This window comes from Nicotiana tomentosiformis, chromosome 7 (genome assembly GCF_000390325.3).
Source record: "Nicotiana tomentosiformis chromosome 7, ASM39032v3, whole genome shotgun sequence".
In the NCBI taxonomy this organism is placed as follows: domain Eukaryota; kingdom Viridiplantae; phylum Streptophyta; class Magnoliopsida; order Solanales; family Solanaceae; genus Nicotiana; species Nicotiana tomentosiformis.
Genome location: NC_090818.1, coordinates 48,162,141 through 48,233,806, shown reverse-complemented (window position 1 = coordinate 48,233,806; position 71,666 = coordinate 48,162,141). Strand labels below are relative to the sequence as shown.

The following is a 71,666-nucleotide window of genomic DNA, read 5'->3' as shown; positions in this document are numbered from 1 at the left end:
AGAAGAGAAAAAGGGCTTCGAGTTCTCCGAGCTCGGAGAAAAAGAAACCAAAGAGGAGGCTTATTCGCAAGGCAATAAAAGCCTTCAGCTCCTGAATACTTGATTCGGATTCCCTCTACCGGCTCAGGGACGAGTCTGAAGAGGAGGAAATTTTAGTGGCCCAGGATCCATCGGTTCCTGAAGAATGGGCATCAACCGTAGGGGGACGATAGAGGCCAATCCTTCCCAAACTCAAGGGGTCGACGCATCAATGAGGGTCGAGAACCCTCGAGTCATCGGTTCTGCTCCACCTGGTGTCATCGATATAACGAGATCACCTTCGTTCACTGACTCAATGTTCAGTGAAGCTCAAGCGATGAAGGAGCGTTCAAATGAGGGGGTCCAAGGAATGAACTGTTACACCCTATATTTTCGTACGTAAAAATGCGTCATAAGCAAACTAATATAGGACCAAAAATGAGATAATATTTAAAAGTATATAAAGTAAGTTAATCATGTTACCTCTGAGGTTACAAATATTGAAGATCATGAACAACAAGTACAAAGAGGGTTGGATAGTTCAGAAGCTAAAGCAATTGAAGAAAATAATGTTTCGTCGAAAGTCGACAAGTTGGGAATGTTATAACATATACCTTTGGGGTGAGACTAGGGTGCTTAACATGATAAGGAGATTATGTTATGATTTATATTAGTCGTATGACATCCGTGTGTTATGTTTTGAAGTCAAGAGAGTTGTGGAACAAAAGTCGATGAAAGTCATCACAAGTTACATTCATAAGTTTTACTGAAACTTTGGGTCAAATGTAACTGCGATTTTCTCCCAATATACTTAGAGTTATGGGGTGTTCCACCCATCAAATTAAAGATCTATGAGTCTATTTTCCAATGCATTAAACCGTTTGTCAATATGACATCGGAGTAATGAGATATGGGCATTTTTGCGATACTGCGCAAGCTTGTTAGGTGACAAGTAGGTGTGTCACCTACTTGCTTAAATGAAAGCCCAAAAATGGGCCATTTCGGGTCGTCCAAAGAGGCCTTTTAAGGGCCTGTTTTCTTCATATATTAGATTTAAAATAGAGTATAATAACCAGACATAAGCTCTGCAAAGAATCCTCCCAAAAATTTCCCACAAACCCTAATTGATTTTCTCTCCCTTTCAAGTTCTAATTGGAGGTAAAACCTAGAGTTTGAAGAACCAAGATAGGAGCTGAGTTATCCAACAAATAAGATGAGTTTACTGCTCTCTTTCATCCAGTTTTTCTTCTGTAAATTCATGGTAAGTCGTTCTATACTTGTAAGAACTCACGGGACGGTGATCGGAAGCCGTGAGTTCGAGTTATTCACTTGTAGCGGACTGTTTTGTGGACTGTTTTGTGTTGCTGTTGGGCTGCGTGTTTTACTACTATTTTGTGGAGTTTTGGACGAGGAAGGGGGTTTATAAACACCATATAAATGTAGGGTGGTTGGCTGGTCGTTCGTCATAACATTTTCGGGTCGTTTGACACTACTACGGTGGTCGTTTTGTGTACGAAGAGATTGGGGTGTGTTGGGCTGTTTTGTAGTATTTGATGGTGTATATAGGGCTGGAAAATGATGTATATATGTTGTTATTGTTCTGTTCTTGTATTGTTGGTGTTATCTTGAATTTGGAGGAAGTAAGGATTATAGGGGAGATGCTGCCCGTTTTAATACAAAATAGGTTTGTCGTTCGTTGTGCGATAGTTGTACCTTTCGTAACTTAACGATAGTATTATTATCATTCTTGTAGATTAAGGTGCGAAGAGGTGAGTTCAACTTGGTGATTGGAAAGATTGTGATAAGGTATGTTAAGGCTAAGCCTTCCTTCATTTTGGCATGATCTCGTAGCTACATGTGTTAGTAATGAGACAAAAAGAGAAGTTCATATTCATGAATTTATTCACACTATTCTAGTCTCATAAGTTACAATATTATTCCTTATCGAGACTCTATATTCAATTTTAGTATTGTCTTCTTCCAGTCAAGAGAGCAGCAAGCCTATATATACAGTATTACAGTATTTTCATTACCATCGAGCTATAATCGATGGGCAGGCCCCTATTGGGCAACCTCTGATCAGATGGAAAGTTATATACCGAGCCTACTGTGGCCGAGCGCCTATGAGCGAGCCCAGCATGGCCGAGATACATAGCCTAGTATGGCCGAGCGCCTATGAGCGAGCCTACTATGGCAGAGCAGTTATATATATACCGAGCCTTATAAGGCCGTACAATTATTTTACTTACTATATTGAAGGAGTTGAGTCAGTATCAGCAGGTAAGTATATCTCCAGATCATCTTTGACTCCCAGTTACTTCCAGTTATTATATTATCAGTTCAGTTTTGATTTTCAGTTATGTTATTGCCTTACATACTCGGTACATTATTTCGTACTGACGTCCCTTTTCCGGGGATGCTGCATTTCATGCATGCAGGTTCAGATAGATGGACGAGTAGATCTCCTCAGTAGGTGTTTCCCGAGTTCAGCCTGATCGGTAAGCTCCATGTCTTTCGGAGTTACCAGGTCTAGAGTGTTGTGTACATCTTATGTATATCTGTATATATGTTATGGGTAGGTCGGGGCCCTGTTCCGATCATAGTACATCTATCAGTAGAGGCTTGTAGACATATCCTGTTGGTTAGTGCAGTATGTTGGGTTTGTAGGCCTGGTATGTATATTTGATGGTTTGTCAGCTGTAGTAGCTATGACGGCCTTGTCGGCTTAGCTTTATATTGATGTTTAGTTAGCGCTAGTTTCCATTCAGTTTTATATTTTGCTTTGCAAATTGTCTTGCAAGGTGGCCCCATGGCCAAAGTATGACATTATATGTTCAGAGTCCCTTAGTCGCAATTTGGTACGCCAGGTTAGGTGAGGCACCGGGTGCTTGTCTCGCTCCTAGGTTCGGGGCGTGACAAACTTGGTATCAGAGCAGTTCTATCCTAGGGAGTCTACAAGCTGTGTCTAGTAGAGTCTTGTTTATAGATGTGTTGTGCACCACATTATATAAGCAGGGCACTACAGGGCATTTAGGAGTTAGTTACCCTTCTTTGAAATCTAAATCGTGCTATAGAACTGAGTTATAGGAAATTTGAATTAAACTTATGTGTTGGTGTTTGCATGCACAGATGACGGTGACTAGGAAGACTACGGCTAGCCAGAGGAGAGATACAGCAGCAGGTGAGGGGACCAGCAGGGTACCCCCAGTAGATGGGGCCCAGTCTGAGGCTCAAGGCGAGACCCCTACTCAGCCATTACCGGCTCCTCCACCAACTACGGAGATTCCTAGGGAAACCGCACATCCAGTTCCCCCTCCACTTCCATCAGATCAGGACTTGAGGAGTGCGGTGCATTTGTTGACACAGTTGGTAGCTACCCAGCAACAGGCTAGGGCATCAGCTAGTGCAGGAACTTCTGAGGGGTCTGGGAGTTCAAGGGTCCGAGAGTTTATTGCTTTGAGTCCCCCAGAGTTCACGGGGACAGATCAGAGGGAGGACCCGCAAGATTTCATAGATCAGCTTCACAGGATCTTTCGTGTTATGCATGCCACGGAGAAAGAGGCAGTTGAGCTAGCAGCTTTTCGACTCCGAGATATAGCCATCCTTTGGTACGAGGGATGGGAGAGGTCCAGGGGACGTGATGCACCTCCAGCTATTTGGGAGAATTTTTCAGATGCCTTCCTTGACCAGTACTTACCACGGGAGATCCGACAGGCTCGAGTCGATCAGTTTCTAGCCCTCAAGCAGGGTAATATGAGTGTTCGAGAGTATAGTCTCCGTTTTGACTCATTGGCCAGATATGCACTATCCATAGTTGCTACTATGCGGGACAGGATTCACAGGTTTATAGCAGGGTTAGCCCCAGAGTTAACCGAGGCATGTGCCACCGCTGCATTGCAGGATAGTATGGATATCTCCTGGATTCAGGCATTCGCCCAGAATATAGAAAGGGGTAGGCGTCGGCAGCAGGGTACAGAGAGGGCTGAGCAAGGGCAACGTAAGAGGATGAGATTTCCTAGGTCTCAGGAGCAATCTCAGGGTAGTTATAGGACCCAGTACTTCGGACGGCCACCTAGGCCTCCGCCACCTCGGTTACAGGGTTACAGGTATGACCGCTATACTCAGTCAGGACCAAGTGAGAGCTCACGGGCATCGGGTTTGCAGCGACAGCGAGGATCTGCACAGACATGGACATTTCCTCCACGGTGTGACATCTGTGGTAGAGGACACTTGGGCCAATGCCGAGCAGGTTCTGATGCTTGTTATACATGTGGGCGTCCAGGGCATATGATGCGGGATTGCCCAAATAGAGATTCGGGGGAATGGCACAACCAGCGAGTTCAGCAACAGGATCATCTATGTCCGTGCATCCTTCAGGGCACTAGTCTCAGTCTTCGGCCGGTAGAGGTCGGGGCAGAGGTAGAGGTTCCAGTTCAAGTGGTAATCAGAACCGTATCTATGCTTTAGCGGGTCGACAGGACCAGGAGTCTTCACCAGACGTTGTGACAGGTAAATTAACCATTTGCTCTCACGATGCTTATGCTTTGATAGACCCAGGATCTACTTTATCGTATATTACCCCATTTGTCGCGAGGAAGTTTGGTATAGTGCCTGAAATACTAAGTGATCCTTTTACGGTATCTACACCGGTCGGAGAATCGATTATTGCTAGACGGGTTTACCGAGGTTGTACGGTGACAATTTGTAGTCGTCAGACCTCAGCTGACCTAGTTGAGCTAGAGATGATGGATTTTGATGCTATCATGGGCATGGACTGGTTGGCAGCTTGCTATGCCACAGTTGATTGCCGAGCAAAGGCAGCCAGATTTCATTTTTCGGGTGAGCCAGTCCTTGAATGGGTAGGTAATACACCAACACCCAGAGGTAGGTTTATTTCCTATCTGAAGGCGAGGAAAATGATCGCAAAAGGGTGCATTTATCATATTGTGCGAGTTAGAGATGCAGATGCTGAGATACCTACACTTCAGTCTATTCCCATAGTCAAAGAGTATGCAGATGTGTTTCCAGATAAGCTTCCAGGTATTCCTCCAGAGCGAGAGATTGATTTTAGCATTGATTTGCTTCCAGGAACTCAACCAATATCCGTCCCTCCGTATAGAATGGCACCTAGCGAATTGAAGGAGTTGAAGGAGCAGTTAAAAGATTTGTTGGAGAAAGGTTACATCAGGCCCAATACCTCACCTTGGGGTGCACCAGTACTACTTGTGCGGAAGAAAGACGGCTCGCTGAGGATGTGTATCGATTATAGGCAGCTGAACAAGGTAACTATTAAGAATAAGTATCCACTTCCAAGGATCGATGACTTGTTTGATCAGTTGCAGGGGGCTAGATGCTTTTCAAAGATAGATTTGAGGTCGGGGTACCACCAAGTCAGAGTTCGGGAAAAAGATATTCCGAAGACAGCCTTCAGGACCCGATATGGCCACTTCGAGTTCCTTGTCATGTCCTTCGGGTTGACTAATGCACCCGCTGTATTTATGGACTTGATGAATAGCCTATTCCGACCATTTTTAGATCTGTTCGTGATAGTATTTATTGATGATATTCTGGTTTATTCCCGTTCAGAGGATGAGCATGCGGACCACCTGCGAGCGGTACTCCAAACCCTCCGTGATTGTAAGTTGTATGCTAAGTTTTCTAAATGTGAGTTCTGGTTGAAGTCTGTAGCATTCTTGGGGCATATTGTATCAGATGAAGGGATAAAGGTGGACACTCAGAAGATTGAGGCCGTGAAATCTTGGCCTAGACCTACCACTCCGACAGAGGTTCGTAGCTTTCTAGGCTTAGCAGGATACTATCGGAGGTTCGTAGAGGGTTTTTCTTCCCTTTCGGCACCATTGATGAAGTTGACACAGAAAGAAACTAAGTTTCAATGGACAGAGGCTTGTGAGCGGAGTTTCCAAGAGCTTAAGAACAGGTTGACCTCAGCTCCAGTTCTAACACTTCCAGAGGGTCTAGAGGGTTATGCCGTGTATTGTGATGCATCAGGTGTCGGGTTAGGATGTGTCCTGATGCAACATGGGAAGGTAATTGCGTATGCTTCAAGGCAGTTGAGGAAGCACGAGAGGAATTATCCGACCCACGACCTCGAGTTAGCTGCGGTTGTCCATGCACTTAAGATATGGCGGCATTATTTATATGGTGTTCATGTTGATGTATTTACTGATCATAAAAGCCTACAATATATCTTCAAGCAGAAAGAGTTGAATTTGCGACAGAGGCGATGGCTTGAGTTATTGAAAGATTACGATGTTAACATTCTCTACCATCCAGGGAAAGCTAATGTTGTAGCAGATGCCTTAAGTCGCCGATCTATGGGTAGCTTAGCACATGTAGAGCCCAAGAAAAGACAATTAGCTAGAGAGATTCATCAATTGTCTTCGTTGGGGGTTCGGTTAGTAGATTCTGAGGATGGTGGAGTTGTACTCCAAAACACTACAAAATCATCCCTCATAGCGGAAGTCAAGGAAAGGCAGTACGAGGACCCAGAGTTGGTCGAGCTGAGAGAGCGAGTTCCGCAGCAGAAGAAGCCACTGTTAGAGCTAAAGGGAGATGGGGTTCTCAGATATAGGGGTCGCTTGTGTGTTCCAGATGTAGCAGGGCTACGAGATAGGATTATGTCAGAGGCACATTATTCATGGTATTCCATACATCCTGGGTCGACGAAGATGTATCATGACATTAAGGATGTGTACTGGTGGAATGATATGAAGAAGAACATTGCTGAGTTTGTCACCCAATGTACTAGTTGCCAACAAGTGAAGATAGAGCACCAGAAGCCTGGAGGGCTAATGCAGACTATAGAGATCCCGACATGGAAATGGGAGGCGATAAACATGGACTTTATCACGGGTTTAACTCGTTCTAATTGTAAGTTCGATTCCATATGGGTGATAGTCGATAGGCTCACGAAATCAGCTCACTTCCTACCGGTCAGATCTACATATACAGCAAAAGATTATGCCAAGTTATATATTAAGGAGATAGTGCGGCTACATGGAGTACCAGTTTCTATTATATCTGACCGTGGGGCTCAGTTTACAGCACATTTTTGGAGGTCATTTCAGAGAGGTCTAGGGACTCAGGTGAACCTCAGCACAGCTTTTCATCCACAGACTGATGGACAAGCCGAGCGCACAATTCAGACGCTCGAGGATATGTTACGAGTATGTGTGTTGGATTTTAAAAGAAGTTGGGATGAACATCTACCTCTTGTCGAGTTTGCATATAATAACAGTTACCACTCCAGTATTCAGATGGCTCCGTACGAGGCTTTGTATGGGCGTAAGTGCAGATCTCCTATAGGGTGGTTTGATGTTGGGGAATCTGGGTTATATGGGCCAGACCTGGTTCAACAGGCCATAGAGAAAGTAAAGCTCATCCGGGAGCGACTGTTGACAGCTCAGAGTCGTCAGAAGTCATATTCTGACGTGCGGCGACGAGACTTAGAGTTCAGGATTAATGACTGGGTATTCTTAAAGGTATCACCTATGAATGGCGTGATGAGGTTTGGCAAGAAAGGCAAGCTTAGCCCACGGTATATTGGGCCTTATAGGATCATTCGGAGAGTGGGCCAAGTAGCTTATGAGTTAGAGTTGCCCTCAGAATTGGAGTCTGTCCATCCGGTTTTTCACGTATCTATGCTACGGAAGTGCATTGGCGATCCTACCCGAGTGGTGCCCACGGATGATGTACAGATTACAGAGGACTTGTCATACGAGGAAATTCCAGTTGCCATCCTAGACCGACAAATCCGCAATCTACGAAATAAGGAGGTAGCTTCCGTAAAGGTTTTATGGAGGAGCAAGAATGTAGAAGAGATGACGTGGGAATCGGAGGAAGAAATGAAGTCTAAATACCCCCACCTATTTCAAACTGAAGATATGGTTCGAGATGGGACGCTACAACATAGCTCTATGTAGGCTAGCAGGTCATCAGGTAAGCTTTTATTTTTCACTTTCAATATTTATGATTTACGGTCGGTGAGGCAAATTGCTGCTATTTATAAAGATTGGCCATATGTGGCATGCATAGTATGTTTCTGGCTACGTGCAGGTTGGTTTTAACCTAGTGTACGAAGGATACTTTGGCAAAATTTTCCAAAGTCTCTAAGAGTAAACATTCGAGGACGAATGTTCCCAAGGGGGGAGTGATGTTACACCCTATATTTTCGTACGTAAAAATGCGTCGTAAGCAAACTAATGTAGGACCAAAAATGAGATAATATTTAAAAGTATATAAAGTAAGTTAATCATGTTACCTCTGAGGTTACAAATATTGAAGATCATGAACAACAAGTACAAAGAGGGTTGGACAGTTCAGAAGCTAAAGCAATTGAAGAAAATAATGTTTCGTCGAAAGTCGACAAGTTGGGAATGTTATAACATATACCTTTGGGGTGAGACTAGGGTGCTTAACATGATAAGGAGATTATGTTATGATTTATATTAGTCGTATGACATCCGTGTGTTATGTTTTGAAGTCAAGAGAGTTGTGGAACAAAAGTCGATGAAAGTCATCACAAGTTACATTCATAAGTTTTACTGAAACTTTGGGTCAAATGTAACTGCGATTTTCTCCCAATATACTTAGAGTTATGGGGTGTTCCACCCATCAAATTAAAGATCTATGAGTCTATTTTCCAATGCATTAAACCGTTTGTCAATATGACATCGGAGTAATGAGATATGGGCATTTTTGCGATACTGCGCAAGCTGCTAGGTGACAAGTAGGTGTGTCACCTACTTGCTTAAATGAAAGCCCAAAAATGGGCCATTTCGGGTCGTCCAAAGAGGCCTTTTAAGGGCCTATTTTCTTCATATATTAGACTTAAAATAGAGCATAATAACCAGACATAAGCTCTGCAAAGAATCCTCCCAAAAATTTCCCACAAACCCTAATTGATTTTCTCTCCCTTTCAAGTTCTAATTGGAGGTAAAACCTAGAGTTTGAAGAACCAAGATAGGAGCTGAGTTATCCAACAAATAAGGTGAGTTTACTGCTCTCTTTCATCCAGTTTTTCTTCTGTAAATTCATGGTAAGTCGTTCTATACTTGTAAGAACTCACGGGACGGTGATCGGAAGCCGTGAGTTCGAGTTATTCACTTGTAGCGGACTGTTTTGTGGACTGTTTTGTGTTGCTGTTGGGCTGCGTGTTTTACTACTATTTTGTGGAGTTTTGGAGGAGGAAGGGGGTTTATAAACACCATATAAATGTAGGGTGGTTGGCTGGTCGTTCGTCATAACATTTTCGGGTCGTTTGACACTACTACGGTGGTCGTTTTGTGTACGAAGAGATTGGGGTGTGTTGGGCTGTTTTGTAGTATTTGATGGTGTATATAGGGCTGGAAAATGATGTATATATGTTGTTATTGTTCTGTTCTTGTATTGTTGGTGTTATCTTGAATTTGGAGGAAGTAAGGATTATAGGGGAGATGCTGCCCGTTTTAATACAAAATAGGTTTGTCGTTCGTTGTGCGATAGTTGTACCTTTCGTAACTTAACGATAGTATTATTATCATTCTTGTAGATTAAGGTGCGAAGAGGTGAGTTCAACTTGGTGATTGGAAAGATTGTGATAAGGTATGTTAAGGCTAAGCCTTCCTTCATTTTGGCATGATCTCGTAGCTACATGTGTTAGTAATGAGACAAAAAGAGAAGTTCATATTCATGAATTTATTCACACTATTCTAGTCTCATAAGTTACAATATTATTCCTTATCGAGACTCTATATTCAATTTTAGTATTGTCTTCTTCCAGTCAAGAGAGCAGCAAGCCTATATATACAGTATTACAGTATTTTCATTACCATCGAGCTATAATCGATGGGCAGGCCCCTATTGGGCAACCTCTGATCAGATGGAAAGTTATATACCGAGCCTACTGTGGCCGAGCGCCTATGAGCGAGCCCAGCATGGCCGAGATACATAGCCTAGTATGGCCGAGCGCCTATGAGCGAGCCTACTATGGCAGAGCAGTTATATATATACCGAGCCTTATAAGGCCGTACAATTATTTTACTTACTATATTGAAGGAGTTGAGTCAGTATCAGCAGGTAAGTATATCTCCAGATCATCTTTGACTCCCAGTTACTTCCAGTTATTATATTATCAGTTCAATTTCGATTTTCAGTTATGTTATTGCCTTACATACTCGGTACATTATTTCGTACTGACGTCCTTTTTCCGGGGACGCTGCATTTCATGCATGCAGGTTCAGATAGACGGACGAGTAGATCTCCTCAGTAGGTGTTTCCCGAGTTCAGCCTGATCGGTAAGCTCCATGTCTTTCGGAGTTACCAGGTCTAGAGTGTTGTGTACATCTTATGTATATCTGTATATATGTTATGGGTAGGTCGGGGCCCTGTTCCGATCATAGTACATCTATCAGTAGAGGCTTGTAGACATATCCTGTTGGTTAGTGCAGTATGTTGGGTTTGTAGGCCTGGTATGTATATTTGATGGTTTGTCAGCTGTAGTAGCTATGACGGCCTTGTCGGCTTAGCTTTATATTGATGTTTAGTTAGCGCTAGTTTCCATTCAGTTTTATATTTTGCTTTGCAAATTGTCTTACAAGGTGGCCCCATGGCCAAAGTATGACATTATATGTTCAGAGTCCCTTAGTCGCAATTTGGTACGCCAGGTTAGGTGAGGCACCGGGTGCTTGTCTCGCTCCTAGGTTCGGGGCGTGACATGAACGATCCCCTCCAAAGCTTTTTTGATGGCGTGGACTCTATTTCCACGGAGGATGTCATCGGTTTGGGTGATTTAGAAGTACCAATAAGAAGTCCTCCCTCGAGAACAGATGGATCTAGCTCGATCCCGAGATTGGTCAACCGATTCCTTACCCCGAGTGTTGATCCCTGTCGGAAGCGGTTGATCATTATCTCTGTTCCGAAGGATGCCCGGGTACTTTCCGTGCCTGTTGGGGTAGCTAGTTACCTCTGGTGCTTGGTGACTAAAGAAGACCAGTCAAATATGAATGAGGTGGAATCTCTATGCTTGTTCAACGAAGCACAACAGGCATTGAATCGGGTAAGGTGTTATCAAACCTTTTCATTTTCCAGCCTTGGTTACTTAATAATTTTAACAGATTTCCTTGTATTTGCAGGCTTCAGTGCTTCACCACGAGACCTTCCTCCGATATCGAGAAGAGCTGAGTCTCCTTGAGGCCGAAGTCAAAGAGCTTACTGAGAAGAGAGATATGTACAAACTTCTCAGTGAGAAACGCGGGGGGGGAGGTTAAGAGCCTCTGAACTGAGATGGAAGTGGCTCAAAAGGAGCATGCCTACTTGGTAGAGCAGGTAAAAATATTTGAGGTTAGTGACGAAGAGCTATGCTCGGTGACTAACAGAGAATTCGCAGGTCCAACAAAAAATCGATCAATCGATCAACTGTGAGCTGAGATGGATGTTGTCAAGGCCGAGACCGACGAATTGAGGGGTAGGATGGATCGTCTGGCCTTGGAAAAAGAGGCTTCTCGGGAGCAACTAACTTCCTTCGATGTCCATCTTCGAGCAGCAAAGGAAAAGGTCGAGGTGTAGGCCAAAAAGATTAAAAAGCTCCAGTTTCGGCTAAGTTCGGCTGCCTATGATCGAAATATTATGGCCAAGGAACTTGAAACGGCCAAGTCAGCGGTCGTGGTCATTAAAGACGACGCCGACGAGATGGTAGCCCAATATAAGGCCGATGCCGAGGTGGCCGAGGACCACTTGAAGGACATTGTTGATTATGAGAAGCGGTAGTCGCGAAGAGAGGCCCTCGAGGAGATTCATGCTCGGCGTTTCGATCTATCAACCGAGATTGAAATCGTTAAGGGGCTTGAGGCTGAGGCTAATAAGTTGGCCTACCTCGAAGAAGAAGAAGAAGAAGAAGAAGAAGAAGAAGAAGAAGAAGAAGAAGAAGAAGAAGAAGAAGAAGAAGAAGAAGAAGAAGACTCCGAGGGTTCCGATGGACCCCGGGGTGGAAAAGACCAAGCTATTTAGACGCCTTTGTAAAAATTTTGCTTTTTTGTTTTTTGTACTTGTGTACTTTGGTATTTTTGTTAAGGCCATTTGGCCTTTGTAAAGATTGTATATAATATACAAGGCTTATTTTTCCCTTCGACAGTTTAAGAATTTCTCTTTCCTTTGCTTTATTCATTATGTTTTGCAAAGATCGAAATGCCTTAGCATAAAATAGTTAAGCCATGTTCTGAGGTTCGAACATGCCTTTCCTTAGACATTATTTTGTTTAAGGCATCGTGGAAGTTCGGTATGACCAGAAACTTTTTTTCCCCAAAGTACTTATGATTTTTTAGATTATAGTTTGCCGAAGGTAGCCTTTAGAACTGGTTATGAAATTTTGAAGGCCTTGTTTTTTTACGGGTCTCAGACATCTCCGAGCCGTTTTAATATGGTCGTAACCTTTAGTTCAGGTGTTGCCTAGTGGGCGTGTTACCCCGAATTATCCGGTCTTACCTAAGATAATAGTTTCTGAATAGGGATGGTCGTAGCCTTTGAGGTTCGGGCATTGCCTAATAGGTCTTGTGCCCTCGGACTTTCTCAGCCCGAGTAGTCCGAGTTTATTTTTGGACGGCAGTCCCCGATTGGGAGTGATTGTTTGAAAGCCGGATAAAGGAGGACCTTGGGCTCGATACCTTTAAGGGATCAAATGTAGAAAATTCCTTAAGAGAAAAAAAAAAGAAAAAAAGAGAAATTCTTAAGGGACAAGATATTTATCCGTAAGGTAGAATGTTCTTTTTATTCTTGTGCGTAATAGTTACATATGTGTACAAGTTTTTTGCCAGGGCTCGAGCAGTCTATGCGGGCACGGTTCATTTGACCGTTTGGCCCTTACAGTAAATGCTATCGATCGAGCCAGGACCATTCAATCATAAAAGTTTCCTTCCTTGTTAAAGTCGTTATCTGGGGTTGATGCCTCCTAGTGTTTGGGGCTGAGCGTAGAGAGGCCTCGAACACTATTGTCATGATTTTCGATAATGGTTCATAACTGGCCTTCAATTCTAAGTTAGCACGATTTATTTTTGCCTTGTTAAAAACCTTGCCGAAAAACCTATTTGGGACAAAATCGGTTCAAGGAAAAAGAGTGCAACGCGTGCAAGTGAGTTGGTTCGTAATGTAAATAAATAAAAGGAGTTATGTTCCAGTTATTCGGTAGTTGCTCACCGTTCATTGTTCCGAGCTTGTATGATCCTTTACCGTGATCTCGATAATTTGATAAGGTCATTCCCAGTTCGCCCCCGGCTTTCCTTCGTTTGGGTTTCGGGTGTTTAGTGTGATCTTCCTTAACACTAAGTCCCCAACATTGAAGTGTCGAAGGTTGGCCTTTCGATTGTAATACCTCTCGATCCGTTGTTTTTGGGAAGCTAACCGGACAAGGGCTGCTTCGTGCCTTTCATCTAATAGATCTAGGCTCATGTTCATAGCCTCGACGTTCGATTCCTTGGTTGTATATCAGAACTTGAGACTTGGTTCTCCGACTTCGACTGGTATTAAAGCTTCGGCGCCATAAACCAGTGAGAATAAGGTGACCCCGGTACTGAACTTCGAGGTCGTACGGTAAGCCCATAAGATTTCGGGCAGGATTTCCTTCCATTTTCCTTTGGTCGGTCAGTCTCTTCTTGAGGTTTTGGAGTATGGTTTTGTTGGTGGATTCTTCTTGTCCGTTTCCACTAGGGTGTTGATATGATGCTTTTGATCTTATGATCTTTGAGAAACTTGCTAACTTTACTGCCGATGAATTGTTTCCCTTTGTCGCACACGATCTCGGTCGGCATTCCGAACCGGCATATGATGTGGTCCCAAATGAAATCGATGACTTCCTTCTCCCTGACCTTTTCATATGCTTGGGCTTCTACCCACTTAGAAAAATAGTCAGTCGTAAACTTTGAGCCATACCGGGTGCCCACGGAAGGGGGCCAACTATAACCATTCCCCACTTCATGAACGACTATGGTGACAAAACTGAATGCAACAACTTCCCGAGTTGATGAATCATCGGAGTGTGTCTTTGACATTCATCACATTTTTGTACGAACTCCTTTGCGTCCTTTTCTATATCGATCCAGTAGTAGCCGGCTCTGATCACTTTTCGAACCAATAATTCGGCACCCGAATAATTTCCACATGTGCCTTCGTGGATTTCCCTCAAAACGTACTCGGTGTCCCCTGGTCCTAGACATATCGCGAGTGGGAAATCGAATGTTCTTCTGAATAGGGTTCCGTCTTTGGACAGGCTAAAGCATGCTGCTTTTGTATGTAGGGCCTTCGATTCCTTTGGATCCGATGACCGTTTTCCAGTCTTCAGGTATTCTATATATTTATTTCTCTAGTCCCAAGTTAGGCTCGTTGGGTTAATCTCAGCATAACCTTCTTCCACTACCAATCTCATAAGTTGTACGACCGCCCCCGAGTTGAACTCGTCGTCCTTGACCGATGACCCTAGGTTAGCGAGGGCATCGGCCTCACTGTTTTGATTCCGAGGTACGTGTTGCAAAGTCCATTCTTTAAATTGGTGTAATGTTACCTACAATTTATCCAGGTACTTTTGCATTCGTTTTTCTCTGACCTCGAACGTCCCATTATCTTGGTTTACCACAAGGAGAGAGTCGCACTTAGCTTTAATTACCTCTGCCCCCAAGCTTTTGGCTAGTCCGAGACCTGCATTTATGGACTCATATTCGGCCTCATTGTTAGTCAATTTCACAGTCATAATAGATTTCCTAACTACATTGCCTGTTGGTGGCTTCAATACCATGCCAAGTCCGTACCCTTTTGCGTTCGAGGCGCCGTCCGTAAAGAGGATCTAGATCCCCGAGGAGGTTCCTGAGTTGATTAATAACTCTCTTTCGACCTCGGGTATTAGGGCCGGCATAAAGTCGGCCACAAAGTCTGCCAAAATTTGAGATTTAATGGCAGTTCGGGGTCGATATTCAATATCGTACCCACTGATTTACACGGCCGATTTGGCCAACCGGCCCGAGAGCTCGGGCTTATGTATAACATTCCTCAATGGGTAAGTAGTCACGACACATATGGGGTGACACTGTAAGTATGGTTTTAGCTTTCTAGAGGCGCTTAGCAAAGCGAGTGCCAGCTTTTCTAGGTGAGGATACCTAGTTTCGGTCTCACCTTGGGTCCTGCTAACATAGTAAATTAGGAATTTCATACCTTGCACTTCCCGGACTAGGACTCCACTTACCGCTATCTCTGATACTGCCAAGTACAAGTATAGTTGTTCGCCTATCTTCGGCGTGTAGAGAAGCGGTGGGCTCGATAGATACCGCTTGAGTTCCTCCAAGGCTCGTTGGCACTCCGGGGTCCATGAGAAGTTATTCTTCTTCTTCAATAGTCTGAAGAACCGATGGCTCTTGTCGGAGGACCTCGAGATGAATCCCCCAAAGGCGGCTATGTGCCAGGTTAATCTTTGCACGACCTTCACGTTGTCCACAACCGTGATATCTTCGATGACTTTGATCCTGTCGTGGTTGATCTCGATTCTCCGGTTGGATACAATGAATCAGAGGAATTTACCTGACCCAACTCCAAACGCACATTTTTCCGGGTTCAGCTTCAAATTATATTTTTTCAATATGCTGAAGGTATCCTGCAAATATTTTAAATGGTCCTCTGCTCGTAGGGACTTAACCAACATATCGTCAATATAAACCTTCATTGATTTTCCTATTTGTTCCTCGAACATCCGATTTAGTAGGCGTTGGTAAGTGGCACCGGCATTTTTTTAACCTGAATGGCATCACGTTATAGCAGTAGGTGCCGTATTTAGTGATCAAGGAGGTTTTTTTCCTGGTCACCCGGGTCTATCCGTATTTGGTTGTACCCGGAGTAGGCATCGAGAAAACTGAGGATATCGTGGCCGGTCGTGGCATCAGTCATGCGATCGATGTTGGGCAAATGGAAAGAGTCCTTAGGACATGCCTTATTCACATCCTTATAGTCTACACATATTCTTAATTTATTCCCTTTTTTAGGGACTACCCCTACGTTTGCTAACAAATCTGGGTATTTAACCTCCCGAATGGAACCTATTTTAAGGAGTTTAGATACCTTGTCCTTGATGAAAGCATGGTTTATCTCGGACTGGGGTTTCCACTTCTATTTCACCGGATGGGATTTCGAGTCCAAGCTTAGCTTATGAGTGGTTATTTCCGGTTGGATCCCTGTCATGTCAAGGTGGGATCAAGCGAAATAATCTATGTTAGCTATAAGAAACTGAATGAGCTTTTTCCTGAGCTCAGGATTTAACCTCGTGCCCATGTATACCTTTCGATCGGGTAGGTGCTCGACCAATATGACCTGTTCCAGCTCCTCGACCATTGATTTAGTGGCGTAAGAATCATCAGGGACTATAAAAGACCTGGGTACCCCATAATCATAATTATCGTCTTCATCAGTACCCTATTTCTCCGATTGGGTCGGAGCTGGTGTCAGTAATTGCTATTTAGTTTCTGGATTTGTGACCGAACTCGGCCCCTTTGTCGTTACAAGTGCGGATATCAGAATCGCCTTTTCGACCGCAAACATCTCCTTTACGGCTGGTTGTTCTCCGTAGATTGTTTTAATTCCACCTGGTGTTGGGAATTTTAACACTTGGTGCAGAGTTAAGGGTACTATCCTCATATTGTGGATCCATGGCCTTCCGAACAAAGTGTTATAGCTCATGTCTCATTCGATTACATAAAACTTAGCTTCCTGGATGGTCCCTGCGGTGTTCACTGGTAATATTATCTCACCCTTAGTGGTTTCACATGCCATGTTAAATCTGTTTAGAACTCGGGCTGCAGGCACAATTTGATCTTATAGACCAAGCTGCTCCATGACCTCGATCGGATGATATTGGTCGAGCTACCTAAATCAGTTAACACACGTTTAACTTGAATTTTATTTACGAGTACAGATATTACCAGCGCATCATTGTGAGGATGTATGATCCCTTCCGCGTCCTCGTCGTTGAAAGACAGGGTTCCTTCCGGTATGTAATCTCGAGTTTGTTTCTCCCTCGTAATGGATATTTTGGTGTGTTTCAACATCGGACCCTGAGGGACATCGACCCCACCAATGATCATGTTAATGACGTGTTGAGGTTCTTCTTGTTCGACCTGTTTGTTAGAATCCCTATTCTTGAAATGATTCTTGGCTTGGTCGCTCAGGAATTCTTGAAGATGCCCGCTGTTGAATAGTCGGGCTACTTTCTCTCTCAACTGTCGGCAATCCTCCGTTCTGTGGCTGTGAGTGCCGTGATATTTACGTATATGGTTAGGATCCCTTTGGGTTGGATCAGATTGTAGAGGTCGAGGCCATTTGGTATCTTTGATACGTCCGATAGCTGATACAATGGCGGCAACATCGACATTAAAGTTGTATTCCGATAATCTCGGTGCTTCTTTAGGCCCGATGGGCCTATCGAAGCTATTTTTGCTCATGAGTCCCCGGTTGCTCTGACCTCGGTCACTTCTCCTTTCGTTTCTCATAGAGTTTTGCTCGGACCCACTGCTTCTTCGGTATCCATTATACGGTTGGTACCGATCCTGTTTTGTCTCAGTTCACGATTGTTGTCTCCCTTGACTCTGTCGATGTTTCTGACGGGATAAACAGACCTAGAAGGGGCCCTGAGTTGATCATCTTCCACTCTGATCTTCGACTGATACCGGTTATGCACATCGGCCCAAGTAATAACCGGATATTCTATCAGGTTTTGTTTTAACTGTTGTGAAGCCACCGAGCTTCAAACGTTGAGCCCTTGGGTGAAAGCCTGAACAACCCAATCATCAGCGACATGTGATAGGTCCATTCGTTCCATTTGAAACCGGGACACGAACTCTCTGAGCATCTCGTTATCCTTCGGTTTTACTTTGAAAAGGTCCGATTTCCTGGTTTTGACTTTTATGGCCCCGATGTGTGCTTTCATGAAAGAATCCGCAAGCATAGAAAATGAATCAATAAAATTATGAGGTAAGTTGTGATACCATATCATAGCCCCTTTTGACAGGGTCTCTCCGAACTTCTTTAATAGGACATACTTGATCTCATCATCCTCCAAGTCGTTCCCTTTGATGGCACATGTGTAAGAGGTTACATGCTTTTTTGGGTCGGTCTTTCTGTTATACTTAGCAATCTCGGGCATGCGGAATTTCTTAGGGATCGGCTTCAGAGCCGCACTCGGAGGAAAAGGTTTTTGCCCGAACTTCTTGGAATCCAGGCCTGTCAATATTGGCGATGCTCCTGGATCTGGTCTACCCTGGAATTATAGGTTTTCACCTTTTTGTCATTAGTTTCGATTTTCTTCACCCCTGATATATCCGTTTTGTCAGCTCTTCGAGCATCTTTATGATCTCGGGGTTAGCCCTCGATTCATGTTTATTTGACCTTTCTATGATCGGTTCATCCCTGCGGGTGACTTCCCTGGGTGGATCGGGTTCAACTCCGCTCGGTGCACGACTTTAGTTCTGTAACTGAGCTATCGCCGCCTGTTGAACCTGCAACATTTCGAAGATTACCCGTAAATTGATCCCGTCTCCTCCAATGTTTTATGTGTTTTGAGTTGCCGATCGGGCTCCATCGCGGACATTATTCTCGAGGCCAGTAGGCAAATTTGTGTCGATAGCCACATGTGAATTAACGTCAATCAGGCCCGCGGCTGGAATTACGATAGCATCAACGGGCGGTACCTCGTCACCAGACGCTATGTTGTTATTTTCACCGTGATGGCCGGACTCGTTGTCAACATGTATGGGTGTTGATTGAGAGTTCGACATTTTGAGTTTCAACCTAAAATTAAAGACACTTCAAAGAACAAGTGTAAAGTAGTGTGTGTTATAGAGATTTGTATCAAATAACCAATATTATCCTTAGTCCCGCGGTGGGCGCCAAACTGTTTACCATCAAAATCGAATAACAATTGAATTTGTAAGTGGTTTTAAGGATACATGGACTAACTTCACATAAAATGATAAATTAGATTGCAATTGAAATAAATAATGATAAAGTAAATATAAACCACACGAATTGAACGATCTTAGCCTTGGAAAGTTAATCACCCTCGAATCAGGTACGCTCCGATCGATGCTAGGATGAAGAAGAACAAGAGCTTTTAAAATAATAATGATATATAGCTTCAGAATGCGTGTTACAATATACTCAATGAATTATCAGATCCCATTTATATAATAGAGGAGTCCTACTTTAGGTACAATTCTATAAAAGGTAAAAAATCTCTTGATTTGATGATTGTCGGTACCTTATTGATACGTGCCGAGATTCTCGCCGTAATATCCGACCTGTCACGGATATTTCGGTCTTCTGTTGGTTATGCTAACAACGTTTCTTCGAGCTCGATCGGGGCTAAGTTCGACTCCGGGATTGCAGACTCAATGTTCTCGAAGGCAAGCGTTATGACCTCAGGTTCTAGCTCGGTGGGACTCGAGGTCGATCTTCAGTCTTTGGTTGTCATGTTCCTAACCTGTCATGTCGTAGGTGAGTTCGATTTCGACCGCACACAATTTTCATATTATAGAAAGAGTACTTTCTTTTTCAAGCAAAAAAAGGCATTTTCTTTTTAGTAATGGAGCACAAATTTTAACGTTATTTTTGCGTAAAAAAGTAAAGCAACACATTAGTTTCTTTGGGTTTGTGTGAATTTTTAGAAAAATAATTAAATTCTTGAAGAAAGTAAATTTCTGAAAACGTTAGGTATTTGGGGGAGGAGGTGAGCAAGGAAACATGGGGACTTGGGGGAATGGGGAGGGGGGAGTAGCATAAAAAACTATTTTCCTGGAAAAATATTTTCTACTCTAACTAAACACTAGAAAATATTTTTCGAATTTTTTTTTTCACTCACCAACAAAACAAGGGAAAAAAGTGATAAAATCACTCATTTTCCATGAAAATATTTTCGAGATGGATCGTACCAAACACACCCATAATCTGGGTAAATCATGATCATTTGTTTATTACAAGTTGCTTGAAGTCCTTTGCGTAGCCGCACATATTTGTTGTAACTTGTAAATACCTTAGGTTTAGCTTATGTCTTTAAATATGTTTTTATGGCGTTGTTGTATCTAGTTGTCTACTCTATCGAAATCAGAAAATGGCTTCACTTACTGCCATGACCATCCAAACCGAAGGCAATGAACGTGATAAACGCGCGCATTTATTTCTCTTGAGATTTGCGGGGATCGAATTTACACACTTACAACCCGACCCAATGCAAATTGCGGTGCACATAGTCCACTAAATAATAAGGAGGCGTTTGGTTTGTTGAAATAGGGATTATACTCCCAAGACAAATTGTAAGATTCTATATTTGGTACTCCTACAATTTTTGATTTGGGAATTAGTAACTTCGAGATTAAAACAATAAAATGATACATTTATCCTTTTCCAATCTTTTCTCAATATACTTCATCCGTCTCAAATTATGTTTCGTAATTCTAAAATAGTTATTTCGAATTATTTGTAATTTTAGAATCTCAAGACAAAATTAATTAATATTTTTTTATTTTTACTCTTGATAACAATTGTTCTTGAAAATAAAAATAACACATAAATAGAGTAAATATTCAATAGATAGATTATATCTTAAGACATAAATAAGGATAAAATAGTCCAATAACCCTTCTAATTAATATTTTCTTAAGGTGCGTGAAAGAGAAACATGACATATAATTTGAGACGGAGAGAGTATTTTTATTGATTTTATACATATTTTATATTATATTATATTAGTATATCTTGTTTTTAATCTAAAACTAAATATCTATTAATAAAAATATATCTACTAAATTATTTCAAAATTATTTAAATATCTATACTATATTAAAAGCACGAAAACCCTTAGAGAAATGTTGTTCGTCTTTTTTACTCTTTAAATATAAACTTCACATTAGATTAAATTATAATTTAAATTGTCCTCCTAATAATTAGGACGTTAAAATCAACTAATTTTTTCCTTTTATGGATATATAAGTCCTATCTTCATTCGATTTTATAATCAAAAGACTTTATTTGAATACTAAATAGGGAAGGATTCAAATATCAATGTAAATTAGAAAAAAACCACTTTCAAATCCATATTTGACTACTAAGGAACGATTTGCAATCAGGTTTCAATTAGGAAGCCATTTTTTATTTATTTGTAAAAAATTAGAAAGTCATTATTGAATAGGTAGAGCGTCCTATTATCAATCTATTAAAATTTTATTAATTTGTCTATGCTATATTAAAATTACAAAACAACTTAGCGAAACGTCGTTTTCCTTTTTGCCCTTTAAAAAAGAGTTCACACTGAAAAAAATTATCATTTAAATATTACTCCTAATATTATGGACTTTAAATTAATTAAAATATTATTTATTAAAACTTCCCATATTTGAATTATAATGCAGGAAGTACTAATATTTAGACATTAAAATCAACTGAATTTTTTCTTTGTATAAATCAAAGTCCTAATATTTAGCATCAACTATAAGAATTAATTTGATGTTGAAATACCTTTTAGATATTCAAATTACAATGGTATTCAAATCTACAAGTGGTTAAAGGAAAGAATTGAACAACTACTACTTTTTTTTTTATTTAACGAAAATAAGTACTAACATTGATTCTTCTAAAAGTGAAGCTACATGAAGAATCTGCAATTTAGTTATTATCCTATTATTTAAAACTTTGAATCGATTAAAATTGTATTTATTAATCCTTTTTCAATTTTAAAAGACATAATAAATCTACTTAAATGTTACCTTGTGTAAACCCTTTTTTTTGTTTGAACTAGGTAACATAACTATAACAACTTACATGTTAATGTTTACTAATATCTAAAACTTTGAAATCAATTAAAATTTTATTTATTAAAATTTTTTTGAATTGAATATGAAATCTTAATTCTGGACTTTTAAAATAAGTTATTTTAATTATCTAAACAAAACGATCAAGAGACTTATATAATTGAGATATAATTTACATCTCCTTCAAGTAAGTGAAATTACAATGGTATAAAATTAGTAGATCAAGTTGTTCCAACATTTTTCTACCAAATAAAGATTTAAGCATTTTCTCAGTCTAATATGAGTTTGAGGATTCTTGAAAATAAACTTTCCTCTTTTGTTTATTTAATGAATTTTCGGAGTTGATTTTTTTTTTCTATCTTGAAAAGGTATTTTCTCTTTTATTTACATTACATTTTAAGAATTTATATAATTTGATCTTTTTTTAAGAAAAAGTATTTATTTATTTTATTTTCTCGCCTACCTAAATAAATAAACATTCATTGTTTTCAAGAATTTATACTTTCTTTTTAATTTTTATTGTATAACTCAAATATATTATTTAATAATATTTTTATATTTAAAAAAAATTATATTATAATCCCATAATTATAACTTTCTTAATTTCGTTAGATTCAGACGGGTCACGAAATAAAAATTGCAACGCACAGACAGTGGTGGGGGTGGCCGGTAGCCAGATTATAACCATCCCGCTTGAAACGCCTGCGGGGACTATACACACACACTCCCGCAGATACAGCTGAGTCCTCCCAATTCTCGAGAAATCGATTGTGAACGCCGACCACCGCATTCGCTTTCGTTTCTCCTCAAAACCCCATAGCTAAATCCAACATCTCTATCTTTTCTGCGTGTGTGCCTGTGGAGATTTTGCAGATCTGTTGATTGTTATATTAGGAGTATTAGCTTTGGCATTTTTGTAGGAGCTCTGCTTTGTTCAATAACCATGGTGTCCACGGCTAAGCTCAAATCTGTTGACTTTTACAGGTTTGTTTTCTCAATTTTCATATTCAATTAATTTGATTGCCGGTGTGCTTTTCATTTTTTTACAATCCCGACTTCCTTCACATGCTGTTATCAAAATCATTTTTTACCGCGAAAACAGCAAATTTGGTTGTATTGTTACTGCCAAATCGCGTACTAGTGTTGATTTACTTCGTTTTAAATTTTTTGAAGTGAATTAATTGAAGTTAGTGAAAATGGCTAGTGATTCAAATCTGATATAGTTGTTACCTTTAGAGATCAAAATGTCGGTCTTTTTGTATTTATGTCTGTCTAATTGTCTGTAACTTGATTTTTCAACAAAATTGCAGTTGCATTACCTATCAAGTTATTGTTTCATCACTGATCACACATGTATACACGATCTTGCATGTATACGCTTAAACACGATCATCTATAGAATACTCCTGTCTTTCCTTGTTAAACTAGGAAGCTAGCTGTGGTGTCATTCTCCTTTTGTGACCTGTAAATGTCTAGGAATTAGTTTGCTGTCGCTGCTCTTCATCTTTTTCTTGGAGGGATATTTTTGAGACAATAGGAGGATGAAATATATTTAGAAGAGGAAGAAACATGTGGTAATGCTTTCTTTCTAGCGGAAGGGAAAAAGGAAGATACAGAATCTAGATTGAGTGCATATTGTAACAGAATGTGCTCTCTATCTATCCAAAGGAAGGTCAACGTAGCACTTAAAGACAAAGCTTCTGCAGTTAAAAGCTGTTTTTTTCATACAATTCTTTCTAATTCTAAGTTGATAGGCAAAGCCGTAAGGAGTTCTCACTCTCTATCTTCCAAGTATTTATGTGATTATTTGGCAGGCTAGTGAATGTCATGTTGGTTGAATAGCTTTCAGAAACCAATATTTGGTAGAACAACAAAACGATGGGAAGATTGTGAGCTACATATATATATATATATACACACACACACACACACACACACACACACACACACACACACACACACACACACGGACACACGGCTTCTCCTCTCCCAGCTATTGTGATTTTCTAGTTTTCATCTTCTGTTTAACTGTTCCCTAAAACAAAGAGGGGAAGGGAACCTGGAATGACAGTTTAATTGTAGCATCTTCTTGTCTCCAGTATGAATTTCCTGGAATGTAGGTAGACCAAAAGAGTGAACGAAGGGATAGTAATAGGAATTATAGCACCATTGGAGAAAAGTTCATTTGTGGGAATATCTCTACTAACTAACCATTTCAATAGAGTGCATTACAGTTCCAAGATGCACGACCATGGAGGTTATGAATTCTTTACTTTACCTTGGCTTAATGCGTATAAAAAATTTGTGCGAGTGCGTCCTCAATTGGGTGAAATCTTGCATCAACAATCCTCGAAACTACTTCTTCAGAATGTACTGTAAATTTATTTTAATTTTTTACTGCAGGAAAATTCCCCGAGATTTGACAGAGGCATCATTATCTGGTGCTGGATTGTCCATGGTAGCAGCGCTTTCCATGATGTTTCTCTTTGGAATGGTAGGAAGTCGAAATTATTTGCCTTCATATTTAAAGAACAAGTGGTAGAAGATAGTGAATTAAGTGCAATTGTTGCAGCACCAATTTCTACTAGCTTTAAAATAGATACGTAATCCTAAATTGCTGGTACAATTGTATCTTAAATACTGGTGTTGTTTTCCTTGTTTTATTACATTTGCTTTCAAGTTCATATTATCAGAAGCAATGATCATCAATGTTTGTATATTTGTCAGCTATCTTGTAGCTCACTGACTAGCTCCTCATTGGGGAAGTAGTTTTAATTCAATCGTGTTTATAACTTGTAGGAACTAAATAACTATTTGACAGTGACCACCACTACATCCGTTGTTGTTGATAAGAGTTCTGATGCGGAATTCTTACGAATTGAATTTAATATGAGGTATGATTCTGACACATCTTGGGAAGGAACATTCAGTATCCCTTTTTCCCTTTTTCTTCTACTAAATGCATGGCATATAGATATTATCCATTTCTGAAGTGGAGGCACTTTTGTTTAACATTTTTCTACTCTCAACTTTTTGTTGACACAAATGATCACACTACATGTGAAAAAAAGTAAACTGGGTCATACCAAGAAGTTGATTACATATTAATGAATGTGTTACTGGATTATTTATGTCAGTACTAATACAACACTTTTGGGGGTCTTCTCTTGCAGGAGTAAACTATATTGCTAGTTGTTTGTGTCTGTTCAGATATTTCAAGATGCTTACAATGTCCTCATGTTTTCAGTTGATTTTCAAGTCACGCATTCCCTTCTATTATGTGATATTACTAAGCAAATCATTTCTGTAAGTTTATCCATAACACTTTCGAAACTTGTCGTGCAGTTTTCCGGCACTGTCTTGTGAATTTGCATCAGTGGATGTGAGTGACGTCTTAGGAACAGTAAGTTTCAACTCACTTATTATGGACTTCATAATCTGAAAGAGAAAATGCTTTATCAAAACATCATGCAGTTTGATGTAATTAGCCATTAGCTTTTTGTTTATTCATGATTAACAGATTTGTATATATTACTCTCAGAATAGGCTGAACATAACCAAAACAGTACGCAAGCATTCCATTGATAAAAACTTGAGACCTACTGGCTCTGAGTTTCATTCGGGATCAACTGCAAGAGAAATCAAACATGATGAAGAAGATGACGAGGAATATGGTGAAGGAGCTGTTTCCCTAAATGGACACAGTTTTGATAGAGTATCTCACCAGTGAGTTATTAGCTATGCACCTTTGTCATCTGTTTTAACTTCATTAATGTTCATCTCTTTATTTTTATTGTCACTCTCTTTACAGGTTCCCAATTTTGGTTGTAAATTTCTTTGCTCCTTGGTGCTATTGGAGCAACCGACTGGTATTTATCTATTTCAACCAAACTGCTACTTTCTTCTCTTCTTGTTTCTGGTTGTAGGCTAGGTTAAACAGAGAGTTGTAGATTTATATGACTTGCTTTAATGCCAAGAGGTGTGGATTTGCTGTGTGAGAGTGGGTTATTGATGTCCTGTCTTTCTCATAATGATCTGGGGAACAGGCTAATTTCAGGATTTTGTTTATGAATATGCACTTATTAATACCTGTACGCTTGTTTTTATGCAGCTAAGAATTGGATAGAGGGAAAAGAGAGCATACTATTCATATAAAAATGAAAACCAGATTACTTAATTAAATTGTAAGAAGAAGAAGATAAGAATTATACACTAGCTCAAGTGCTCAACTAGTGTATAGTTTAAAGGTCTTAGGTTTGGCAGTTGTTTAGACAGCAAAGCACTTAAGCAATGTGTTTGTAGCTTATATAAAGAACTCTAATTTTATGAGTTTTAAGTCCTATATTTATCCGAGAAAAAAATTGACTCTGCAAAGCTAAAACCTCCTCATAAGTGGTAACGGCTAGGGAACCACCAGTGAAAAGAAAAAGGTATGGCAGAAGGATCTGGAATCCTCTGTCAGCCGGGGTCAATTCGATCATGCAGAAAAAAGGGCATCTTTTTGTGCAGCAGATGCCAAATATTCGGGAGGAATCAGAAACTATAGACCATATTTTCATTCATTGCAAGGTGACATCAAAACTAAGGCAGCCCGGTGCACTAAGTTCCCGCTATGCGCAGGGTCCGGGGAAGTGCCGGACCACAAGGGTCTATTGTACGCAACCTTACCCTGCTTTTCTGCAAGAGGTTGTTTCCACGGCTTGAACCCGTGACATCAAAACTATGGGACTTTTTTCTGAACGTAGCAGATCTGAAACGAGTTATGCCAAGAAACACCATACAATTACTACATTGCTGGAACTGGGGCTGGAGCGCTTGTAAAGAAAGGAAACATAGATGTTTTCAAGATAAACTTAACTCAATTCAACCGATCATGTTTAACTGTATACATTTGTTTTCTTTTTGGTGTAAGGAGGAATTTGTAAATGAATCAGAATCAATACTTAGCCTCTTAGAATCCCTATAAGGTTGGAAAGGGATTCTTCTTTTGCTTTTTGCTCACCTGCAAATACTTCATCACTTCCTTAATGCCGCTTTTATATGCAATTACCTCTCTCTAAGAAAAAAAGTTCCTTAAGTACCGAATTTGTATGGTACTTTTCAGTAGCTGCAATATAGATGGTAGTTTCCATTAGCTGTAGGAAAAATAAAAACTGCCAATAATAGTAACCTGCTGAACATCTAGGCAGCTTTCCAAATAGAACAAAACTAAACCTGCTATATGCGTGCATATTTTTCTAGCTTGGTCTTCCCTGAGGATACATGGCATGATTAGTTTTTGCTTGAGGCTGGACTGGCTGATGGCCTTAAACTCAGGTTGGAACTTCTGGGACCGTTTGCTCGATCAGACACATTAATTTGGGGGTCAAGTAAAAAGAACCATGAAAGCAGAAGTTGTCTAAATTTGAGTAATGTTACTGGATTAATTAGCTTAACGTGCACTCCAGTGAATTCCATGTTGTTTTGGGCATTTGGGATCTAATATTATGGCCAAAACCTTTTCAACGATAGGTTTTGGATTGTAGCTGTAATCTGCTTGTATGGACCAAAAGCCTTTCTTTAGTTGCCTCTTCTTGTCCAAAAATGAGACAGTCATGCTTTTAAGATCTCTTGTTGTGGTTAGATGGTGTCTTTTTGGGGCTTATCGCCAGCAGCACACCAAGCAAAGCGAGTCTAATGGATTATTGTTGTTCTCCATTTTGCTTATTTTAGTTTGGGAGAAACAAGCTCATGGGAAGTATAATATGACTGAATCAAGTCCTTTTTACACCATAGAAATGTCGCTCTGATTTCATTCTCTAGTGATTTTCCTTTATGCCATTATATCTATGTTCAGTATGCAGAGGATTATGATGTTTCTTATGAGAGATCGAACCTGCCATTTATCAAGAGCAATTGGAAGATTAGGTATAGAAGTGTCCTTTTCTGTGTCTGCAGTTGTAAATCTTGGCTTCTAGACTAGGATGTTTCATGCATTTCGTGTATATTTACTTTATGTCCTTTGGAAAATAATACATTCACGCAGTAAGGCAGTTCTTCTGTGTGCTCCTTGCTCTATGCCTGTCTATTTCCAGCTTAAATAATCAGACAATTTTCTATAAAACAGGTTGTGGCTATCCTCTGGTTAAACTAAGAAAGGTTAACCTGTTCATCTTAGAATAGCTAACGTTTTCTCTTTTTCTGAATTTTTTTTCTTGTTTTGTCTCAGAAACCTTCATGGGAGAAAGCAGCCAATATTATACGAGAGAGGTCCACTTTGTTGCCCATATATTTTTCACAACTTCTGTCAAAAATAGTATATGCTGAACTCCTTCTCATGTCTGAAATGGAGCTTCGAACAATCCCCATGCTGATATGCTAATTCTAAGTTCCATCTTGCAATTTTTCAGATATGACCGCGAAACAGATGGGCGTATTCTTGTGGCAAAAGTTGATTGCACTGAAGAAGTTGATTTGTGTAGAAGGTATTATTTGAGTGAACAATATAGAGGTTGTTGCTGTTACTGTCCGGTAAAACCTACATTTGACCAAAAAATTACAACTTTGCTATACTTGTCTTTGTTTTTATGTTCAAGAAAAGACAGTTAATCTAATTGTTTCCTCACAATTTCAAAGATGGAAAAAAGTAGGCTCTACATGGCTGAGCTTCAGTTCTTTGAGTACAAACGTCTGGTAGATTCTCAAATCATGAGAGGTTCAGTTAGTTTAGGGGAGTAGTAATTTTACCTCGCCTATCACAGATCTAATGCTGAAGTTACTTCTGCCTTCAATTCAGTTTCTCAAATTCTGCAGTATTGATTGGTTGGGTCATGAGTCCATGATGGGGAACTCGAAAAAAATTGATATCACCTGAATAAAGGAGGAGATTTGGTTGGACATTGCATATTTTATGCTTTAATAAGAGGGAGGCCTTGTGTTGCCTAAATAGTTTGGATGGAAGTGCTTAGAGTTGCCTGAACTAACGTTTCTTTCGTTTATGATTTTTTAGCTATGATTTCATTTTTATCCTTATGCCTTACAATCATCTAATAATAAATGTTCAGGAATCACATACAAGGGTATCCCTCCATTCGCATCTTCAGAAAAGGATCTGATCTTAGGTAAATCATTAACTTATCCTTAGCCAATTATGAACTTGCACCACTACTATCTAACTTTTTAAAATTTATACAGTATGTTTAATGTCCTTCATATTTTATTAGTTTGACTGTGATTCCAAATCCTCTCAAATTCAGTAAGAAAAACAAAATCCCTTGTTAGGCGCTTTCATTATGTTCTAAAATTTAGGCCATTATTGTGCGACTAAGTTGCATATGTGTATCAATGTTTTTTTTTTTTGATGAAGTAATTAATTTCATTGCTGGCATCAAGAAGATGCATAATAGTTACAAAAGAGTTATAGCAAAAAGGAATAATGTCAGCTCCAATACAGACGTTCAGGCTAATACTAAGGAGCTAACAAAATTCAAATAACTATCAGGGGAATCTATGGGGGATAAATAAACCCAAGTGAATAAAAACATAATACAATTAGCTTTGAGAGATTGGAAAGTAGTTGATAGTCCGTCAAAACATCTGCTATTCCTTTCCTTCCAGATACTCCAAAAGATAGCAGCACGAACCATCTTCCAGACTTTCTTGATGGTGCTGTCAACTTTCCAAAAGCTCCAACTCTCAAAAGCCTCCCTGATGTTATGTGGCATGACCCATCTGAGTCCAAAAAGAGAAATAAACATATTCCAAAGATCTGCTGCAACTGGGCAGCGTAGGAATAGATGGTTATGTGATTCTACCTCCCTCTGGCACATGTAACATCTATTGACAATCTGAAAATTTCTTCTGACTAAATTGTCTTGTGTTAGACATGATCCATGGAGAGCAGTCCAGTTGAAACACGCAACTTTAGGTGGCAGTTTAACTTTCCATATTAGCTTCCAAGGCCAGTGGTCGGTTATTGCATTTTGAGCTTCTGATAACTTGTAGGCTGCTTTCACGGAGTACCTTCCTGCATGTGCATTCCCCCATCTGAACTGGTCTGGTACTAGGTTGTTACTGGAGTAGCCATTCAGTGTGGCTAGTAGTCTGACTAGCTCTTCAAATTCCCAATCTTGCAAGTTCCTTCTGCATAGTATGTTCCAGGTGTCGCCCTCCCTACACTGCAAGATTGTTGAATCTGGATCTCTGGCTATCTGAAATATTGCAGGGTAATCATTCATCAAAGCAGTGCTTCCTAACCACTTGTCCTTCCAAAACTTGATATGTTGACCATTCCCTACTACAAAGTGTTTGTTCACTGAGAATTCTTCCCATAGCTTACAAATGTTCTTCCAGACTCCAACTCTATGGGGTGCTCTTGATAATTTAGTGCACCAATGATTCAGGACTCCATGTTTGGCATTGACAACTTCCTTCCAAAGACATTGCTCCTCCTGTGTGTACCTCCATAGCCATTTCATTAACAAGCATTTTTTATGAAGGGCTAAGTTTTTTATGCCTAATTCGCCTTGGTGCTTTGGTAATTGAACCTTAGACCACTTGACCAGATGAAATTTGTGATCCTTGTTCCCTTCACACAAAAACTTACTTCTGATCTTGTCAAGTTGTTTCAGGACCCTACTAATGGCGACATATAGTAAGTGGGGATGCTATCAAGGACACTATTGATCAGGGTCAATCTTTCACCCATTGATATATACTGCAACCACCATGATGCTAGCCTTTTTTCAATTACCCCATTCCATATTGCTTCTGAATTAAATTTGGCCCCTAGTGGAAGCCCCAGATAGGTAGTTGGGAAAGTCCCTATGCTACAATCCAGTATTCATGCCAATTCCTCCAGGTTATGCACCTCATTTACGGGGTAAATCACACTCTTGAGCATGTTGATATGCAGATCTGAAAGAGCTTCAAAAATAAGTAGAGTTAGGTTCAAATAGAGCACCTGATTTTTGTCTGCCCCACAGAAAATCAGAGTATCATCTGCATAGAGCAAATGTGAGATGTTTACTGAATTGCTTCTCCCAACATCAAAGCGACTAATCCAATGCATCTGCTTAGCTTTATCTAGCATTCTACTTAATCCTTCCATTGCTAGGATGAATAAGAATGGAGATAAGGGGTCTCCCTGCCTCAAGCCCCTTTGTGGAGAGAAGAAACCAACTGGACTTCTATTGATCAGGATAGAGTATTTCACAGTGGACATGTTAAATTTAATCCATTTGATCCAACTTTCTCCCAATCCCATCTGCCTAAGAATGGAGATGAGATAAGACCAATTAAGTTGGTCAAAAGCTTTCTCTATGTCCAGTTTGCATAAGATACCTATTCCCCCTTGCTTCAGTTGCCAGTCAAGAACCTCATTTGCTATCAGTGTAGCATCTGTAATCTGCCTTCACTTAATGAAGGCATTCTGTTGATTTGAGACCAATTTTTTCACAACTTTCTTCAATCTTTCTGCCAATACCTTAGCTATGATCTTGTATATACACTGCCAATGAGGCTAATTGGTCTGTAATCTCTAAGCTCCAGTGCTCCAATTTTCTTGGGGATCAATGCAATGAAGGAAGCATTGCATGATCTAACCATCCAACATTGTTGATGGTAATGACTCATAGCTGCAACGATGTCATGCTTGATGAACTCCCATGACTGCTGGTAGAAGGCCATTGTATATCCATCAGGTCCAAATGCTTTGTCCGGAGCACTTGACTAGCTGCTAACCATCCAACATTGTTGATGGTAATGACTCATAGCTGCAAGGATGTCATGCTTGATGAACTCCCATGACTGCTGGTAGAAGGCCATTGTATATCCATCAGGTCCAAATGCTTTGTCCGGAGCACTTGACTGTATAGCTGCTAACACATCGTCTTCAGCAAAGGGAGCTTCCAGATCACTCCTCTCTTCATCTGTGATGGATGCTATACCTTCAAAATTGGCAGAAGGTCTTCAACTTTCTTGCTCAGTGTATAGCTTTTCATAGAATTCCAGTGTTTCCTTCTTTATCACCTCTTTGTCCTCTATGATTTCATCACCAACCAAAAGTTTGTCTATGTGATTCTTTCTTCTTTGTGAATTGGCCATCTTTTGAAAGTATTTCGTGTTCCTGTCTCCTTCTCTTAACCACGGGCATCTGGATTTCTGCCTCCATGATATTTCTTCTGCTTTGGCTATCTGCTGCATTTCAATTCTCAGACTCAACATTTGGGTGGATTCAGATTAAGTCAGCTGCCTTCTTTCTGCCGCCCGCTCCAATGCCATGAGTTCATCTAGTGCCTTGGCTTTTCTGGTTTCTATCTTCCCAAACTCTTCCTTGTTCCAAGTAGTGATGTCCTTCTTCAAGCTTTTCAGCTTTTGTAGTAGAATGAAGTCTGCACTACCTGTGAAAGTGCAACTTTGCCACCAGTTTTTCAGCTTGTCTAGGAATCCTTCTTCTTGGAGCCACATGTTCTCAAATTTAAAATATGAAGGAGTTGCATCCCAGTCTCCGCTCTCCAAGAGTATTGGTCTGTGATCTGATATCACCTTTGGAAGGCCAATTTGTCTCACAGCTCTGAATGAATTGTTCCATTCAGGACAAATGAGAAATTTGTCAATTCTAAATGCCTGTAAGCAATTTTCACCTCTAGACCAGGTATAATGAGCCTCCTGCATGGGTAAATAGATGACATCAAGGTCTTGGATAACGTCTGAGAAAATTCTCATAGCCCTGGATCTTCTAATGCAGTTTAACCTTTCACTCTCAAATCTGCACATATTAAAGTCACCCCCAAGACCCAATATCCATCCCACAATCCCCTCACCCCTGCAATTTCACTCCACATCACCTCCCTATCTGGATTGGAATGTGGTTATGTGGCCCATAAACACCTGAAAAGCACTATCTGAAATTTTCTTGAGTGCTTTCCAGCATACAAGACATAGAGTATAATCCCTGATGAGCGTCTACTTTCTTCCATAGTCTTTTGTCCCATATCATTACAATCCCTCCCCTTGTACCACTTGCTTTTAGCTCATCCCAATCGGCCCACCTGCTGCCCCATAAGTGCTGAATCATTCTGATATTCCGGTCCTCAATCTTAGTTTCCTGCAAGCATAAGATATCCACCTTTCATTTCTGAATGAGAGAATTAATGGTAGTCCTTTTCCCCTCCTCATTCATCCCCTGCACATTCCAACTCAGGCTTTTTAGCTTCATCCAGAGAAGGATTTGTAGTACCTACCTCTGCCTACCTTGTCATGTTGCCCTTTCCTATCATAATTGAGCCTACAAACTAACATCTTTCTTTTCCCTTCCCCTTTCTTGTTCTTCCCTTTCACAGAATTTCCTTTTGACTCCTGCTGCTGAATTTGGACTTGTCTTCTTTGCTCAATTCTTAGAATTATATTCAGGAGATCATGTTCAAACCCAGTCGCATTGACCCCAAATGCCTTGCATGCCTTTGTCATAGTAATTTTGGGTGTGTCAATTGTCTGACAAATACATTGCTATTTGTTGATTGAGCAGGATAGGCTCCTCTGGTAGAAGTAACGACTTTCAAAAATAGCAATGTATTAAATAAGAATATGCCTATGTATCTTCTCACTTAATACATTGCTATTTGTTGATTGACTGGTATTAAATAAGAATATGCCTATGTATTAAAGCTTGGATTTGATTCCGATAAGTAGCTCAGATACAGATTTCTCCTCTCATGCACAGGGCAGCTCATGGTTCGACTTATTGCAGCGGCTGAGGATCGCGATTCGTTGAATTCTTTCGGATGCTCCCCAATTGAGGGCGAGGATGATGGCTTCGGCAATTTTACCTGCCCCGAATAGGAAGACGTTGATTTGGCTTCGGCCCTGCAATAGGAGCTTCAGGCATGCTAGTGCCAGCCAGCCAGTTCTCCTTTCCGATATCGCCACCCCATCAACAGAGAAGAGGCGTCTCCCTGTGAGACGATTACGAAGCACGATGTCAATGTGAGAAGTCGGCTCTTTGTGTCTCGCATTGGACGGATTAAAATGGATGCTTTTCACACCCGAATAGTTGCCGACGAAACCCACCAGTGCTCCCTCTGTACAGCCCTCTCGATCAAGTGGAACGAAGACCTTGTCGTGGCCGAGTCGCCTTTCAGCGAAAAGGTGCCAGTAATCTTTCAGGGCTTCGGTGTAATGTATATCCCAAAGGCCGATAGAGATTCCTCAGACCAACATAGCTCGTGTATTTGATCGGCCATGCTTGTGTTTGAGAGGCTTCCCCTGGAAATTTTCTTGAGTTTCGAATAGTTCTAAAAATGAAAGAGAATTAATAGGGCCATACCAAGACAAGAAAGGGAGCTGAGGCCTCAATTCAAAAGCCTGCCACATTTTTTTGTCTCCTCATGCAGCATATCCAATGGAAGCTCGGATTGGCTGGCGGAAATTGGTGGTCATTGGTGGCCAGCAGGTCACATCATGTCTCTCAAATAATTGAGACTAACATTGTTTCAGTTGCTGAGTGTTGTCCATTCTGCCGAAGGTACCTGAATTTGCGCCAATCATTTTCAAAAAAAGACTTACATCTGACAAATGGTAGGCCTGGTGGGTCCCAGCGTTTGGACAATGCGCGTCAATTCCGAAAGTGATCAGTTGCGTTGGAGGCTCTCATCTCAAGGAGTTGCAAAGGGTTACGAGATCATGCACAGGGCGCTAATTTTGAGCAGGATAGGCTCCTCTGGTAGAAGTAACGACTTTCAAAAATAGCAATGTATTAAATAAGAATATGCCTATGCATCTTCTCACTTAATACATTGCTATTTGTTGATTGAGCAGGATATATTCCAATGTATATATTAACACGTGTCATTACAGATCTCGAGATTGAGCATTATAGAATATTAAATTATTAAAATAGAAGAAAAATGCAAAATATTCACACGTATGGTATGGTTTCACAGTGTAATTGCTTCAATTATTTGCAAACATTGCTCCCATAATGAACAATGTATATGGGAATCCAATTATTGGAAATGACACTCGCAAAAATCACGGGCGTCAAAAATCAAAAAAACTATGTAAAAGCACATGCGGTTGCCATTCAAATTGAGCATAATTTTTTCTTTCGGCCCATTGGCCCACAAACACTCTTTTTGACCGTGAATATTGAAAATGAATATTGGTGCTTTAAATATGTTCAGAAAACCTTCATCCTAATACAGATCATGCTTGAGAGCTTCATAACACACTGTAAGTTCTCTCTCTCTTCTGGACTGCGTTCAGCCTTCTCCTATCTCCTACGTTTAACACATGTTTACTCTTTTAGGATGGCATTCTTAGGAGGAGTCGATATCCCTTCAATGGCGCTTGGTTGCGGTAAGGTGGTGGCCGGCGGCTGCCGGTTCACTACCAAGCTGTTTAAAGCGAAGAAGAACAAGGCTGGACGGAGGCACAAGGCTCAAAAGCCGCCAAGCCAATCTGGGTCGTTTGTCCAGTCAAAGGCTGTTTTTCTGCCTTCGATCTCCGAAACTGAGGTCGTGCAAGCCATGCCAAGTGCCTGGCCAAGCTGGGGCTGCTGCGTAAAGGTCCCGTCAGATCTGGGCGAGATAGAAAAGCAGGAATAGAGAATGGGTAAAGCAAAGTGCATTTAGAGGGAGAATAGGTAAAGCATAGTGCACGTACGGCACTACATGGCATCCATCTCCTTCAAATATTATTATAAAAATATCTATAAATATATTCGCTTCGTTAGGGGCGGATTATTTATGCCACATGTATTTCTATTTTAGACGCTTATAATTATATGTATATGACACGTGTCACCTGCGACGACTGTGTATTGTGTAATGAAGAATATCATATTTGAGAATATGATATTCGCACTGTGTTTTGTACCTGTATGCTATGTTTAAATTAATTAAAGCTGTTAAGTTTACTTGACTTGTTCTGGCCCTAGCTGTCAGCTAAGCACGAAGCTTATGCCGTGTATATTTGTGGTTTTCCCAAAAAATAATAATAACTATAATGTTTATACAAAACAAAATAATACTAATGCAAAAAGACATAGATTAAAGTCAGCCTAGTAAAATTAGTAATGTAAAACTCCAAAATAATATTTCCATTAATCTGTACGTTATTGGCAATTAATACTACATAAAAACAAAATTTGTGCAAAACACCGATTGGATGATAAAAAAAGACACGGGAAAACGACGGAAATTAGGAAGTGTGTTTCGCTGTATTGCTAATACAGTATGAAAGTAGGTTCAGAACTAGTTATTTTAGTAGAGGGCGATCATCACCTTCAATTATGGTTGTCACGTGTTCGAATCCGCCCAATTCAAATAAAGAATGTCACTTTCAATCAAGCGTGGGCTCGATATCCCAGTGATAATAAATAAGTAGATGGCATCTTATTGCACGTGAATGATGCTCGGTTGGCATCTCGAAAAAAATATTCGCAATTGAAGGCGCCAGGCCACAACTTTATGAAGTGTGGCAAGCAGGATTCCACTTTGAAAGAGGTGTGTTACCCCACTATAAAATGAGTGCTCCCAAGGCTGGCAACAAGTACAATTGTTCTCTCAAGATTATTGGTCAGACCAACGCAAATTATTAACAGAGCGTTGAAAAAGTTAAATACGATCGAATCAAGTTCGCCATATAGGGACAGGTCCTTGAAAACCAAACTGTAACCCGACAACTCAACATGGTGCTTTAACTAGCGTTTATTCATCTCGTGATGCTGAAGATTGTTTAAATAATATTAAAGAGCATAAATAGTAAAAATTGCACAAGTCTTCATAATAGCAAGGATATTAATATATTATGTCGGTATCATTTCTTGAAATGCAGCTCTTCACAATTATATAAATAAGACCTCTGGGTTAGTATAAGTTCGTAGCTTAAATGATGGCAGATGAATTGTGCGCCCTATTTCAGACATTCGATCTGCGAGAGACAAAAGAGCATGAGAGATTGAAGGCGGAGCTTGAGGGTGCACTAGAGAAGTATCGTGGTTCTCTTCCTGACTCCGTGGACGTGATGGACACGGGGATGAGTGTGTTGATCGGGATAGTGGGCTATTTTTCCTGTATAATGGCGAGTTGCTTGGCGCAACAATGTTTGGTTTCCAATATGAGCAACGGTGGCATAAGTGTCACTAACCTACCGCCATATCAGTCAGATGTGACCTTCTCTGAGGTATCCAACGTACTGGCGTCCCTCGGAGAAGGCAGCATAATCAACTATGGTGATCCGTGTCGCAATTCCTACTTTGCAGCTTTCGTTCCAACTAATCGTTTTGAGCATTTCCAGAAAATCAACCTCCTGACCATAAATAGTGGATCGGTTGACTACGACGTCTACAATCGCATGCCACAAGAGCGTGATTATCTCCCCTATCTCTTTCCCTGCAAGATCGTGGCACACGGATATTGCCGGTTTCACAATTAATGTTTTAATCGGCTCGCCATGTAAAAGGGGCTGAGCAGTCATATGTCCTTACGGTCTTGGTTTGAGGGGTGTATGGGATGGCTATTTTGCTCGTGTGATGTTGCTTCTAAATAAAGTATCTGCCGTTGTTTTCTTTTCCTGTTTTCATGAGTGAATGTGCGACTGGTTTGATAATAAAGCGGATAATATGTTAGAATATATATTTGTTGAATTTCAATAAAGTTCATCAATGAGAAATCACATTAGAAAATATAAGGACTTTGCAGTTCACAATAATTAAATGTTTACATGCCCTTCTTGGAAAACATGCAATGAATAGACCCTAAAGTAAAAATATATGCACGCCCATGTGCGTACGCGTAAAAGCACATGAAATAAAACTATAAAATATTCCATAAATATATTAGTTAAGCACACAAAGTTACCGTTTGAATTCAACTTCACAAATAAAGTCAAATAGGCTTAAAATATAAACAAATTCATATTGAATCGTCGCTTACATCAATTTTGATAAGTTCAAAACTTCATACAACTGAGGAGAAGGGTTCGAGAGTTCCTGAATGTGATAACGTCAAACTGATGCTATGTCTCTCACTAACCCTTCGAATATTAGTTGCGGAAGTCTGAATGACAATCTCCAAGATGGGCGAGCCATTATCATTTTCTCGCAAGTGTGGGAACGGCCGCAATATCGGACAGATCGGTGTGCCAATTTCGACGTGGAGCCAATTCCAGTTACGGTGGTTCAAAGCATACTCGGGAGAATACAGGAAACGAACAAGAGTTGTCACCTGCAGCTCCATACAGTCGCGGGTGCTTACAAGGTAAGAAGCGGTCCGGACGCTGGAAAGGTTCGGGATTTGCCATCTATAATGGTCTCGTTGAAAACTTGTAGTCCCGTGCAAGATATTTGGGCATTGGCAAGCAACATTGCAACTATTGCCAATCAGGAATCGGTTATATTGTGTGTGGATAAGGTGGCGTTGGACGATGGCAACGCAGCTGCAACAGTAGCCGAAATTATGTTGAGCCCAAGCCGAGACATGACGTTTGATCGGGAACTCTTGAGGCAAATAGCAGCAAAATATGGTGGTGCGAGCAAGATCGATGACCATCGTATATTCGTGGTGGTCAATTTCAGCGGAGGTGACTTGTTTAAGGCTGGGTTTGAGGATGCAGCAAGCTATTTTTATGACTTAGTGGGCGTTACTAGTGTTGATCTTGGGTGCATGAATGTTTCCTTTCCTAGGGGACGAAAAACTATCACAACAGCACAGAATTTCGCGGCAGTGATCGGCCGGATCGAAGAACTGGGGAGTGAAATTAAGCGGCGTCTCAAAATCACTTTTGCTGTGACTTGGGAACTGCTGCTTTCGAATGAGTTCAGGCAGCCCTACCGACACTATCTGATTATCGATCAGAGAATTTTCACATCAAAGTTGAAACAGGCTCCAATGCATTGGAGCGTTCGGGTGGTGAAACTAGACGAAAATCGGATAGAAATTAAAAGTCTTTGGTCTTCTGAGTTGGTTCTCAACGATCGGGTTGATGGAGGATTGGAAGCAGATCCGCTTATCGATCGAGGAAAAACCAGCTCAGGTACGCTTCTAATTAAGAACGTAAATTGGGAATCGACCTCGACTCGTACGCTCGGAAGCTATGTGATACCTGTGGAGGATGCCGAGATTGCAATTGCGGCTATGAAAAGTATGAGTAGGGCATCGGGCCGGTGGCCGTCCAAATATCACACCGAAGATCCCAATTGCTTGTCCTACGCGCTTTGGCTCTTGGTAAAGGCCAAGCCAATTGACAATAAGCCCAAAAGAAAAATAGATGTAATGGTAAGAGACGTATACCCAAGGCCTGTCAGGCCATTGCAAGAGCAAGGCCCAATCACTGCTCTACTGCATATAGGCTATCCCACAACGATATGTTTTCTTCTGAGTATACTGGAAACGTATTCGCTAAAAAATGCAGATGCAAGTGAAGAAGACTATCTGCGCTTTAACGAGGGTTTGCGACATCAACTCCCTGGTCCAGGTAAACTCGATGATTTACGAGCTGGAATGTCGGTACGGCCCTTTCGGAAAACGCGGAAGTTGAAAGAGGCACCGTTTTAACTTTCTCAAGTATGTTTAAGAGATGCAAAGCAGGTGCTATTTGGAATTGGATAATTATTTTTATATAAAAATGTTCTCGATCTAAGTTGTCGTTTTGAATTTAAGGATTTGATGATGTAATTCCTATTTTCAATCAATTTTCGTTTTTTTATTAAAGCATGGTATCGGAATATAGATCATCAAGATAAACGCTTTTTATTTAAATTATTTTTCGACTTCAAACTAAGACATTGATGGATTGTTAAATCCATTTCTGTCGTACATGGAAGGATGGTACATAGGAGAGAAATACTAATAATTTAGCTAAGGAAGTGACTTGCCCAGAGGGTAATCTAGTTGAGATGATTGACTATCATCTGGCCTTGCTATTAGGCATCGGAAAGTTTCGTCATCAGAGTTTCATAGACGTAGGCTGCTACCGCCAAATCGAGGCTGGCAAGACCCGCCGCTGAAAAGCTAGCAGGCCCGTCCAATCTTTCAATCTTCTCCATCAGCGCTGGATCGTTGAGGACTTCTGCGTAGTTTCGAATTCCATCATCTCTTCCATCTTCGGTCAGCTTCAAGTCATTGCTCGCGTAGTAACGAGCGATGGAGTCAGCACCAAAAGATTCCATTAACTCCATATCGTATACGACGAGAACGCCATCCTCGTTCATTACGAAAGGAATGTAGTCAGCCGGCAATTCGTCGACTCCAAGGGCCAAAGTGACGGCGTTGGGGGCTAACTCCTGTGTCTCAAAAACGGGCTTATTGGCACTCGTCGCAGTTATCACAAGTTTAGCGGTCCGCAGCAGATTGCGATCAATAACGGCCACAAGATCAAATTTCACTCTTGATCCATGCTTCTCGACCAGTTTGTAGTTTGATTTTCCGTGGTGGCTAAGCACCGCAACACGCTCTTATGCAGAGGCTGATATCTTGGAACGGGCCGGCCAACTTTTCAGTAGTTGGACTCGCTAGCTTCGATTTGGCCGTAGCCGCGCATGTCTATGAAAAACTTGCCAAAGCTGTCGTTCAAAAATACGTCGATCATGCAGCGTTAGTCCTGCTTGCTGATTGAATGGGCCGCTCGACAGACAAAGCTTGTCTCCATGATTTAGTACCATGCACCCTTTGCGTCTATGTATATGCACCCCAATCCATGCATCTTCTTTAGTTTATTGCATCCCTTAAGATTATTCCGTTAATATTTTAAGACGCACAGCGTCTTCGCTAGGTGTGTTTTTAATATTGTAAAATATGCGTTAACACATTATAATTTGTATTTTTGTAATAACGTATAATATCCCCAATAATAATATATGCTATGCAAAAATTCCGTATATATGATATTATTGTTATTTTAAATTTCCCGTCAATATTAAAACATTCCGTACTTTATCATCTCATTTCCTCACATATAATATACCCGTTAGTATATCTTTGTCCATCATTTAGATAAGATTCGGACTCCACTCAATATATAGAGAGTCATTCTTAAATAATATTTAACCAACTCCCGATAAAATTAGAAATATTATATGCAATAATTGACACATTCCTTTTTGCATTAGCCGCCCACTATGCTATGAATTTATCCCCACACTATAAATGATGGACCTGAGCATTCGAATATCTTTTCAAAGACCACTATATTCCTTAGGCCCACCATCAACCCAGTTTGGCCTATTTATGCATACCTCCATTTCATCATGGGCAGCATCTGGCAATACCATTTGAGATAGAAAAGCGATTTCACTTCAAATTGCTGAAAAAATCTCTCAGAAACATTGGTCTGAAGATGATTTGGTCGAAGCAGATGTTCACATAACCCCTGCCCTCATCACCGAAGCTCTCATAGGCTACTGGGAAGCATATTCTCGAGGTCTCGTCGGCCACAAAAAAGTTTATCTTCCCTTCAGTAAAGATCCCAATGGGTGGAAGCAAGGGGCTCACGTTGGCTTCTTCCGAGAGTACTCCGGTATGAAAGATCTTCATTTTGCACCTGCGAACGCCGAACTTGGGAGGCCTCTTCGGCATGTGGATATTACACTTCGGACTAAAGAGACCGGGAACCGCATCATGTCGCTTGAAGGTGCAGCAATCTCAGATGGCAGAACTGGTTGGCTCGCGCTGGCCTGTATTGACCTCTTTCTGAAAGGCAAGCACGATATCGAGATTTTCCTTTTTGGTGCGGGAAAAGTTGCCGAGGCGGTGATCCTCGCTCTAGATTCAGGTACTGGAGAGCGAATCAAGCGTGTTGCGGTGCTTAGCCACCACGGAAAATCAAACTACAAACTGGTCGAGAAGCATGGATCAAGAGTGAAATTTGATCTTGTGGCCGTTATTGATCGCAATCTGCTGCGGACCGCTAAACTTGTGATAACTGCGACGAGTGCCAATAAGCCCGTTTTTGAGACACAGGAGTTAGCCCCCAACGCCGTCACGTTGGCCCTTGGAGTCGACGAATTGCCGGCTGACTACATTCCTTTCGTAATGAACGAGGATGGCGTTCTCGTCGTAGATGATATGGAGTTAATGGAATCTTTTGGTGCTGACTCCATCGCTCGCTACTACGCGAGCAATGACTTGAAGCTGACCGAAGATGGAAGAGATGATGGAATTCGAAACTACGCAGAAGTCCTCAACGATCCAGCGCTGATGGAGAAGATTGAAAGATTGGACGGGCCTGCTAGCTTTTCAGCGGCGGGTCTTGCCAGCCTCGATTTGGCGGTAGCAGCCTACGTCTATGAAACTCTGATGACGAAACTTTCCGATGCCTAATAGCAAGGCCAGATGATAGTCAATCATCTCAACTAGATTACCCTCTGGGCAAGTCACTTCCTTGGCTAAAGTATTAGTATTTCTCTCCTATGTACCATCCTTCCATGTACGACAGAAATGGATTTAACAATCCATCAATGTCTTAGTTTGAAGTCGAAAAATAATTTAAATAAAAAGCGCTTATCTTGATGATCTATATTCCGATACCATGCTTTAATAAAAGAACGAAAATTGATTGAAAATAGGAATTACATCATCAAATCCTTAAATTCAAAACGACAACTTAGATCGAGAACATTTTTATATAAAAATAATTATCCAATTCCAAATAGCACCTGCTTTGCATCTCTTAAACATACTTGAGAAAGTTAAAACGGTGCCTCTTTCAACTTCCTCGTTTTCCGAAAGGGCCGTACCTACATTCCAGCTCGTAAATCATCGAGTTTACCTGGACCACGGAGTTGATGTCGCAAACCCTCGTTAAAGCACATATAGTCTTCTTCGCTTGCATCTGCATTTTTGAGCGAATACGTTTCCTATATACTCAGAAGAAAACATATCGCTGTGGGATAGCCTATATGCAGTAGAGCAGTGATTGGGCCTTGCTCTTGCAATGGCCTGACATGCCTTGGGTATACGTCTCTTACCATTACATCTATTTTTCTTTTGGGCTTATTGTCAATTGGCTTGGCCTTTACCAAGAGCCAAAGCGCGTAGGACAAGCAATTCGGATCTTCGGTGTGATATTTGGACGGCCACCGGCCCGATGCCCTACTCATACTTTTCATAGCCGCAATTGCAATCTCGGCATCCTCCACATGTATCACATAGCTTCCGAGCGTACGAGTCGAGGTCGATTCCCAATTTACGTTCTTAATTAGAAGCGTACCTGAGCTGGTTTTTCCTCGATCGATAAGCGGATCTGCTTCCAATCCTCCATCAACCCGATCGTTGAGAACCAACTCAGAAGACCAAAGACTTTTAATTTCTATCCGATTTTCGTCTAGTTTCACCACCCGAACGCTCCAATGCATTGGAGCCTGTTTCAACTTTGATGTGAAAATTCTCTGATCGATAATCAGATAGTGTCGGTAGGGCGGCCTGAACTCATTCGAAAGCAGCAGTTCCCAAGTCACAGCAAAAGTGATTTTGAGACGCCGCTTAATTTCACTCCCCAGTTCTTCGATCCGGCCGATCATTGCCGCGAAATTCTGTGCTGTTGTGATAGTTTTTCGTCCCCTAGGAAAGGAAACATTCATGCACCCAAGATTAACACTAGTAACGCCCACTAAGTCATAAAAATAGCTTGCTGCATCCTCCAACCCAGCCTTAAACAAGTCACCTCCGCTGAAATTGACCACCACGAATATAGGATGGTCATCGATCTTGCTCGCACCACCATATTTTGCTGCTATTTGCCTCAAGAGTTCTCGATCAAACGTCATGTCTCGGCTTGGGCTCAACATAATTTCGGCTACTGTTGCAGCTGCGTTGCCATCGTCCAACGCCACCTTATCCACACACAACATAACCGATTCCTGATTAGCAATAGTTGCAATGTTGCTTGCCAATGCCCAAATATCTTGCACGGGACTACAAGTTTTCAACGAGACCATTATAGATGGCAAATCCCGAACCTTTCGAGCGTCCGGACCGCTTCTTACCTTGTAAGCACCCGCGACTGTATGGAGCTGCAGGTGACAACTCTTGTCCGTTTCCTGTATTCTCCTGAGTATGCTTTGAACCACCGTAATTGGAATTGGCTCCACGTCGAAATTGGCACACCGATCTGTCCGATATTGCGGCCGTTCCCACACTTGCGAGAAAATGATAATGGCTCGCCCATCTTGGAGATTGTCATTCAGACTTCCGCAACTAATATTCGAAGGGTTAGTGAGAGACATAGCATCAGTTTGACGTTATCACATTCAGGAACTCTCGAACCCTTCTCCTCAGTTGTATGAAGTTTTGAACTTATCAAAATTGATGTAAGCGACGATTCAATATGAATTTGTTTATATTTTAAGCCTACTTGACTTTATTTGTGAAGTTGAATTCAAACGGTAGCATTGTGTGCTTAACTAATATATTTATGGAATATTTTATAGTTTTATTTCATGTGCTTTTACGCGTACGCACATGGGCGTGCATATATTTTTACTTTAGGGTCTATTCATTGCACGTTTTCCAAGAAGGGCATGTAAACTTTTAATTATTGTGAACTGCAAAGTCCTTATATTTTCAAATGTGATTTCCCATTGATGAACTTTATTGAAATTCAACAAATATATATTCTAACATATTATCCGCTTTATTATCAAATCAGTCGCACATTCACTCATGAAAACAGGAAAAGAAAACAACGGTAGATACTTTATTTAGAAGCAACAACATCACACGAGCAAAATAGCCATCCCATACACCCCTCAAACCAAGACCGTAAGGACATATGACTGCTCAGCCCCTTTTACATGGTGAGCCGATTAAAACATTAATTATGAAACCGGCAATATCCATGTGCCACGATCTTGCAGGGAAAGAGATAGGGGAGATAATCACGCTCCTGTGGCATGCGATTGTAGACGTCGTAGTCAACCGATCCACCATTTATGGTCAGGAGGTTGATTTTCTGGAAATGCTCAAAACGATTAGTTGGAACGAAAGCTGCAAAGTAGGAATTGCGACACGGATCGCCATAGTTGATTATGCTGCCTTCTCCGAGGGACGCCAGTACGTTGGATACCTCAGAGAAGGTCACATCTGACTGATATGGCGGTAGGTTAGTGACACTTATGCCACCGTTGCTCATATTGGAAACCAAACATTGTTGCGCCAAGCAACTCGCCATTACAGGGCATTCCATATACAGGAAAAATAGCCCACTATCCCGATCAACACACTCATCCCCAGTGTCCATCACGTCCACGGAGTCAGGAAGAGAACCACGATACTTCTCTAGTGCACCCTCAAGCTCCGCCTTCAATCTCTCATGCTCTTTTGTCTCTCGCAGATCGAATGTCTGAAATAGGGCGCACAATTCATCTGCTATCATTTAAGCTACGAACTTATACTAACCCAGAGGTCTTATTTATATAATTGTGAAGAGCTGCATTTCAAGAAATGATACCGACATAATATATTAATATCCTTGCTATTATGAAGACTTGTGCAATTTTTACTATTTATGCTTTTTAATATTATTTAAACAATCTTCAGCATCACGAGATGAATAAACGCTAGTTAAAGCACCATGTTGAGTTGTCGGGTTACAGTTTGGTTTTCAAGGACCTGTCCCTATATGGCGAACTTGATTCGATCGTATTTAACTTTTTCAACGCTCTGTAAATAATTTGCGTTGGTCTAACCAATAATTGTACTTGTTGCCAGTCTTGGGAGCACTCATTTTATAGTGGGGTAACACACCTCTTTCAAAGTGGAATCCTGCTTGCCACACTTCATAAAGTTGTGGCCTGGCGCCTTCAATTGCGAATATTTTTTTCGAGATGCCAACCGAGCATCATTCACGTGCAATAAGATGCCATCTACTTATTTATTATCACTGGGATATCGAGCCCACGCTTGATTGAAAGTGACATTCTTTATTTGAATTGAGCGGATTCGAACACGTGACAACCATAATTGAAGGTGATGATCGCACTCTACTAAAATAACTAGTTCTGAACCTACTTTCATACTGTATTAGCAATACAGCGAAACACACTTCCTAATTTCCGTCGTTTTCCCGTGTCTTTTTTCATCATCCAATCGGTGTTTTGCACAAATTTTGTCTTTATGTAGTATTAATTGCCAATAACGTACAGATTAATGGAAATATTATTTTGGAATTTTACATTACTAATTTTACTAGGCTGACTTTAATCTATGTCTTTTTGCATTAGTATTATTTTGTTTTGTATAAACATTATAGTTATTATTATTTTTTGGCAAAACCACAAATATACACGGCATAAGCTTCGTGCTTAGCTGACAGCTAGGGCCAGAACAAGTCAAGTAAACTTAACAGCTTTAATTAATTTAAACATAGTATACAGGTACAAAACACCGTGCGAATATCATATTCTCAAATACGATATTCTTCATTACACAATACACAATCGTCGCAGGTGACACGTGTCATATACATATAATTATAAGCGTCCAAAATAGAAATACATATGGCATAAACAATCCGCCCCTAACGAAGCGAATATATATATATAGATATTTTTATAATAATATTTAAAGGAGATGGATGCCATGTAGTGCCGTACGTGCACTATGCTTTACCCATTCTCCCTCTAAATGCACTTTGCTTTACCCATTCTCTATTCCTGCTTTTCTATCTCGCCCAGATCTGACAGGACCTTTACGCAGCAACCCCAGCTTGGCCAGGCACTTGGCATGGCTTGCACGACCTCAGTTTCGGAGATCGAAGGCAGAAAAACAGCCTTTGACTGGACAAACGACCTAGATCGGCTTGGCGGCTTTTGAGCCTTGTGCCTCCGTCCAGCCTTGTTCTTCTTCGCTTTAAACAGCTTGGTAGTGAACCGGCAGCCGCCGGCCACCACCTCACCGCAACCAAGCGCCATTGAAGGGATATTGACTCCTCCTAAGAATGCCATCCTAAAAGAGTAAACATGCGTTAAACGTAGGAGAAGGCTGAACGCAGTCCAGAAGAGAGAGAGAGAGAACTTACAGTGTGTTATGAAGCTCTCAAGCATGATCTGTATTAGGATGAAGGTTTTCTGAACATATTTAAAGCACCAATATTCATTTTCAATATTCACGGTCAAAAAGAGTGCTTGTGGGCCAATGGGCCGAAAGAAAAAATTATGCTCAATTTGAATGGCAACCGCATGTGCTTTTACATAGTCTTTTTGACTTTTGACGCCCGTGATTTTTGCGAGTGTCATTTCCAATAATTGGATTCCCATATACATTGTTTATTATGGGGGCAATGTTTGCAAATAATTGAAGCAATTACACTGTGAAACCATACCATACGTGTGAATATTTTGTATTTTTCTTCTATTTTAATAATTTAATATTCTATAATGCTCAATATCGAGATCTGTAATGACACGTGTTAATATATACATTGGAATGTGTCAATTGTCTGACAATTTGTATGGCCCTCATACCATGTTAGTGGAAGAGCTTCACCGATTGCATGAGAGGAGAACTCTGTATCTGAGCTACTTATCGAAATCAAATCCAAGCTTTGATGTGTGATGCACAATGGTTTGTGGATTTTCAGTTGAGGGGTGGCCTCATCGTCTGCATCTGATAGGCTAAGTTTTGAGAGGTTGGCTTCTGATCTCTGTTCTACCCGGTGAGAAGTGGAGATTTCTAGTGATGGGGAAATTTTTGATCCTAGAGAATCAATGTCTGCTGTATTAAAAAGATTTGTGTATGGGTTGGGCTTGTGCCCTACTACCCTCCAGATAGTCTTCTCTTTTAATAAGTTTTTCTCTTTCGAATGGGCTTTCTTATAGTGTTAGATTGTGCTAGCACGCTAAAAGAGGCACTTTTTCAGTTATTTTATGTTTTGATCCCTTTACGAACGTTTGAGAACCTTATCATTGCTGCTCTCGGCCATGGAAAGTTTACTGAAATTCCTCTTCTTCATCATTCTATCTTCTGCCTTTGTTTTTTATCTTTATTTGTTTCCACTTTTCATGCTGAAATTTTGAGGAGCATGATAAATTATTTGAAGTTCATGTCTACCTTTTGTTGTGAGTTATAAGCATAGTAACGCTGCTGAAGTTGCTAACAGAATTCTGCTTTCTGAATAATTAGAGCTGCATTACGTGTCTGGATTGTGGAGGTAAAAAAGGAAAGTCATTTTGTTGCCAATTGGTAAATGTTTGTTAAATTTCTTGATTTAAGTTTGATACAATATGTACTTGGAAGTTTAGTGAATTCAGGGTTTTTAGCCTAAATCTCATTTGCATGGTTCATTGGTTCTTATAATGTATTTATTGTTTACTGTGCTTGCCATGCAGAGAGGACCATGGACACCATGATCATGAGTCGTACTATGGCGATCGTGATACAGATAGCCTAGTCAAGGTGAGGATATAGTTGGGCTTGGATAAGGAAAAGAAGAAAGCATGAAAAAAAGAAATTTTAAGGATGGTTAAGATTGAGGAAAGAAAATAGAGCTGGTCCACACTTCTTTCTTACAATCACTGGGCATAACCTTTTGAACTAATTTTTCACGGTGCCCTGCCATGGGGCAGTTGTGTGGCATTAGATGTTATTGGATCATTGCTTTCATGCTGTTGAGATGACTGGGATTTATCTTCTGCAGATGATGGAAGATTTGATTGCACCTATCAAGTTGGAGTCTCAAATGATTACTTCAGATAATACGTCTACCAAGCTGGCAACTGACTTGAAAAGACCTGCTCCTGTAACTGGAGGATGCAGAATAGAAGGTTTTGTACGTGTTAAGAAGGTATACAAATTATTAGTGGGAGCCCGTAAAGAATAGGTGGACATTTCTTTGTTAAATTTTTTTATTCTGGTGTGTTAATACGGAGAAAAGAACATGATGAGGCAGCCAACCAGGCGGAAACCATTGTTGAGCATCAAATCTACTTTTATTCTTCGGATCATTGCATCCCCCCTCCCCCCCACAAAACTGCAAGCAGACTAAAAGAACATGCAGAAGATGGTGGAGATAAAGAGAAATATGATGTGTTGTTTAAGTAGTTTGATATCTCAGGCATTAAGATTGTGGAGAAGCTCATGCGCTATTGTCTTGCTAATTTTAAAATTTCCCAAAAGAACTAATATATCAGTTTATGTTATGTACTGTTCAGGTTCCTGGCAACCTTGTCATATCAGCTCGTTCAGCAGCTCATTCATTTGATGCTTCTCAGATGAACATGTCACATGTAATTTCCCGCTTTTCGTTTGGTAAGACAATAACTCCAAAGGTTATGAGTGATATCAAGAGACTGCTGCCACATTTGGGTCAAAGCCATGAACGGTTGAATGGAAACTCATATATTACTAATCCAAGAGATTCTACAGAAAATGTTACTGTAAGCTTCCTACCCGCGTATGGCATCTCTTATTTTATTTAAATGTGACCACAACTTTTTGTGGAAGCAACTTCTACATGAATGATTGCAAACCTTCAGAAATTAAAACCATAATGGTGACAATGCCTTAATAGTTTATTTAGAATGTTACATTCTGCTGCTTTTACTGGCTCCAGTGTATAAAATCTTCCAAAAAGTACGAAGAAATTCTCAGGAACTGCTTGGTCCTTTTTCCACTAAGTTTTTGGGTGCTCCTCTGTTATATTTACTCATCTGGTGTGATCATAAAGAGTTACTAGGATGGCGGAAAACCTAGCTTACCTTTTATTTTCTTGACCTGTAATTTGCAGATTGAACATTTTATTCAAGTGGTGAAAACAGAGGTGATGACAAGATCTTATAAATTAGTTGAGGAATACGAGTACACAGCGCATAGTAGTTTGGTTCATAGTCTTCATATACCTGAAGCGAAGTTTCATTATGAGCTATCCCCAATGCAGGTTTTCATCAATGCTTTTCATGATTATGTGGTAGACCTTCATACATTTGTTATTTTTGTTTCTCATCCTCAATATCTGTCCTCTGCTATCAGGTCTTAATTACAGAAGAATCCAAGTCCTTTTCGCACTTCATTACAAATGTCTGTGCTATAATTGGTGGTGTTTTTACGGTCAGTTCTCAAAACTGCCTTTCCCCTTTCCTCCCACCTTCATTCCTTCACCTGCGCCCACTCACTCACGAACAATTTTCTTTGGGCTTTTGATTTATGTTATCTTTTATCAAAATTCCCCTATATTCGTTCTTTATGGCTGTTACAGGTTGCCGGCATATTGGACTCTATTCTGCACAACACAATGAGAATGGTGAAAAAAGTTGAGCTAGGAAAGAATTTTTAAGTCAGTGTAGACTGATGGTATAAATTTATTTTCTACATTTAAGCTGGATATACTCTTTTAAGTTATACTATATTAGATTTTTTTCTCTTGAAAACATTTTGCTTGCCGCAAGAGTTCTGGTGGTCTGCATGATTGAATATTCTAGTTAAATGTGTAGCATGTGGCTTGGTGTCGAAAAGAAAACTAGTCAATATATGGATCTTTAAATCAAGGTGGAAGGCATGTAAAGTTGTTTTAATAAGGAGGACTCTCTTCTATGTCCACACAAATGAAAGCTGTTTATTTCGCTTTGTACACAAATATTTATGAATGACCAACGCAAACTTTACACAACATTCAGATTATTTATTCTCAACATCGAACCAATACAAACCAATCTACCCTTTTACTCCCAGCTACATTCACTGAGAGCAAAGTGGGAAAACCATGAAATATAAAACCCAAAAATGAAAAAGAAAAGAACAACAATCAAATATAAATAAATAAAAAACCGAACAAGTTCATCAGAATCCTAGGAGGAACAAGGAGCCAATAAAAGCTGTAGTGGAGCCAACAAAGCTCACGGCGATCGAAGAAGCGCCATTCTTTGGAGGAGATGATTCTTGAGAAGGTGCTGCAGTTGGGTTGATCTCTACTGAGCCTGTAGGTGGTGACGGGGCCTCTTCGCCGGACGGGGCCGGAGATGGGGGAACTTCATCTGCTGATGGAGAAGGTGGAGGAGATGCTGCTGTTTGGTTGCGGTTGCTTCTATCTGCCATAACCACAGCATGTAACTTTTCATTCTTGACACAGTTGTCATGAACCCCACTAATGAAGTAGAATGGTCCAGATTGGTTAAATTTGACCACACTGTGTCCATCGCTATACTTCTCAATTGGAGAAGCTGTGTTGCAATTATCATAGTCTGCCTTGTTTACAAGAAGCACTGAGTCTTTATCAGCAGGGTAGTTAAAAGCTGCCAAGGCAAAGTGAGAAATGATATCAGAAACAAACTTGTGTATGACAGCTGAATCCTTGACCTAGAGTTAGTGGTTTGTCAATGAATGTGGTTTTATTATAGATTTTGAGTCTTTTTTGTATATGTATGCACAATTTGAGTCGAAAGCATTGAGTTAAGTTGAATTTATCCACCTATGAGTGATAATTAACAGGTAACATTGAATTGAACCAAAAAAAAAAAAAAACTTACATAAACTGTCACCAATTTGGAATCGACTCCTCTCGGCCCACTGGTTGTAACTATTGGGATATGAAGGGACACTCCAATCTCCAGAACCTCCAACTTTGAACTCGAAAGAGTTGGCATTTTGGAACATTATGAAAAGACTGAGCAAGCCCAAAACATTAAAGACGTTTCTACTTGATCTTGAACTTGTTTGAGCCATTGGGAAAATGAGGAAAACAAGATATTAAATCCTTGAATTGCAATCAAGGTCTTAGAACTTGTTTGGATGTATGGAAATACTATTTGGGTGATGAGAATGGAGAATGATAATGAAGGATATTTGTAGGTGCAGATGGCCATGAACTTTACAAGCTGTGGCAGTGAAGCTTTAGCTTCTTTTTGTTATTCTTCACCTTTAGATTTCTTAACGGCTATTGCAAAGCATAAAGCCAAGAGAGGAACTTGTTTTTTACCACTTTTTAGTTACTTATTTTGGATTTATACTTTCCTTGATCATTATCAAGAATTTTCATGTCTTGTGGTTTGGGTTGTGGAATCTAGAATTTCCAGACTGTAAGATTATTCGTTTGTGTAAAATAGTACTAATTTCGCCTTCTAGGTAACGAGGAGTCTAGGTAGTAATATTAATAATGTTGAGTGACAATTTTTTTTGCCATAGAGTGAGGAGCTCTCAAACAGAAGTTACTACATATGGCGATTATAGTCAAAGTTTAGTTCATCCTATTCGGTATGGAATAATAGTATAGCTGGTTTGCAATTAGATTAACTCTTTTTTCTTTCTCAACATTTGAATTTGAATCACTCACAGAGTCACAGTGCAAGCAGGGCATTAAACTCATCCTGAAGGCCTACAACAATGAATTAATGATGCAATTATCTCTTGAAATGAAGTAATACAAAGTATGGTGAATGGTTAACTAGCTAGCAGTGTTTTAAAAGGCGAGGTGTTTTACATATGCCTCAAGACCCAAAGCACGGGGTGTAAGCCCCATGAGTATTTAATTTTTAATATTTTATAAAATAATATAATTACAGTAAATATTTTAAATAGGTAATATTGCATAAATTGAAGAAAATTATAAATAAGTGAAAAATATGTATAGATGTACTCCATCCTCATAAAAAAAACTAGTCAAAACAATCAATTATATGCAACTTACAAGCACAACTTTTGTTGAAACAAATAAAGTTTTATACGTGGAGGAACAAAAAAGATGATTAATCTTCAATTTGAACCTTTGAACTTGCTGCTATAGAGGAGAATAAGTTTTTTTTTGTATTTGCAAAAAAAAAAAAAAAAAAAAATTGTTCATTGCTTTTGGGAGACAGTAGCAGATTAGCGGACAAGATAAAGAATTGTGAAAGACCATAAATTAGAGCTTCTAGTAATAAAAAAATATTTTGACTTTTAAATTTAATATTTCAGTTCCTTTTTAAAAAATTCGAGTAATTGAGAATTTGGGTATTATATTAAAGATTTGTTCAGCAAATTTCGTTTTAATTTGAAAAAGTCTCTTGGGCTTATGCCTCACTACAAAAAATGCGCTTCAACGCCCGGGCGTACGCCCCGAATTGCTGGGCGTAGGCCTCTTGAGACTTTCGCCCCCCACCACCGCCTCAGGGCATTTTTGGTGCGCCTCGCCGCAGGGCTTGCCCAGAAAATGCCTTTTAAAGCACTGCCAGCTAGAACTGTAATATAGAGCTCCAAACGGAACACGACTATCCAATAGTATCTACTACGACCTTCACAAAACTATCATTTGTGTCGAAAAATTACGATCGATATTTAGAGTTTTTGTTTGAGTTTTTCAATTAATTAATAAAAATTCAATGTCCTTGTATGGTTATAAGTCATGACATTAGGAATGCAGTAAACTTCTTTCCAAGTTTTTATTTTATTTTCGCACTTTAAAATAAACTATTCAAAATTTTATATTTGTCAATAAGATTTTTGACAATAAGAACCAAATTAATGTATTGAGATAAATGGAGTTACTCGAAGAACAATACTCAAAATGAATATATGTTTATTGGTGATAGCCTTGAGAATGTGTACGAGGAAAGATAAGTATGAGCTCACCTTTATTTATCTTTAAGCTATCCTCGTTTTAATATTTCTTTTTATTTTAACTCCAAAAATATGATTATTTTTTCTTCAATAATCTTACAACCAACGGAAGATTTTATGTTTCCAATAACATTTTTCTAATTCTAATCTTATATCAAATAAATGAACTAATTTCTCAATGACGGAAAAGAAAAGGACTATTCTCTCCATTTCGGTCATGCTAGGTGATAACAGACGCTGTTAAATGACCACAAAAATTTAAGTCAGATAAGAAAATAATAAAAAGGAGTAAAAGCCAAAAGAGAAGAAAACCAAAGAAACATGAGTCTCCCAACATGCTTAGACAAGTATGTAAGATTGACCCTAAGCCTAATGATATCAATATTAGAAATATCATAGACCATTTCCAACTCTTGCCTAGACAAATTGACCAAATCGATGACCATCTCCTCGATTTCGACATTGCCCACTGGAATGAGCATAAAATTAGGTTAGATCTTTGACTCGACTTGTACTGGCTTGATTTCGATAGAAAGTATATCTCGACTTGCTGCCACTAAGTTCGGATTTGACCGAGCTAATTGAATTTGCTCACTTGAGTCTTTAAATTTTAAAATTACATCTATTAGGCTCAGTTATTAAGAAAATTTGTAATATGTTAATAACATATATCATTTTCAACCTTTGGCCGTTCAAATTGACAATACAAGGTCACTTGCCTAATTCAAACACTACTCCTATACTTGCATAAATCGACTCAAGGTTTGACTCAATTGATTTGTATTTTAGTTGAACTTATTTTGTTTTAATTCGATAAAAGTTTAGTACAGCTTAAATTTGATTAATGCTCAATAAAATTCGGCTAAGCTAAGCTCTGATTGCTATTTAAAATTCATTTATTAAACTCATTGTTAAGTAAATTAGTACTAATATGTTAATTTAATAGTTGACCCAAAACCCTAATGATTTCAGACCAAAAACATGGTAGACCATTTCTGACCGAGTCAAATTGACCAAATTAACTCCACCGGCCCCAACCTTCTATTTTATTCTACAAGATACAAGAAAACCACACCCCAAAAACACGCGCCGCCATCTGCGCGTCATAAAATTAGTCCCAAACAATAACCTCTGATCTTCCACTTTTTAGTACCCCGCGACCAAGATGGTGGACCCCACGTCTTTCTCGCTAACTCGGAAATGCCACCGCCATTACTCATCCATCAACCACCCTCAACTCCTCACTTCAACAATATTCAACTGTAAAAAGAAAAAATGAATTAGCCAATCATATGCAGATTAGAAAAAAAAGAAAGAATATACCTGTAAAGCAAGTGTATGATATGAGTCCCATTTTGTTCTTCTTGTAGAAACTCTGATCTGGGTTCGTGAGCTGGAGCTGGTGCCTGGTGGGTTTTTGTTAATTTTTTTTTTTCAAGATAGCAAGTTTGGATATTATCAAGAATGTGGAGGGACCCTGGTGCTCCTGCTGATTCTTTCTATCAGGTTCGCCCTGAATGTACAGATGTTCCCAAAACTAGATTCAGAATCAAGGTTAGTATTTCTCCAATTTTATTCTTTAATTTTGTGATTTTAATAGATTTATGGTCTTATATTAGAAGCTTTTCTTGGAAAACTAATTCATTAACTGACCCCTTCTCATCTGTTGTATCAAGCTCTTGTGATTGTATTTTGGTTTTATGTGTGTTTAAGCCTTCTGCAATGGTTAATGGAATGGTCTATTGTTTAATGTTGTGAGATGTATAGAGATGATTGGAAAGATCATGTGTTAGTTGAGATTAAAGATGCTTTTTTGTCAGGCTATACTTGGGTTCTAAATGGGGATCATTAACTGCAATCAGCATAACTAAATGTCTACAGATGTATTCGAGACTTCAAAGTAATGCATTGATGTTTTCGTTAGGTTTTGCTCTCAGAATTGGATAGCGGCGTAAGGCCAGTTGTTTGAAGCATCTTTCAGCTTGCATTCAGATTTAGTAGTTGCAAGTGGAACTTGGTGCAAAGTTACCTGGTTTTGAGTTGGGGAAGAGGGGATTTTGTGCCAACATATTGCAGAAGTTGCTACCTACAAGCTAAAAATATGGGCAAATAATCTTTTTCTTTTCTCATTCTTTAACCTGGAAATCAGTAAATTGCAATTGGATGACACTTCCTGGTTATGAACTTATAAGGCCGGAGTGCAACATTCAATGAGTAACATTGGATGCTGATTAGCATAGTTCATTAGTTCCCTTTTTTGTTCTGTTACACTTGTGGCGCAGATGTTGTGAACTAGTTTTGGACTGTATCTTGAATTGGAACTGTGGGTATTAAGCTGCAAATAGTGATTTGTGAGAGTGCTCATAACTTGCGTGTGATGGGGCAAAGTGATGTTTTTACCCATAAAGTGGCATAAACTTCAGGGGCAATGGTATGACCCCTTCAGAAATCCTGGATAAATTAGGAAGTTGATGATAAGAAAGTTTTAGGAAGGCTTAGAGAAACTAAAAAGTTATACCTTTTATGTTGCAATGGCCTGGTTTTCTGAGTGTAGGGTAAATACTAATTTGTCTGTTTATCGTCACAGATAAGAGTCTGATACATTATCTGTTTCAAATACCATTTTATCCTACCTCGCTCATCGCCCCTCAGGCTTAAAAGCCTTTCCGTTGCCACCACTTACCTAGATCGATATGGCTAGATACATCACAAATAAGATTGTTAATAAATATTTCTCACATTTCTCTTGAATAAGTTGAATTCCTTACTTACAGTATTCGTGTTGCTGCATATATATTATCTATTGATCTACTTATTCAGGCTGGGAAAACCTTAAGTGCAAGGAAATGGCATGCTGCATTTGCGTCAGAAGGTTATCTTGATATTGGCAAAACGCTAAGTCGAATTTATCGTGGGGTAAGTTTGACTTATTGATTTCAAGTTTCTGTAGGTTTACGTGATATGTGATCCTTAAAGCTTCTGTTCTACGGTTTCATTATGCTGGCTGATTTTCCTTTTTCTCTTTTTGGTCTTTGTGGTACTGATCGAATGAATATGTTTTACACATATATAATTGGCAAGATAATTAGCTTAGTAGACTACTAACCATCAAATATCTATAACATTGTAGGGCATTCATCCATCAATTAGAGGTGAAGTTTGGGAATTTTTACTGGGTTGCTATGATCCAAAGAGCACATTTGAGGAACGAGAGAACATACTACAACGGCGGAGGTATTTTACTTTCTTTATTGCCTAAGTTTGGAAGAGCACTTGAATTTTTCCGAATTTTAAAATGCTTTATCATTGTAAATTAGTCCGTTAACTTTAGTGGAGTAACATGGAAAATTATTCTTGGAGGTGACCTGAAATTCGTATTTAGCAACCTTTAAGATCTATGCGCTAAAAGTTGCTCCATACAGAATTGTATGATGACATTATTAACAAACCTGTCAGCTATCAAATTGGTTAACACATTGCACATAGATGTTACCGAATTTAACAAGTTCTTAATAGTCAGAAGATTGTTTTTTTTTTCTTTTTAAATTGTTAATAGTCAAGAGATTGTTCTTCACAGAATCCATCGTATATTTCACTGCTAATGACAAGAGAAATGTTTTGATATTGCATTTCTAAAACTTTTTGTTCTATCTTGCGTGGGATTCTGAAGCCTTTGGATTTTGAAGCGTTCACACCTGTAATTAACCTTCTACAATTTTTGTAACCATGATATAGTTGGCTCCAGTCATGAAGTGGAATTTATAAGGATTTATATAGCTGATCCCTATAGTATAGGAATGGGGCATAGTTGATCATAATTCATCAATATGATTGTGCTCATCTTCACATGTAAAAGGGGGATAATTTGCCATTCCGGAGTATAAATTAACAGTGATCCATATCCAATTTCCATACAATATTCTTGACATGGATTTACGTTGTGTACATTCAGGGCCCAGTATGCTGTACTGAAAGAAGAATGCAGCATGATGTTTCCCATGATTGGAAGTGGTAGGTTCATTACTGCACCTGTAATTACTGAAGATGGTGACCCTATTCGAGATCCTATTACTCTCCAAGAGGCACAAGCGGCAAAAGAATTAAGTTCAGGTGGTCAACAAAATGGTAATCCTGAAGATGTTGAGTTTTCAACTTGTGTGCTTTCCTCCCTCCAGCTCCCCCCCTCTCTCTCTCTCTCTCACACACACACACACTCTCTCTCTCTCTCTCTCTCTCTCTCTCTCTCTCACACACACACACACACACACACATATTGTATATGGAGGTATGCTTGTTGGTAGTTTATACGGTTAATAATCTTTTGACTGCATGGTAGTGCAGGTGTTTCAGCTGGATATGAAATGGTAAAGGAGCACGGCAAAAGAATAATCCAGTGGAAACTGTCATTACACCAGATAGGTTGGTTATCTCTATAGATTTTATGTACTTGTTCAAGATTTAACTTGTTTTTTCATTGTATCCAATCTATAAGAAGTGTTTGTCTATAGACATTTTTCTGTTGGCAAATGAAGTAATAATTTGATTGAGGATGAACCACATGCTAATATCATACTCTTCTGAATCACTTGTTGATGCTTTGTCTCTTGATGTTGATAAGTTCTTTGTTTATGTGTTTATGCTAGGGCTCGATGTTGTTCGGACTGACAGGACACTTGTCTTTTATGAGAAACAGGAGAATCTAGCCAAGCTTTGGGATATTCTGTCTGTTTATGCTTGGTTTGACAAAGATGTTAATTATTGTCAAGGTGGGTTGTCATATTATTTTTGTGATATGAAATTTTCTAGTATTTTTCGCTTCTCTTTGACCCGATAATTGCTGGGCCGCAGGGGCTTTTTGGCATTTATCTGTAACAGTTCAAACTTGAATATGTGTTTGAAGGCTTTTCTACACCCTGCTTTCACCTTTTTTGACTATTTCTTGTGGAATATGCTTATGGTGATGATCAATTGGTTTCAGGCTTGAAGAAAAAAATTGTATAGACGTAGTTAGAATGTTTCTCTAGGTCAAAATGCATGCATATTTGTCGATAAATTATCTTAAAAAGGTGAAAGGATCCATCTTTTGTATATCAGTTTTGATATATTTTCCCATAGCAAATTGTATCGTTGTATGTGATATCATCAGCTTTATCTGTATCAAGTTATCGGCACATAGATTCAACAATTTTCCTTCTAATCAAAAGAAAAAAAGAAAAGAAAAGGAAGTTCTCTTTTTCAATGCATTAGAGTCTCCTTATTTTATAGTATTTGTTTTCGCTGTTGTTTATCCTTTTTCTCTATTGAATATTAAGCTCTTGACAATGCTGAGCAGGAATGAGCGATCTTTGCTCCCCCATGATTATTCTTCTAGATGATGAAGCCGATGCATTTTGGTGCTTTCAACGCCTTATGAAGAGACTGGTATATACAAAAATTTCTTTATTCACACAACCTGTTTCATCATTCTAATGGCGTAAATTATATTTTTTAATTGCTGTATTCTCTCAAATTTGACCACTGTTATGGTCTTCATTTCCTAAATGTTAATATGTGCTCACATTTTTTATTTGCATCACAACTCTTTTGTCTTTGTACCTGAATATTAGCACACATCTGTATGTAAAAAACCTGACTTTTGCAATTCCTTAGCTTCTCATAATTAGATCAGCAATAGATATTGTCGGCACTGTATTATACTATACGATTAGGACAATTCCTTCACCCTTTCTAGTTGAAGGAGAGTATATTATGAGATTGGGAACTTACTCATGATATGGAGGGAAATACTCATGAATCAAGTAGAAGAGAATTTCCTGTTCCTTATCAAAATTCCCTGTTATACTGGAATATTATTAATATCAATAATGGAGCAGGGAAATGCTCATAAGGCAAGAGTATCTTGTGAGGCGGATATGATAGCTGTTAACCACTCAGGTCGCATAAAAGAAATAGTATTGAAAAATTTACAATTGCCAAGAAAATATTTTCCAAATACTAAAAGAAGAAATATTCGATTAATTTGGGATTCCATATATTTCATTTAAAGGATTAAACCTCATCTGTATATTTTTTGTGCCCTTACCATACTTTAACAGCTATATTTTGAGTTTCACCTTCTATCATTGGTGTTACTATATGGATTATGCTTTTTGCAGTTGTTGTGACTAATATCAAGTGTTCTGTGAAATTTTAAAGAGAGGAAATTTCAGATGCACCGAGAGGTCTGTTGGAGTAGAGGTGCAGCTGAGTAATCTAGCTTCAGTAACGCAAGTTATTGATCCAAAACTTCATCGTCACTTAGGTATGATCTTTTCCCTTTAAATTATAAGTACCTAGTCCAGTAAAACGCAATTTATGTTCTTATTTTTTCATCTGGTCTTTGTCTCAATATGAACGACGTCTTATTTCGGAACTTCATCTAATAATCTAAGACAAGCGGCTCACTGATGCTTTATACAGTACGGCTATCCTAAGAATTTCATAACCAACAATATCAGTTCTAAATTTTCAATTGAAAACTGAACTGACAGAGTTGTTATGATGTTGGAAACTAAAAGCATCTTCCCTATGTTCTGTTTTTGCTGGAGGGTACATCTTGCAGAAGTCAGCTATAACTGCAGGCTATTATCTGTCGGTCAAACTCTGGTTACATTGCTCTGATTTTCCAAAATAGTAGCTGAGAAGATTATGCTGTTTAATGCTACACTGGGATTCTTCGTAGTTCTTTATAATTTCCTGTACACTTTTTGCATGCACATAAATTATACTAGAATCTTCCAGTTTATCTACAGCTGTAGCTTGCAATCATGATTACTTGCATTGTCTTGGCCATTGAGACTAAATAATGGACAAAATAGCTTTTCTATATATACATCTCTAAACCTGCAAAGCATGCCAAAAGCTACTCAATCACTGCTTAACTTCTCTTCCTGCTGCTGTGTAGTACCCCCATGTTCTAATGATAAACTAGAAAGTTTCTCACATCCGCTTGACAATTTGATTATGTGCTACCCGGAGGTGTTTTATTACACTTAGAGTTTCAGTATGATCTTCTTATGAAAGTATGTGATTAGCCTAATATTCCCTCAACGATAGAGAATTGGTCTCTGGCAGGGGTGGAGGTAGAAGTCCAAATACGGGGGTCGGCCAAACCCAATAGCTTTTGCTCAAATAGTATATTTGTGTTAAAAGAATTCATTATATATGTACTCACATTAAATTTAGAACTCAATTATTAGCACTTGAAGTCGTTCTAAAATCAAGAAGCCATGAAGTTGAAATTCTAGCTCCACCTCTGGTCTTTGGTACAAGCTTTCAATTATTTAAATTGGCATGCAGATATAAAGAGTTACAATCATATCTTCTATGAAATAGTAATATTGGATTTCGTTCTGATCTTGTTCACAGAGACATTAGGTGGAGGTGATTACCTATTTGCTATCCGGATGCTCATTGTTTTGTTTCGTCGAGAATTTTCTTTTGCTGATTCATTATATCTTTGGGAGGTAGGATTTTTCTCCTGAATAATTTAACTAGTTTTCCTGATCTGGACCTGCTAGTTGATGGCTTTTCCATCTGGTTGTCTGAAAAGTAACTTATGACTTAACTCTATTGTTCCTTTTCTGATGCATGTATATATTTATGGTCTGACCGCGATGTTCTTATTGTCTCAATTTTTTTTATTACTTTTCATCACCTTTTTTCAACAGATGATGTGGGCTTTGGAATATGATCCCGACCTTTTTCTTATGTATGAAGACCCTGACTTAGCAGCTGAAAAATCTGAAGGATCTAAAGGAAAACCAAAATCGACACGCCAGTGTGGGAAATTTGAGAGAGAAAATATGAAAAATGGAGGCAAAGGTGTTGAAGCTCCCCTCCCAATTTCCGTTTTCCTAGTAGCCAGTGTCCTGAAAGACAAGAGCACGAAGTTGCTGACAGAAGCTAAAGGACTGGACGATGTTGTTAAGGTTGGTTTGCAAAGTACATAATAACTTCTATTGTGTTCTCCAACTCAAGAGTCTTTCTTCTAACCTCATCTTTGGCGAACTTCCATAGACATGGCGTGACAGGCAGGTGATCACACCTGTGGATGGAAGAAAATCTTTCGAATCTTATTTTAATAATCTGTTTTAATTATAACAGATACTGAATGACATCACTGGAAACCTGGATGCCAAAAAGGCTTGCACCGGTGCAATGAAACTTCACAAGAAATATCTTAAAAAGGTATTGCTACTCCCTCCAGTATTAACTTGTCACTTTTGCTAAACATAGTTCCAAAGGATTTGTCGTTTTAGACAATCAAGAAATAGTTGATTAATTTAGATGCTCTAGAATGAAGTAAAAAGACTGAGATATCAAAGAATAAATAAGGGAAACTAGTCGATTACTAGTAATATTTTCTTAAAGACTGCTAAATGCTAAAGTGACGAGTAAATATGGGGGGGGGGGGGGGGTGCGCTTGAGGAGGGGAATATAAGATTATAAACATGGCAAAGACTGTTGGAGGCATAGATTGTTCATCAGAGCTGTATCGGTATCTTAACAAACAACTTAGAATTATTTGCAGTATAGTTTCTTGTAGATCGATTATGAATTTACATTTGCTAATGATGATTACTTTAAACAGGCAGCCAATGCCAACAGGTAACCAAAGCCAAAGCAAGCGCTAGGCAATTCATAAGCCATGGCGCTCATGTAAAATAACTTTTGTTATCCTTCTCTTTGAACTTGTGACTGTACTCTCCCTGTTCTCTCCAATGAGCTTAATGTTGCTTCAGTATTGCTGCAGCGTAAGAATGCTATCGCGAATTTCGATATTCTGATTTTTTTGGCCATGTTGAGGAAGAGTCTGACTGCTTTTGTATACTATGGCTTGATTTGTTGAGGCCAATGTAAATTTTCATTGTTGTCCAGCTCCAAATTGGTAGTTTTTTTGTATACTAAGACACTTCCATTTGTTGTAACATTAACATTTTCTTTCGTACTTTACTAGTTTATGATGAAATTACATGTAAGTATAAAAAGCCAATTACCTCAGAGGCAAAAGAAGTGGTATTGATGAGAAAGACCAGAAAACAATGATCTCCTCCTCGTTCTTTTATTCCTCATGATTTTTGAAACAAGAAGAGAAGATATCAGAAATAGTCTTTTAATTTTCTTGATGGTATTTTCATTCGTGTTGTCAGATCTCTTCTTGGCTGATAATTTTTACATAAACAATGATAGACAAAGATGAACTCATGCAAAGAAATGGCTAGACTGATGAAAAATTATCAAAAAGTTAACGGAACTTTCTTGTCCGGCCTATGATCCTATGATAAATCTTCTGCGTAGGAGAAAAAATAATCTACTCTTGTACATGAGAGAAAACCCATTTTTAATTCGCACTGTCCGTTTATTATACGGAAAAAGTTTAAATATGCCCATGAATTATTAAAAACAGAGCAATTATGCCCTCCGTTTGTATTTGGGTGCAAAACTGCCCTTGCCGTTAATAAAGTGGTTCACTTTTGCCTCTCCCCACTAAGAGACTCCACACAAGGAAATTTTTGTACCCAAATACAAATGGAGGGCATAATTGCTCTATATTCAATAGTTCAGGGGCATATTTAACCTTTTTTCGTATAAAATAATACTTTTTTGCTGAGTTGAAAATCCACGTCGGAGAAAAAGTCTTCTTTCTAAAAAAAAAAAAAGCGGGAAAGGAATGTCTTGCCATATCTTTTACATAGTAATTTCTATGATGATGAGAAATCTCACCGGAAAATCCCTCCGGCCAGCTGATCACAACCTCCTGCTTCACTTTTTTTACTTATTATTTTTTTACTGGATCAAATTCATGTGATTTGATTTTTATATTCTTAGAACTCCTAAGTCCTAGCATGTAAGATAACCAAACAATACCCCATTAGAGGGACTCGAATCCGGATCTGCTCAAAGGATACAATGCCATTGTTCATCATTGATGTATCCGTAATAAAATGACCCTTTACGTTGTAATATCAATTCTTAATGCAAAATCTTATTATTAGAGTACCAAGTAATTAATGGTGAAATGTTTTTCGTTTCGTCTTCCTATTTTAATTTGCAACCACATATCAATACATCCATAAGTTACTATCACAAATTTTACTTTTACATTTCTCTTATGTGGGTATTTGGGTACAAAATTGTGCCCTCCTTTTGTACCCAAATACAAACGGAGGGCGTAATTGCTCTATTTTTAATAGTTTAGGGGCATATTTGGACCTTTTCAACTCAGCAAAAAAGTATTATTTTATACGGAAAATGGTCAAATATGCCCATGAACTATTGAAAATAGAGCAATTATGCCCTCCATTTATTTTATACGAAAAATGGTCAGATATGTTCCTGAACTATTGAAAATAGAACAATTATGCCCTCCATTTGTATTTGGGTACAAAATTATCCTTGATGTGGAGTATGTTAGTGGGGGAGGGGCAAAAGTAATTTTGTACCCAAATGCAAACGGAAGGCATTATTATATCAGACTTTTTTATGAATAGTTATACGCTATTATAGGTTAATTTACTTTGACGGGGGGGGGGGGGGGGGGACCTATTGCGTTGTTAAGTGCAGAAAAATTAAACTCTCAGGTCACTTTTATTTGGCACCTTTTGACTTTTCACGGACCTTAAGAAATAATAAATGAAGTGCATAATTTATCATGCTACCCATATTAATTGATGCATATTTTATTGGATTTGAGAAAATGATTTGAAATGATAATAAATACTGTGGGTAAAACAGAAAAAAAATTAATGTCTTCTCTTGATATGCGTAAAATATCAAGTAAAAGTGAATATCTATTTTTAGTATATATACCAAGTAAAAGTGACCGGAGGGAGTAATTATTATGTGATTAATTCCGAAGAGAGAGAAAAGGTTTAGTGTCCAAAGGAGAAAATAACAGCACCAGTAAATGGATGACATTTCAATCTTCACATAAGGGAAAAAATTAAAAAATAACCAGATTTACAAGTGGTAATTGAAAAATAGCCACAATTTTAAAAGTAATCGAAATTTAATCACTTTTCATGTAAAAGATAAATTTGAACAAAAATAATGTTCAAAATCCGAAAATATTTCGAATTTTTTACATGTGAACTTCTAGCATAACATGCTGGAATTCTATAATGTGCTGGAGTTCCAATATAATATGTTGGAAATCCATACACAGGTGCTCCAAATCTCCAGTATATTATGATGGAATTCCATAATGTGCTAGAGTTCCAACATAATATGCTGAAAATCCATATACAGGTACTCCAATCTCCAAGTATATTATGCTAGAACTTTCCGTATTGCAGCAAAATGGTGATTATTTTTCAAGGAATTTTTTCTTTCATATACAATATTTGAAACTTTTTTGCCAAAATTATTCTAATTTTATATATTATCCGCCCTAAACAAGAATTACTTATAAATTATATACAATCCATTATTAGTGTCTTAAATTAGGGAATTTAGTTATATCCTTTTCCTATTTTCTCTCCACTCTTTCAACAAATATTTTCCTTTCCAGATTCAATCAAACAGAGGACCGCGAGAACCATATGAGATAATATCTACTAATAGATTTTGACCAACATTCTGTTTCCCTTTCAAGAAATGTAGGAAAAATTGTAAAAAGAAAGAAATGGATACAAGAATTTGAGGAATTAGAACAGGTAAAGACATTGATGAGAATATTTACCACATCTCCAAATATTTTCAAGAAGTCGTATGTACAAAGCATAAGCGAATCTCTCTCCACTTTTGGCAGCCAAACAAGTAACGACTTCATCATTGAGTCCAAGGTTCAAGACAGTATCCATCATCCCAAGCATAGAAATTTATAAGTAAATCAAGCAAAATTAGTAGGGGAATAAATAGAAATTAAGCAAACTGCATACATTAAGAGGTGAAGTCGCTTTTATTTTGTTGCAGACTTTACTTTCCACGAACAGTTTTCAGTTCGATCAGATTTGAAGTCTATAGTCAACTAACTTTGAGGGCTGAAACATGTACGTCATGAATCAGTGCACACGAGTCAATTTAAAATTCATTCTTTACTTTTCTTTCTTTAACAAATCGAATAAAAAAGAATAATGTATCATACAACAACATACAAATTAAAAAATAAATGTCGTATAAATTTGATATATCTACAACAACATACGTACTAAAAATAAATTTCATACAACGAATTATATAGTATACAATTTATTTACAACTTATCTACAACTTTCATATATCATTTTTACCTAGTTAAATACATCTAAAACATCATACAACTTAAATATAATTTTCATATAAATTTTATACAATATGTCTTTTGTATGTATTTTGTATATGATTTGTATATATTTTGTATGTGGTGTGTTCTTCTTCCTTTGTGAAATTTCAATCAAAACTTCATCTCTTAATACAATTTTGATACATATCAACAACTTTATGTAAAAAGATACGTATTTATAACTTAATATAAATTTCATACAACGATTCATACATTATACAACTATTTTTCAATTTTCATACAACATCCAATTAAAAAAATATATAACTAAAATAGAATACAATTTAAATACAATCTACATACAACTTTAATACAATTTCGTAACTATTGTATGTCATGTGTTTTTCTTCTTCTCCTTCTTCGAGTTTCAATATGAAATTCATCCATACTCAAGTCTAATCTTAAAATTGAGATATAAACTTCAAAGAATATTCTCAATTGTTTGCAACAATACCCGATCTAAACAAATAATAGTTTTTAAAAATTCAAATTCAAATTCAAAGATTCGAAACTTTTTAATGGTTGTCAATGGTGGAGAGTCAAATACCTTCAAAATTTATTGATTGATAATTTCAATTCGAATACCAATTGTGAAACACGAAAGAAAATTATTAAGTTAAAATTTTATATTTAAATAATTAAAATTCATTGATGAATTTTCTAGAAAAAAGAAAGTATAAAAAAGTAGAGAAAAATTAGGTAAAAAACAGAAGGAGAGAAAGAGAGAGATGGAGAGAGAAAGAGAGAGAGATTGCGCAGGGATGGTAAACAATCGATTCCTATTCAATTCATAATATAAAGGAATATTAATTTATATATAATTAATAAATTATATATGCTTATGTAATTAAGTTAAAACTTGATTACTAAGGATAATACAGTTTCATTTTACAAACGCGGACTATTTTTTAATTACCCGGCTAGCGTGTGGTATTTTGACCCACATAAGAGAAAACTAATTGACATTTATCCAAACGCCCTTGGTTATTCCTCTTTGAATTTCAGCTGGTATTCATTTTCGTCAATACAGAGAAGTTTCAAGTTTATCTCCCAAAACTTGTTCATGCTCTGTTTGGCAATGTTTTTTTGTTTCTTTTTCATTTTCTTCCTTTTCTTTTTGTTTGCGGACCCAACAAAATTCGTTACACTACGCAGATCTCTGCAGAGAAGAAAAATATTCTCTATTATACTTTTCTTGCTCCCTACTTCACATTTCATAATCACACAGTACTACACACAACATCTTCTTCACGAAAAAATTTCCAAATTCCATAAAACCATCAGCACATCTCCATTATTTACACCATGTGAAAATCAACCCCAAAATGGCCCATAAACAGAGCTCCAAAATCCACCTCCATAAAACCAGCTGAAAACCACCTTCAAACAGTCATGTAAACTCCACCAGTAGCCAGTCTCGTTTACCAGCTTCAGGGCAAAATTCCATCTAAAACCAGTGACCCAAAGCAGAAACACCGCTAGAAAACCACCATACGTGAACCACTTTCTTCCATAAAACAGACAAGAGTAGAAGCAAACATGTAGTGAGCATCAACTCGACTCAGGATTAATAACCCATTTTCACTGCAATCGTTCATAAGCCAACCACAACAGGGGAAACGATTGAGTAGTTCAGCGGTTACTTTTGTTCGTGTTGAGGTTTTCTCTTTCAGTGACGAGTATCCCGTTCGTCGCTCCGGTTCCTATTGCTCTAGTTTTTGTTCAAAGTTCTGGGTCAACGGCTGCTTTCCAGATTAGAAAGGAGTATTGCACTTAAGGTCCATTTCTGCTTTGCTTACTCTTCCTTCTTTTTCACCCAGTTTAATTAACTCTTGTGAATGTTGTGTTGATTTATTCATTTACTTGGTTGAGATGAATTTTTGTACTCCTGCCGTATTGATTTCTTTCTTTGAGTTTGAATTTTATCCCAAAATTTGAGATACTCATATGAAATTGGAAAACATGAATTAGATATTTGGAATATGCGTACTACATTAACTACTGTGAATGTTCTATTGATTTATTTGTTTACTTGGTTGAGATAAATCTTTTGCTCTGTTTCTCATGTGCAGGATGTCGTCTGCCTGGGATAACATTAGATTGGGAGTGAAGGAATATAAAAAGTTAAGAGACGAATCACTGAATAAAGAGGTCCAATTGTACAAAGTGAAACACAGTCTCCTCTCACTTGAGAAGGAAGTGTCTGAGTTGGAAAATTCTGAACTCTATTTGGGGGAGCAAATTTCCAAAAAGAGAAATGAATGCGCGGAGAAAGCGGAGATGCTCCCCGAGTTAGAGTCAGTCTACAATGCATCGGTGAGGAAACTTAAAAATCAAGAAGAAATTATCAAGGTGTTCGTGGGTAGTCTGTCTGGCAGACAATATTTTTTATCTCAATTGGACACAGATGCAATAATCTGGATCCACGAGTTTGTGCCCACAAAAAAAGTTAAATTTGTTCTGGGGAAGTCCATAAAACTAGCTCATGCCGAGGCAATGAAAAGAGATATCAAGGGTTTTGGGGATTTGACCTCTGGCATATTGTACGAACTTGATAATGGTCGTTTCCGGGAATTGGAGAAATATCAGACCCGTCATAGGCATGTTGCAACACCGATAAACATGGAAGCTCTTGCAAAGCCGACTCTCTCTGAACATTCCAAGTGAGTACCAATAACTTGAAAAGATTGGTATTTTTTATTTTATTGTCATCATCTGCTCCCCGCCCCAATTTCACCATTTTCGACGGCGAACTAAGGCGCGAAGCCTCGCCCTCTGATTCTGTCTGAATTATAGCAAAGATTACCTACAAATCATACCTCAAACTGATGTTCGTCTGATGATATATTGCTTTGTTTAGAGAATTAAACAACTTCCTTTTATTAATTATAGAATATGATGTATTGCTTGGTTGGGGTTTAATTTTCCTTCCAGTTTCTACATATTTGGATCTTTATTGGCTTTGAAGCCACGATTAGTGCACACTATACATCAATTGTTTCAAGAAGATTGTGGTGTGGTGAAGATAGTTGTTTGCCCAAATGATGGCCTTTTTTATCTCATTTGTATTCCCTTTTTTGGTTGTCCATAAACACCTCATTTCTTTTGTTTTGCACAATGTGCAGATTAAGCATGAGTTTGTGTAGCCATTAGGCTTGTTTTACTGATTGTGTGGAAACAATGAGCTCTGACTCCACAGTTGACTTTGCAACAGTCTCTCTCGTTTCCTGGAAAACCTAGGAAAACATCCTCAGCACAAGACTCTCTGATGTACTTTTCATGTCATACCAGGCCACGGTCCAATCAATGTCTATTATAACCACGACGCTTCAAATTTTGACCCTCCTTGAACCTTACACGATAACTCAAGTCCCTTTGACATCTATCATTTCCCTACACGCAGCATTCATATGCATCTCTCTTGTACAATGTGTATACCTTGACAACAATCTCACAAGTCACAACAAACGACATATTTGATCTTGTTGTTGTGAGGTGCATCTTTCTGCAGCAGCTCCTTATGATTCACAAGAACGCTCATGACTTTACAGTTTCAGTGTGAAATTTTTCAGAATTTACTTTGCGTAATTTTTCTGACAAATAAAACCTCATTTCTAGGCCAACCTAATTTAATTTCCCCGTTAGGGAAGTTAAGACAGTTATCATTTGAAAGACCTTCATCATCTCCTTTTTTCAATTCATCAATGAAATTAACATTTCTTCTTTTTTCAATTCATTCATTGTAGATTGTTCATTTTTGTTTTAGCTTCCTTGCCTTTTCCTCCTTAATTACTCTGTAACTTGAGTTGTGCGGCTCCTTTTACAGATCACTTTTGTCTTATGAGCCTTATCTGCTCCTCTTCTAGTAAACCATTCGACAAAAACAAAGTGAACCTTAACAGATCCTTAGCATTTTCTAAGTAACATATATTTAGCTTCAAGAGAAAAATAGGTAACTAGAATTTTCTGAACAACTTTACTATCACGAAGGTCTGCAATCTACCTTGTTTCCTATCCTGATAAGTCTATCTCACTGCTGTGACGGTTTCAAATACTTTTATCTTTTGCATTTAAAATTTCCTCGCAAGATTCTGTGTTTTCTTACTACTGATTGTTTCATCTTTCTGGTATTCTTCTTCTTTGAGAATCTCTTTTCTTGAACACGTGCAGTATTTCTAAATTCTATTAAATGATACTGCTACATACTATTTAAAGCTGATGATTTACATATAAAGCATTTTGACATCTTCATTTGGATATTGACCGAAAATGGCGTTCACTAAGTGGCTTTCACGCAGAAAAATCTGTCGAGATCTAATTAATCTCCAGTTTCATTTTCCATTAACTTGAACCCTTAAGCTCTCTATCTGTTCAGTTATCCAGATTAGGTGCATTACTTACTGATGGCTATCTTATTTTGCTTATTGCATTACTTATCAAACTTGAACTCATGAAATACAATTAAGAATTAAGATACTTCAATTTGATCCGGTCAGCAAACTAAACTATGACCATTTCAGTGAGACCGAGCCTTTGCAGTACGATTGGACAAACATAATTAGGGAGAAGGTAGAGGAGATTAAAGCTGCTTTAACAGCAAAAGAAAATGCTTCTGAATTGATAAGAACTTTGAAGCAACATTTCAAAGATTCTAACTGGAAAGATGAGAAGGTTGTCGCATTTTTATGGGATGATATCATTCATGCTGTTCAGTGGCCTGCGGATCCACGAGAATGTGTGGCTTTTGCCCATTGCCAAGTATTGATTTCCCTCACTTTTTGAGTTCAAGTTTAGTTACTTCTACACTTTTGTTATGTTAGTTACTTCTACGCTTTTGTAGTTTTTGAGTTCAATTGCTTATAACTTTTTCTTTTTCCTTTTTTTCCGCTTCTTTCCTTTTTCTCACTTTGCAGGTGAAAACATGGAAGGATGTGCTGATTATGGTATGCACTACAAAAAAGCTTAAAAGGAAACTCATGTACAAAGTACAAGACCGGTGTTTTGATGATGAACGCGAGGGTGTATTTCCTATAATTGTAAGGTGTCTCTATAGTGAAAATGTCCTCGCCAAAGGTACGATCCGTCATTGGTTCAATATCGGATCTAACCTTAAGGGCAGGTAAGACTGGCAAAAGTACTTGGCTATCATCTCTTATTATTAAGTGCTAACATCTATAATTATGGCAGGAAAGACTTTCTCTCGTTGCTGGAGCCCTTTGTCAAAGAGCTGAAGAAGAAATGATTTTGTCGTGATTTCCAGTTGAGCGGATTGTCTCCACTTTTTGTTTTCCCTAGAGAATAGGAGTAAAAACAGCAATAGGAATTTTTACAGGAATTGACGTTTTGCTTCATGTCTTTAACTGTTTTATGTGGATTTGCTTTTTTGGATATTACTTACTTTCCTGTGTTTCTTTGTTTATTACTATCTCGCACTGCTTCTGTATCAGTTTACTAATTGACTTATTAAATATCTACACGCATATAATTTACTTACTGTGTAAAATGTATCTAACTAATATTTTATGATATTATTTTAAAATACTTATTACAAGATATTTCACATTAATAAATATCTACAATTTCATAATATTTGATTAAATATTTAAACGTACTCGTGGGGCGGCTGAAGGGTAGGGCAATTTAAGCCATTGCCTTCCCCCCCAAATTTTTTAAGTATATTACAATATATAACATATAATTTATGTAATTATTATTAATAAAAAATTTTAAATGATAAATTTATCTTCCTCTTCAATTTTAATTTTTCCTTGTCTATGTACCCTCGTTTTTGACGATTTTATTTTCTAATTTTGACTCGATATCTCTGAATTAGCTATTTCGTTTTGCCTTGTTTGATTCATATATAAGAAAACAAGTTTTTTGTGTCTCATTTTTCTAACCGAGAAATTCTCAGGGCAAGTGGCACAAGGTTTAAAACTCGGAGGTTAATAAGCTCGTCCCTATACTTTTCTCCACTTAAATATTATGCTTTTGACTATGGCAAAGTTTGAAATTGTGATG

The 71,666-nt window shown here is 38.8% G+C and overlaps 4 protein-coding genes across 6 annotated transcripts; 3 read left to right on the top strand and 1 right to left on the bottom strand.

Annotated features, from left to right (window-relative positions):
* Positions 1-22,443: 22,443 nt before the first annotated feature.
* On the top strand, positions 22,444-50,298 carry LOC104101175 (protein disulfide-isomerase 5-3-like). The gene is made up of 15 exons (XM_009608611.4): positions 22,444-22,826; positions 24,246-24,336; positions 24,642-24,736; positions 25,188-25,245; positions 25,384-25,568; positions 25,654-25,711; positions 28,051-28,091; positions 28,232-28,306; positions 28,886-28,942; positions 48,145-48,211; positions 48,453-48,599; positions 48,967-49,191; positions 49,542-49,691; positions 49,784-49,861; positions 50,010-50,298. The coding sequence occupies exons 1-15, from the start codon at positions 22,786-22,788 to the stop codon at positions 50,085-50,087; spliced, it is 1,446 nt and encodes a 481-aa protein (XP_009606906.1). The 5' UTR covers positions 22,444-22,785; the 3' UTR covers positions 50,088-50,298.
* A 113-nt stretch (positions 50,299-50,411) lies between these two features.
* LOC104101176 (early nodulin-like protein 9) lies at positions 50,412-51,607 on the bottom strand. Its single transcript, XM_009608612.4, has 2 exons — positions 51,277-51,607; positions 50,412-51,042 (listed from the first exon to the last, which is right to left on the bottom strand). The coding sequence occupies exons 1-2, from the start codon at positions 51,470-51,472 to the stop codon at positions 50,591-50,593; spliced, it is 648 nt and encodes a 215-aa protein (XP_009606907.1). The 5' UTR covers positions 51,473-51,607; the 3' UTR covers positions 50,412-50,590.
* A 2,792-nt stretch (positions 51,608-54,399) lies between these two features.
* Positions 54,400-62,412, top strand: LOC104101177 (rab GTPase-activating protein 22). Of its 2 annotated transcripts, none has more exons than XM_009608614.4 (12): positions 54,400-54,895; positions 56,162-56,257; positions 56,472-56,575; positions 57,294-57,451; positions 57,683-57,760; positions 57,985-58,107; positions 58,674-58,762; positions 59,537-59,642; positions 60,749-60,846; positions 61,051-61,311; positions 61,487-61,570; positions 61,974-62,412. In XM_009608614.4, exons 1-12 carry the CDS (start codon positions 54,806-54,808, stop codon positions 61,992-61,994), a joined length of 1,308 nt encoding a protein of 435 aa, XP_009606909.1. In that variant the 5' UTR covers positions 54,400-54,805; the 3' UTR covers positions 61,995-62,412. The 2 variants fall into 2 exon arrangements, with proteins under 2 accessions (XP_009606909.1, XP_009606908.1); XM_009608613.4 differs by having other exon boundaries at positions 54,401-54,895; positions 57,294-57,466; positions 61,974-62,351.
* Positions 62,413-66,657: 4,245 nt separating this feature from the next.
* Positions 66,658-71,064, top strand: LOC104101178 (uncharacterized). 2 transcript variants are annotated; one of them, XM_009608615.4, is made up of 5 exons: positions 66,658-67,423; positions 67,718-68,308; positions 70,166-70,403; positions 70,559-70,764; positions 70,838-71,064. In XM_009608615.4, the coding sequence occupies exons 2-5, from the start codon at positions 67,719-67,721 to the stop codon at positions 70,896-70,898; spliced, it is 1,095 nt and encodes a 364-aa protein (XP_009606910.1). In that variant the 5' UTR covers positions 66,658-67,423; position 67,718; the 3' UTR covers positions 70,899-71,064. The 2 variants fall into 2 exon arrangements, with proteins under 2 accessions (XP_009606910.1, XP_009606911.1); XM_009608616.4 differs by having other exon boundaries at positions 66,661-67,423; positions 70,833-71,064.
* The last annotated feature ends 602 nt before the right edge of the window (positions 71,065-71,666 follow it).

Bases quoted from the DNA above. Each gene is read 5' to 3' on its own strand.
- LOC104101177 (XM_009608613.4), top strand. From the start codon at position 54,806: ATGTGGAGGGACCCTGGTGCTCCTGCTGATTCTTTCTATCAGGTTCGC. The intron at 57,761-57,984 runs GTTGGTTATCTC...TGTTTATGCTAG, and splicing joins ACTGTCATTACACCAGATAG to GGCTCGATGTTGTTCGGACT. The intron at 61,312-61,486 runs GTTGGTTTGCAA...TAATTATAACAG, and splicing joins GACTGGACGATGTTGTTAAG to ATACTGAATGACATCACTGG.
- LOC104101178 (XM_009608615.4), top strand. From the start codon at position 67,719: ATGTCGTCTGCCTGGGATAACATTAGATTGGGAGTGAAGGAATATAAA. The intron at 68,309-70,165 runs GTGAGTACCAAT...TGACCATTTCAG, and splicing joins ACTCTCTCTGAACATTCCAA to TGAGACCGAGCCTTTGCAGT. The intron at 70,404-70,558 runs GTATTGATTTCC...CTCACTTTGCAG, and splicing joins TGGCTTTTGCCCATTGCCAA to GTGAAAACATGGAAGGATGT.
- LOC104101176 (XM_009608612.4), bottom strand. From the start codon at position 51,472: ATGGCTCAAACAAGTTCAAGATCAAGTAGAAACGTCTTTAATGTTTTG. The intron at 51,043-51,276 runs GTAAGTTTTTTT...TTGCCTTGGCAG, and splicing joins CCAAATTGGTGACAGTTTAT to CTTTTAACTACCCTGCTGAT.
- LOC104101175 (XM_009608611.4), top strand. From the start codon at position 22,786: ATGGTGTCCACGGCTAAGCTCAAATCTGTTGACTTTTACAG. The intron at 28,307-28,885 runs GTATTATTTGAG...ATAAATGTTCAG, and splicing joins GAAGTTGATTTGTGTAGAAG to GAATCACATACAAGGGTATC. The intron at 49,192-49,541 runs GTAAGCTTCCTA...TGTAATTTGCAG, and splicing joins ATTCTACAGAAAATGTTACT to ATTGAACATTTTATTCAAGT.